General features: G+C 43.0%; 1 protein-coding gene across 9 annotated transcripts; it reads left to right on the top strand.

Moving 5' to 3' along the window:
* Window positions 1-13,967: 13,967 nt before the first annotated feature.
* On the top strand, window positions 13,968-62,423 carry LOC128752215 (ephrin type-B receptor 3-like). 9 transcript variants are annotated; one of them, XM_053853189.1, is made up of 16 exons: window positions 13,968-14,524; window positions 38,131-38,195; window positions 40,804-41,476; window positions 45,149-45,304; window positions 45,593-45,928; window positions 48,396-48,520; window positions 48,647-48,809; window positions 48,969-49,077; window positions 50,081-50,133; window positions 50,554-50,676; window positions 52,476-52,723; window positions 53,158-53,373; window positions 54,456-54,605; window positions 54,684-54,883; window positions 56,589-56,744; window positions 58,869-62,423. In XM_053853189.1, the coding sequence occupies exons 1-16, from the start codon at window positions 14,461-14,463 to the stop codon at window positions 58,975-58,977; spliced, it is 2,946 nt and encodes a 981-aa protein (XP_053709164.1). In that variant the 5' UTR covers window positions 13,968-14,460; the 3' UTR covers window positions 58,978-62,423. The 9 variants fall into 9 exon arrangements, with proteins under 9 accessions (XP_053709164.1, XP_053709161.1, XP_053709158.1 ...); XM_053853186.1 differs by having other exon boundaries at window positions 54,420-54,605; XM_053853183.1 differs by having other exon boundaries at window positions 50,554-50,760; window positions 54,420-54,605.
* Window positions 62,424-72,089: the final 9,666 nt, after the last annotated feature.

Here is a 72,089-nt window from a genome sequence, read left to right as displayed (position 1 = left end):
CCATGCACCCATCCATCTATCCATCAAGTCACTCCCCCACACATCCATCCATCCAGCCACCCATCCATCCATGCTGGGGCAGCAGTTGCTCAAAGAAGGCCAGATTTCCCTCAATCCTTCAATCCAAATGAAGATCCTTCTGTCAGTTTAGAAAACCCATAATGGTCTTAGCCTTGGCTATTGATATGGTTTGCTTCCATACTATCAACCTAAATGACCAGCCAGGCTACTTTATTACATTGCATATTAAGTTAAATAATTTTGAGGACCTGTTGGCTGCAGACAGAGTTCATTTATTTCAGTTTTCATTTGTTTATTAGCCGCTTATTATTAAATTCTATTTAAAAAATCTACATGACTGTACTCTATGTTAAGATATTGTCAGTGCCAGTGTATTTAAACAACTCTAATGTGTAAAGAGCTTCACCCCTTCCTTGTTCTCTACATTAAATGCTGCCTGCTGTGGTCTCCGTTGCAGGGCGATCCTACAGTGTTTTACTCAAGGTTGACAATGGTTCTTATTTTGACCTCCCTGAGCCATACTGTTAAACAAGTCATGGGTCATTTGTTTTTCTTCATTAAGGCAATTGTGGGATCCAAATGACAGCCTACACTGGACCATGTGCCGTCCACCTTTCACTCTTTTTAATCAGAGTGTTTACACCAACGCATAAACACACAGGGTGGAGAAATCAACTCTCACCTTCCTTTGCCTTGCATGTGTTCTTTCAGGAAGGGATGTGACCTTTCCCTTTCAGGAAGGAACTTGTTTGTGATGAGTGATATTTTATGGCTTACAGGAGATCAAGACGGTCCTCCTCTGCAAACACAGTCACGATGACAGGCCTATTTAGGTATGACGGAGAGATACAATGGGCTTCCAGTCATAAGCTCTCTGTAAGTTGTAGAGATAAACAGATGTATGTTGACCTAACGTTGCACTCTTGACTCTAATCTGGAGGGTTTTTTTGTTTTAAAGAAACACTTTAGATTTATGACCTTCAATATGCTGATAGTCAGTCGACAACTGTGTATTTTATGCCTTGCTTTAGCTGCCAGAACTGCAAAGATCAAGTATTGGAAAGTGGTGATGTGGTGATCAGATCAGAAAAGGCAATGCTCATTCTGCTTGAATCTAACACCTGAACTGGACTATAAGGCAAGTCAACATTTTTGATTGAAACATGCTGAATAAATGGATAGAAAATAAACAGATGAATGATGTATATGCTTCCACTCCTTTGTCGCCATCAATGAAGAGCTGTTATAAATCACTCTTCTGCCACTCGGGTCACCATTTGTTCCCTTTCTCAATCTCCATCCGTGTCAACGCAGTATTCTTTAGGCTAAACCAACAGATAGTCCTCAAGACAACCACACCCTGGCCAAACATCCCTGACCGACCACCAATCTTTTTTTTTTTTAAGTCCCGGAACCCACTTTTCTACAGGGCAGAAGCCTCTTGAGGGATTAAAAAGGGTCACGGGGGAAACAGGGATGAGACGGAAGGAAGGATGAGCTCCTGTTAAAGGGTGCTGGAGCGGCAGCTGACAGAAGCCGCGTTGTCAATAGGGTGTGAAATTCCTGCTGGTGTGTGGACGACTATCTGGCGGTGGCTGACAGGGCAGTTGGGTGGGGGAGAGAACACGTCAGCCAGACGGCAGACTCACTTCCCGTGACTCTGCAAATCGAGCGGATGAGGAGTTAATGATGGGTTGTCTGGTCTCAAGAGACAGTAATTAAGCTGAACTCAATTAAATCATCCTTTTAACAAGTGTTTTTTCTGAATATTGAAAGTTGATTTTTTTTTTAGATTCACAAAATAACAAAGCAGAAGTTGAACAAAATAAATAAGAAACTGACTAGTTCAAGAACTTAGCAGTGGGCTCTGGGTAAGTGGGTGATGTGTACCTCATGTCACAACAAACTTGGACTGAAATCTCCAAAACCAAGATAAATAAAAGCCCTGAAAAAACACTGTTAAGAGGAGGGACTCTCACTTGCCTGGAGCTGGCTATCTCATCTCGGGTGGATAAACACATGCAAATCTGTTTGTTTCATCAAGTGTGAATTCAATTTACAAGTCCCCATTTAATCGACGGCACCTTTGCCCCCAGCACAGTTCTGATGAAAACCTGTAAAAAGGGCAAAAGGACAACACTGAAAATTAAAGAGACAAAAGAAGACCAACGCTAGAAAAGTGCACAGTTTAAGAATAGGACAGAACCAAGTGATAAAATGACAAACTATGACACATGTGATGTTTATTTAGGCGCCATTCTGATTTATAAAGGTCCAACGAAAGTGGGTTTCACATGTGTGCCAGATTTGTTTGCATATCCAAGAACCATGAACACAGTGAAGGGGATGAGTCCCTCATTTGAGATGCGTCAAAATACTGATTCATGCCACACAATCCACACATGCGAAGATTTAGGAGCCCACTTTGATCTCTTTTCTCACATGACAAAGTTTTGTCCAACAAAGCAGCGTGTCCTTTCTCACATAAGCGGGAGTTGTGTTCCTGTACTTCCACTCAGATAAACACAAAGACCGCAGCTCTTCACACACAAGACAACACAAACAAGCTTTCCCATCTTCTGTTTCCGGTGATTCATCGCCACTGAATGCTGACTAAAAAGAGACACCTTATTGTCTTCCCATGATGCCTCACTCTTGTCTGGGTGGGTCGTGATGTGTCAGTGTGCGTCGATGACAGACAGCCAGCGTCGGCCAAATGCCGTCAGTGCTGCAGCACGCAGAGGAATGACATAGTCTGTTATCACATGAACGTGAATGGAAAAAAAATAAAAAATCAGCGCATGCTCCATTACGCACCTTCCTTTTTAGGAAGAGGATAGGCAGGTGAGCACAAGGCTCCCAGGGTCAATCGGAGACTGCACCCTTGTTTTAATTTGGCCTCCAAATATATATCTCCGGATGAGATTTCAAGTTCACAAAGCTTTCAATTCACTGTAGTGGTATTTAAAAAAGGTTTTATTGTTGGTATGGAGCTTGGCGAGCCAGTTAATCTCCATGTGGCTGATGGTCGACGTTGACAACGCACAAGGAGTCTCTGGGGGCAAGGACCAACAGTACTGACATGTAACACACTGCTGTAGTGCAGTACGGCCATAATCCTCACGTATACCATTACACCGAGCATAGACTAAACACATGACCAGGTGAGATCGCGTAGCGCATGTGTGCCAAAAATGTCTTTTTGGCAAGGTTAAAGCTCTTGAATCAGCGCAGCATATGCTTGTGTGGGCCTGTCTCGCTGTGTGTCTCGCCTCCTTTTGTGGTGAGCAGCAGTGAGTGTGCATGCAAGGCCACTTGTAAGGCTGCGTAATGCAGAACAGCCTCACCCCAACCAGGACTTGGTGAAAAAAAAAGCTGCAGCCAGGACGCCACTTTGAAATACCAGGTGCTCGTTTGGTAAATCCAGGCAACTGGGGTGTTTACATTTCAGCAACTGAGAAGCGAAATAGACCAGATGCCTCCTTGCGCTGCTCAACAGCGTCCGTGGAAAGATCACTCACGTCGCCATGGGTGACAGACCTGTGTGTGTGTGTGTGTGTGTGTGTGTGTGTGTGTGTGTGTGTGTGTGTGTGTGTGTGTGTGTGTGTGCGTTGTGAGGAGGGATAAAGTGAGAGCTGCCTAAAGTCACCAAACACCCTGGGTAACTGGGATCTTAAAAATAATGATGCACAAAAAGCCAACGCTTACATTCAAGCAATAGCAAAATTAAAGAATAAAAACAATGAAATAAAAAATAAGAAAGGGTTAAAACGCAAGCTTCAGTTTCAAATCTAAGAATTTTATCCACAGCTTCAGTCCGTCATGTAAAAGAAAGACACAAGTTGGGGTTAGCTAAGCTAAGGGGTGGGGATCCTTTGATTCTACACATAACAATACATCAATTTCTGTTTAAAGAACCTCAAATGGATGTACGATTCAGTCACAGTGACTTTGATGGTACAGTCTTGAAGGTGGACAGCCACATAAGGGGCTTAGAGTACAGAAAGTGATGTAGAAAGTAATTCAGTGATGAGAGTTTCCGACTTCCGGTGCTCCACAGGACGGTCAACATGCAACGCGGAAGAAGAAAACATCAAACCAACTGGAGCAAATTCAGTTCTTTAAAGGACATACATTGCCTTACTTGAACCTGCGTCCCAAACTGGGTCAAAGTTGGTTACCATTACTCAATAAGTTTCTCCGCCCATATTCCGTCTTACTATTCTTGTCTTGCCGCTCCGTTCTCCTTTCTTTCTCGTTTGCTGGCAGACCAGTGCACGTAGCTGCGCGGTGAGTCACACACGCAAGTTAGAACAACCGCACACACATGCACAACAACAGGGCACCTTGTCACAGCTGGTAGTACAGACATTTTTATTGTTTCGCTATGTCTACTGCCAATTTAGCCGCAATAAATGTGTTCTCCTTCATAAAACATTGGCTGTCGATTTCTACCCAAAACAAATCACTGACCGTCTCTTAGTGACGGATTGCTCCTTGGCAGGCGACGTGGTGTCGATTGGTCAGTTGATGACTAACTGCTGATAACAGGTTGTATGAATAAGTAGCATTTTATTTATTGTTTTGTCGCCGTAGAATTCACACAATGTGAACGCAAAGTTACACTGTCCATTTTATAGGTTCAAATCCACCTGCACGTCATGTAAATGCCACTGGGCATTGGAGAAAGGCTGAACACGGCCACCTCCTGAGTGTTGCTGTCTGTCAAACGCTCGCTCGGTACGGTCAAGTGTAAACGGATACACAACTGCATGCATTCATTCCTGCTGCCATGTGCATACAGTGCCGTCTTGTCTGTGCGTGGCTTCTTGAATTACATATCCGCTTTACCAAATTACCCCCACCGACAGGGATCCTTTTGCTTTTGGGAACCTCTAGTCAGATGTCTCAGCGCACATACATGTATTTACAGGGAGACGTTGACAGAGAAACCACGCTTATGTCCGTGTGTTTATCTGAAAAGAGGACAGACAGAAACACATTTCTAATGAATGTGTGCAATATTTTATCGTATTTTTATATGTTGAGGTGAACAGAATGTTCATGTGTGACTTTCAAAGTGACTCATTCCAGAGCCACCAACATGACTAAGTCAACAACTGAGGCCTAAACAGAAAGTCTGGCGGGTGTCACTCATAACTTAATCACAGTCATTATGTATAAAACAAATCACGCGTATCTTCATAACACAGCGTGACTCAGTTACGAGCATGTCAAATATATTTTGCGTCTCTTCCTAGCAACACAAGTTTCACTCACTGTCTCCAGTACTGATGTAATGTTGTGTCACTGTTCAGGCGTGTGTGAGCCCTGCAGCTAAACTATAATTTCCAGCGGCTTTCTTGACTCTGTTGGAGGCACAAAAGTGGAGGAGTCTGTCAGACGTATTTGACGTGAACACTTTGGCATTTGCTCATCGAGGAAATAGCAGGGAAATGCCACACTGACGTGTGTCACTCTGACAAGTTCTCATGCTGCAGAGATGAAGTTTGGAACTGTGCTGGAAACTCTATTGCGGTATTTCACCTACTGTTTGCTTCAAGCTCGGCGTCGCTAACAACTGAGTGACGGCAGCAGATACCGGGACAGTTAAACTCCACAAAAACTTATAAGTTAGAAATGCATTTATACTGCGATACAGGGCCACAAAAAAAGTGAATATTTTGAATGACAATCTTTACAAACATGCCAACAATGTAGAGGCTGACTATACTCATGTTATTGAGAAATGATACTTCACAGACCTTTGCCCACCCACTGCTAATAATGTTTGGCTCCAACCAAAAATCCTAAGAAAAATTATGACAAGAATCCGGATTGAATATTGAGACTGCAAGTCTGACTCGCAAAAGCCCTTTTGCTTCGTTGCTTTTTTATTTTAAGAATGCTTTTATTGCCGTGTAACTACTTCATAATTACAGCGTCTTAAAATTCCAAGGATGGTCTTAACTAGTGAACTGATGAAGCTGCGTGTAAGAAACAAAAATGCACCCCATATCACTTGGCTCTCTCAAGCCCATGTGGTGCATGAAGGTCAAAATGCAAGAGAGAGTGAAAGCTGCTCCTCCACTGCATTTTATAGGAGACTGGGCCTCAATACCCAGCCTGCCTTCTGGCACTGGCCACTGGTGGAGGAGGATGGGAGAGAAGAGGGCACAAATGATTCACCTGTCCTCACAGACACATTAAACATTCGAACATAATGAAAAAACAATTTATCCTGAACTGTTATCTGAGTCGCCGGGGATGCTTTCCCCGTAGAACCCCAAGAGCAACCCTTGCCAAGAGGCAGCGGGCAACAGTCCCGAGACACCTTGTACCTCGTAGATCAGTTTTTGTTCATGGGTATTGAAAATTCAATCAGCGTTTGAAGAGCAGGCGCCGGCGAACTTTCATCATCCAGCCAGGTGTTTTACTGCTCAGGCTTAAAAGCCGACTGTTGGTTTAAAGGAAGATGTGATAAATTCTATTACTGGAAACGTTGGTTGCTTTTCTAAACGCTGCATTTGCCTTCAGGTCTCTTCACCAAAGCCTCTAACAAGCCTGTGTAACTGACAATTCCTATGGGGATCTTGGCATTGTGGTGGTTTTGGCCTTCTGCTTTGCATTACCTTCATTTTGGGCTATGGGATGCCGTACAGAAGTGGGATGATCGTGCTGAGGCAGAGCAAGATGGGAGCCATGTTGAATGGTAGCCAAGGTTTAACTGAAACCATGTGCTTTTACGGTCAGAAACTTGTCATGACTAACCACCCCTAGGAGAGCTGGCAAACTTTTCGGACGGAGGATCTGTTTTCCGCCGACTGACAGCAACTAAAGAGATACAATTTGTTGAGATTTGTTGCTCATAAAATGAATGCTACCGACCTCCACTTCCTAACTTTTTTCTAAGACCAGCGGTTGAAACTGGAACTAATACTTTCAGAATTCAACCAATAATTCTTCCTAACTTGTTTTGAAAGACATGTTTTGTCTGACCTGAACTGACCTCCTGCCACTATTTGTCAATGTTGCCTCCTCGCACGGCATGTAACTGCAGGGAAGATTGTATTTTGCAGCCGGACATTCTGAAAGGTCAACGGTCAACAGATGATTTTCGGGTATGGAGGAAGAAAGAGGCCCATAAGGGAGGCGCCATGTTGACATTGTGTTTGGACCCTTTGAGCTGTGTTATCATAGACAGTGAGCGACTCGGAGACAATCAATCTTTCTGCGACCTCATGAGTGTCTGCTATTAGTCATCCTCTGCCTTTGATATAGGTGGACGTCAAACCCATCTTGCTTTTGTCTTCTAGTCTTACACCTGACCAAAATACAAAAAAAAAAAAAATCTAGCTTCAGCCCGTTGTTTACTTTTATATTCTTGACACGATAGTCAGAAATAATGTCAAACCGTTTTTATAATAATAATAACAATAATAATAATAATAATAATAATAATAATACCAGCCATAGTGAAGCATGTTTTGACTGCGTGTAGAAAAGCCTGTCATATGCGTGACAAATCAAATGTCGAACATTGTTTTGCCTGAAGAACTACATTTTTCTTGCCACAGACTCGCCCTGTCCTTCAGGTGAGTGATAAGTACTTGCTCGTCTCGATCCATCACATTATGTTTTTTACCTTTTATGGCGTTACCAAGTCATAAAACAAGCTCCGACTGAGAGTGATGGATCACGCCGCGTGATCTTGCTCACAGTAGTTGCTCGTCATGTGACACCGTGAACCTCACGCACCTCTGACTGTTAGACTGTGACTACGTGACGCCCTAAATGCTTGTCTGTCTGTGTCCGACGGCACGAAGACGGCAGGTCAGACGCAGGGGATGCTGAGTCATGAATCTACTGTTAATGATAGTGAAACTATTTTAGAGACCGTCAGGGTCGTGGTTAGTTGGGGCAGTTTGGGTAAAAATATCACGACTGAAAAGTTACATCGCTACTACATTCAGAATAAAGGGGAAGCAAAAGGAAAAGGTAACACAAAACGTTTCTCTTGAGCTCTGTTTTTGTTTTTGTTTGGATCTTCGCTTCATGGCAGCTGCATCTGCTTGATGTTATTCTGAGATCACAAAAGCTTAAGAGACAAAGATGAAGTCAGACTTTTAAAGTGTGCGCGCACTTTAAGTGCACACAGATACAAACATGAATCAGCTCCGGCTTGGACTGTGATTAAACCTCTCGTGATGTCAGCACGCCAATTAGCCTTCCCCCAAAAAAAGACTGACGTAGTTTCCCCAGCTGGAAGATTCGTCTGAGATAAAACTGAATTCTCATTCACAAATCTCCGGTATTGATTTTGTTAGATGTTAGTCAAACATTGCCGGATGTTTGTCTTCCTCCCACACCAAACCAACTGAAGGAGAAATGCTTGTGTTGACTGGAGCAACTTTTGACAAATAAGAAAAAAGGGTTCAGGTCGTCGGGTGCCCGGCCCTCGACTGCCACCTAGTCCTTTTTGCACCCGACCCCTATAATTCCCTCTGCGGGTGGTGGGTCCACAGGAGGGATGGCCTATGTCGCTCATTCGGGTTAGGCCCGGCCGGGCCCCATGGGCAGAGGCCCGACCACCAGACGCTCGCATTCACTCCCCAACCCCAGTCCTGTCTCCAGGGTGGGGCCCCGGCTGCGCCATGACTGGCGACGTCACGGTCCTTGTTGTTGTTCTTTTCATCAGGGCTTCTGAACTGCTCTTAGTCTGGACCGTCACCTAGGACCTGTTCTCCATGGGAGACCCTACCAGGGGCATAACGCCCCCGACAACATAGCTCCTAGGATCATTCAAGGTACACAAACTGCCCCACCACGATTATGTTGCAGTTCCAGGGGAGCTGCTGCTCCTCCACTTTGAGAGGAACCAGCTGAGGTGGCTCGGGCATCTGATCCGGATGTCCCCTGGAGAGATTATGTCTCCGGTCTGGCCTGGGAACGCCTCGGGATCCCCCGGGAGGAGCTGGAGGAGGTTTGTGCGGACCGGGAAGTTTGGGCTTCCCTGCTCCGAATACTGCCTCCACGACCCGACCCTGGATAAGCGGCAGAAGAAGGTGAAGGTGAAGGTTCTGAAATGCTAAACTCAAAATTACAACAACTTTTTAGCTTCAACTAAAAATATTAGAACATTGGTACATATGCCATAAATATCATGTGTTTTCTTAAAAGTCTAATATAAAATGTCTGAATGCAAAATGAGTGATGAGCCAACCTCATACTTTTTTAAGCAACGTCTGAAGCTTTCACTTCATTATAGAGTTAAAAAAAAACCTCAGTTTAAAAGCCATCATTTCAATAGTGCTGAAGGTGACATCTTGATATTTTCGCATCTGCTTGCCTCAAATGATGTGAGCAAACAAAAATCCTAATTCAGTGGAGTCCAGCTTTCCAGCTAATTTCCTTCAGCTGAGGCTTGTTTGTCTTTGAATATTTTTTAAATGCTTGACTTGATTTTTCGTTTGGGCATGACGTCAAACTTCAAATGGAGGATTCAATGGCACTGTCTACCACAAGCAAAACATTTATATTAGCAACTATTTTGATCTTTTGCTAAGCACGTTCTACTTCCTGGTCTGAAGAAAACGCCTCGTGATTGACTGACATCTGGAGATCATTGCTCTTATTTGCCATCGCACATAAATCTGACATAACTTCTAAATAGATAGTTACACACCAAGGAAGATACACATGTTCATTTATACCAACCAATGTGCATCATTACGGAATATACCTGGACTACAACAGTACAGTATGGCCAACACCTTGACAAATATTGTCTTATGCTACTATAAATGCGGCACGCGTGATAGACAGTGCCATGGAATCCTTCATTTGAGGGTCCACTGACTCCCAAAATAGTTTTCTTGCAGGAATTGACGTCATAGCTGGAACACATTCCTCAAGTGAAGACATTTTGGAACTGCACCGCGTCACATGTGAGAGACGTGGATATGGCCCCCAAAAAGTTGTAAAGGATGCAGTGGATCCAGCAATAAGACGATCATCCTGTACTGCTGAAATTGATGCCTTCAATTCAGTGAAAACCAGGCAACACAGTGTTCCACAAACTATGATGTTTATCCGTTTTTCACTGACTGAAATTCACTTCCATATGCTTCAGTATTCTTGGAGGAAACCAGAGTGCCACCTCAGTCACCTCACTTGAGTTGGAAGTTAGAATCAAACCTCCAACTTTATGATAGTAGATGTAACTATTGCCATGAAAAATGATGAAAACAACAAAGAGGTGTTCATTGAATATTTCAGTTGGAGTGAGGTACTCGTGATCCCTCCAACTGAGCTGAGGTTATTTTTGAGGAAACTTATTTTAGTACTTAACTCCTGAGACTCAGAACCCACATCTGCTGCAGCTCACCCATTTTCACGGAACAGAAGGATCCACCTTTATCCAGCTCGCTCTTTAGCATCTGTGAAGCTTCTGCTTTAAAACAATGAGTCTGGTACAAGGTGCCTCCACTGTGGCCTGATGAAGAGAACTGGACCAGGCCTAAGAAAGGAGGTGCTGATCCACAGGGGGGTAAAAATTCGTCTTGGGAGCTTGCTGGTGTTTGCGGTGGTAGTTGCGCTGAATGTGTTTGTTATGCTGGATGATGGTGGTCTTCGGGGGGTTCATTCGAGGCTGCAGTTGTGATCCAAAGTTAAGTGCTCAGTCAGCAAGAGGAGGCCTGAAGGATTTAACTCCCATCCCCCTCCTCCGAGTCACAAAACTATTGTGAACAGAGTTCCTTTAACACACACACACACACAACTTGGATGCCTGGGCTCGAGTTTTAAGACCTTGTGAGATTCTCCAGAACCACCCACGACCTTCTCTACCCGTGCTGGTACTTGGGAACTGGTATTCTTCAAGCAAGACGAAGACAGTGAGAATTTATTTATTTATTTATGTATTTATTGTTAAGTGTCAACGAAGTGGCCCAATACAAGAAGAAGAAATAAATAATTCTAAAATAAATAATTTTTATACATTTCTTTGATGAAAAATCAAATGAATAAACTAACTTTTTTACACTATTAAAATAATGTTCATAATCTTTCTTTTTTTAAAGGTGCCATATTTCTCTTTCGGTCACGTCGATCAAGTTCTTTCTTCCTGTGTTTTACAAGAGACACACATACACACCCATAGACTCTACATGTTGACTAGACATCAACATCCTCACCGTTGCCAGAGTACAGCAATCCACTCACACTCATGTCACATTTAGAGCCGCTGTTAGACCAGACCCAGACACCAGAGTGACAGGCCGAGTGTGTGTGTGTGTGTGCGTGTCTGAAAATGTGATGTAGTTTTCAAGTGCTGCTTGTACGTTGGGAGGGAGCAGACGCTTGGTTGTGTTCAAGCACATGGTTTATTGGGAGAAAAAAAAAGTTTTGGGAAAGGTTGCGCATAAAAGCGTCAGAATTGTAACAGAATCATCGTGTTAGCTAAAAACATACGAAACAATTTTCAAAGAAAGATAAGTATATGTTTAAAAAGTACACTTTTTTATGTAAACAACATGATGAACAAATTAAATGATCATATGTTTCGACCTGTATAATTTTTGTAGAAGGGTACAATATAAGCCCATATATAGTTACGATACTTTTTCCAAGTAAATGGCAGCTCACTGTTGTGTGGACTGTTATTCACCTCCAAGTGCTCAAAAAACTCAACATGAGTGTGGCCCCCAAAATGGTCAGGTCTGTACTCCGCGTTACTGAAGGTCAGTAAACAGTTTTACTACTGCCATTCATAGAGGACAAAATGCTGTGCTGAACCCTAATAATCTAGTCAATAAATAACAAGTCAAAAAATAGAGGTTTAAAATCCCTAACTGGAACACTGTAAAATTCTGAAAAAAAGGAGCCCCAAGTGTTTAGGTACCGGGCTTATATTTACGATTTGTTTGACATATTTACTTTTTAAAACAAATTATTCCAGGTTCCGGAATTCGTTCAGTCTTTACAAGCACGTTCTAGGGCTTCCCAATAATAAGAAAAGTGAAGTTTAAAGCCTGTTTTCTATGGAGTCCCTCTGATGTCTCTCTACCTTCTTTCCTTTTAAGAGCACTCAGAAGCATATTAAAGTAATAAAGGTGCCAGTGGTGGACTCGGTGGGCTTCTGTTGCCTGCTAATGATGAGCAGACCTGGATGAATGAGTTTTGGCTTAAAAAAATAATAATAAGAAGAAGAATTTAATTGAAAACTTTCAAGTATGTGTTAACTTAAACACACACACACACACACACACACACACACACACACACACACACACACACATATATATATATATATATATATATATATATATATATATATATATATGTTCTAAATGTTTTTTGAACTTTTAACCAGGTATATTTTGGTTAGCAAAAATATACAACTGCCTTAACAATAACATTGATATACATGTTTGGAATTGTCTGCGAGTTCAATTCAAATCTGTGAACATTGAAAAAAGCAGCATATAAATTCCTAAAATATTTTCCTGTTCAAAACCCAAATGGTAGGAGATGAGCTCTTTGTTTTTATCACCTCCTAGCATGAGCAGTGACAACAAAAACACATAACAGAGACTCACAACAGACCACATGTGTCTTCCTGCACCTCCCAGGAAATTACCTCCCAGTTTTACACACACACTGGTCATTTGGCTGCCTCTTCCACAGCTCTCCAGTTATTTATTCCATTTTTTCCAGCTACTTTTCCATCTCGGATGTCACATTATAAAGCCATTTTTGTAATATATAATCAGTTTCAGATCCCATTACATCTAAAGTTTGTCTTGACAATTCCAGTCCTTCTGAAACGCACAATATTTTGAAGGCTACATCATCTCAGGATTTGTTTATAATAAATACACTTGAGCCATTTTAGTAAAAAAAAAAAAAAAAAAAAATCAAAACTGCTGTTGAAGCCTGCCGGTGACAGATAAACTCTTGCCCTTGCTTTTTGGCCCTGAGTGTGGAAAATACACTCGTCGAAAAGAGGCGGAAAAAAAGAAAGTTTCACTTCGCCAAGTGAGCTTTAAGGCTGGTCGCTTAATATTCAGTGCATCTGGGGACAAGGAAAAATGGAAAGTGTGTCAAAGTTTATCTTGGACAGACGTTTGTGAGATTATAGGAGCCTGGCGGCATATTTCAGATTGCTATGTTGTATTTGTGTATGATAAGCATTTGACATAGATATTATTGTTACCTAGTGTTAAAGTATTTGTATGACGTTAAAGATGCATCAGTAGTTGTGACTGTAATGTTCATGTCTTTGTAACAATATAATGACGTCAGCAGATCAAAGACCTCAATAACTGCTTATGATTTTTAGATAAAAAACACAATGAAACATTCTGAAAAGGAAGAATAAATCGCTGCACAAATGTAAAAACACACATGTATTGTAGAAAACTACACATGATTTAATGTATCGGGGGGTGTTCTATTTTATCACTTCATTTCCGAATTTATATAAATTTACATAAAGTCGCTGACTTCAATTTTGGCACTTTAGCAGTACACGAAGCTCCGCAGGGGGGCGCTGTGAGTCCACGTCTGCTCGCTGGCTGCCCGGGTGGACGTGAGTTTTTACCAGACAAAGGAGTCTAAATGAAACTTCCCAACGAAATTACACCGCAAAACAAGGCGTTTAATAAATTGCAAGCTTTATTCGTCATTGTATTTTGAGTTTGAATTTAAAATACGATTGCAGAACGACAAGTTTAATGGAGTCTTCGTGTTGAATTTTAGTCAATATAAAAACTTTAGTTTCCATATTTCTCATCGTGTTTTTTTTTTTTTAATCTATATGTGAGACGAACCGGTCGTGTTTTGAGCGCAGCAACACTAAAGTCTTAACCCCTCCTCTTCACCCCCTCCACTCCTCTCTCACTCCCCAGTCTCTCTCTCTCTCCCTCCTTATTCCTCCACATCCGTTTGCTTCATTACATTGCAGAAGCCGAGCGAGAGCAGACGATCACCGCCGCCGCCGCCGCCGCCGCCACCGACACCCGGACCACCGCTGCTTCAGGCTGATCACTTCGCTCAGGGAATACGCCAACACTGCTGCTCCACACAGGAATACCAAGTGGACCTGTGGACCATGATCCTGACGCGCTGAGGAGAAGAAACTCTGCAAAACACGCTCTTTCATCTTCTCCTCTGTGACGCTGGAAATATCCTCCGAATGCTGAGTGGACTACCTGTTTTCTCGTGGGACTCTGAAGGAACATTTTTGGGGAGAAGGGGGCCGTTGTTCGCTGCCATTCCCCCTTTACGCTTTTGCTGAATGGGGGTAACTCTGATCCGGGAGGCGTAACACAGCTGGGACTTGGACCAGGACGGGACTCGCTGTGTGTGTGGAGTGTCGGGTCACCGTGGATTGTTTTCCCTGCGTGGGTCTGTTTACATGTCCTACCTGACCGATTTATGACAATGGATTACTTTCTGCTTTTATGCAGCGTCTTGCTGCCGGCGGTGTCCGCGGTTGAAGGTAAGAAACGTCCCGATGGTCTCGGACGGACCCAGAAAACTCATTTAGAAGTGGATTTTCACAACACATTTGTGCGTCACACACAAAAACCCATTCACCCCATTTCACTTTCATCCGACGACAGATCGGGATTTCAATTTAAACAAAAGAAAAGTCGCCTTCTAATCCAGGACTGCGTGTGTTTCAGTGCGCAATTGTGGTGCGCCTTAACGCGATCTCTTACATTTGAATGGTGTATGTGGATTCCCCCCTTTTGGCGTTAGGATCACGCGCTCGGGCTTTCTTCCTCACCTTTTTTTTTTAGGAAATTAGCCCCACACTGTAACGCACCGGGGAGTCGAGACCCTCAGCCCCCCTGGCAGGTCAACTGCGTGTATTTTAGGGCGTCGTGACTGCGTGGCCTTGTGACTTGTGGACCATTAGTTAAAAACGCAGCAGCACCTTCCATTGAGTTCCTTAGTTATGCTTGTTTATGAATTATTTCATTCACATGATTCAAACTTTATGATACTCTGTAAAACAAAATCGCCCATTATTTAGAGAACACAGTCAAACATATTCCAGTGGTCATTTTGTTTTAATATTCAAGTGTTAAAAGCTTGAATACTGTACAGTAGAAACTTCTGACGTGGATCAATACTCTCCACCTCTTCCCTCTGGTGATGCTGTCTCCGCTCCTATGTCTAAATGTGATGTTTATCCCCTATAATAATCCGACAAATAATAATAATAATAAAAAGTGTCTTGTGTGCACAGAGCAGTGCTCACGTACAGGGAGAACTGCTGGGGTTGAAAAGTCGGGCGGTGATCTCGTGGTCCAGTGGAGCAGAATGTTCTATTTCCAGGTGCAATAGTCCACTTTATTATTATTATTATTTATATTGAATAATAAATCACCCCGACCATCTTTTACATTAGTGGCTTTTTAAAGACTTTTTTTAAAAATTAAAGTGATGGTGACTGCAACTTTGAAGTTCAATGGGTGCGTTCAATTAATTTATTAATTGGAAAAATACATTGCACCTGCTAAATGAATGCAGACGCGATTTGAGTATTAAAATAATAATAATGAAATATAGTCTATTGACGGGCGTCTGCAGTCTCCTGCTTCCCACTGATGGCTGCTGAGAGTTCAAACTTGCATTGAAGTTCTGAAGAGAGCTGTGCTGAATTATTTTGAAACTATAGCCCGTTATTTTGCTGTGGACCCCCGTCCCACTCTCAAGTGACCCTTCGGAGGTCACCGCGTCCCAGATGGGACCCGCTGACCTAAAACACATGGTCAAAAAACAGGGGTTCCCATTTTTTAGTCGTATTTATTTATTTATTTTTTTAGGACGGTGTGACTTCTATAGTGATGTTGTTGCTCCGTGATGGAGGTGTGTGTTGGCTACCGTTTCCTTTGGATCGCTTGGAGGTTTTTACTTGCAGATTTGACTTAGTGCTGTGTGTTTGAAACTTGGAGGGAGGAACCAGCGGCCTGCTGGAGTGGGACGCTGCTTTGGTCGGTCCCCGCGTCCGTCCCTGTCGGCGAGGTTGGGTCAGGCAGCCCGGGGAATAATTAATGAGATCCAAGTTTCAGTGGTTTCTCCCAACAAATATTTATTCCAGACTTGGCTGTCTAAAATGTTGGAGCAACGTTTTTTATTTATTTATTTATTTATTTTTTATATTGAGTCGTAAAGAATTGGCGCTGTGTAAAATCTAGTTTGTGGACTTTTTCCTGTGTAGTCGTTTGTAATAAAAGTCAGATTATTGTTGAAATGCGTGGATAAAATCTATACTTTATTCACTCTTTCATTTTCTCAGCACAGTTTGGAAGTTGAGTCGCTTTTTGTGGGAGTTGGGTCAAAGTACACGCCGTCTTTACGCGAGAATATTGCGCTCGTATTTACATTAAAATGATGATAATTCGTCATCATCATTGAGAAAGACACATGGCATTTGGGTGTCACACACTTAAAGTCAAACGTTAGAAGGTGGGTTAGTCAGAAGAGCGTCCGCAATAGAAAGAAAGCCAACACTGCACCTATAATGAAAACTTTCCCCCTCAATTTAAAGTGAATTCAAGCAACAAAAATATGATGTTTGTTTTGGATTCATTCAGAACTTGACAGGTGCTTTTTCCCCTCAACGTCAATTATGTTTAATTGCGCCTGTGAAGTGCGCGTTTTCTCGACCAGGCCGTGACAAATGATCTTTTACGCGTCACCCTCCGCTTCTTTTTATCATCTGTAATTTGCGGTGCGATTGCGCGTCGTGGTGCTTTGAGGCGCACATGTTTATCAGTGTTTACATGGGTGCGATCACACCTCCACGGGAGCCGTCTTCCTGTGCCGCTCCGCACTTGGCACATGTCTCGTGCGCCCAAGTCTTCTGAGTGATTTATTCTCGCCTCCTGTGTCCGAGGTCTCCTCTCCAGCATCATCATTATCTTATCATTGGAAGTTACGCCTGTGAATTATGAATCAAGAGCGAGAGAAACGTCATCAAGTTTCAATAAAAGTGCTAAATCACGGGAAAACGCACTTGTTTTTTCTTTCTATTATTCGCTCTTACATCTCTCACCAGTTCATCATTAGTCAAAAACGAATAAGCATTAATAAAGTGGCCATTTTGTTTGTTCCACCACGTATTTTTCCCCCTGATCCACCCTCCTTCTGTGTGGTCGTGCCACAGTGGGGCTTAAATGTATATTACCGCTCTCGTCTGCGTAACAAACGAAAACAAATTACTTCACAAAAGTAGTTTTGGCCCTCAATTTAAGTCACAAAAGGGGTCTATTAGTGCGTCATTGAGGTGGGGGTGCTCATTCAAAGGCTGAGTGGAAATGTGGAGTGTTGAATTAGCAAAATAAAAGTGGATTGGACTTTATTGTTCTGCTAATGGCTCATTGTGGATGTCAAGCTGTCTCATCTATCTATCTATCTATCTATCTATCTATCTATCTATCTATCTATCTATCTATCTATCTATCTATCTATCTATCTATCTATCTATCTATCTATCTATCTATCTATCTATCTATCTATCTATAAATGTACACACACTATGACTATCCACCAACACTTAACAAAGTGTGTTATTGATCGAGTGAATCATTCTCTAACCGCACGAATCAGATGTGATGGCTTGAGAGTCTCTCTCTCTCTCTCTCTCTCTTTCTTCCTGTCCTCAGGCTGGAGCCAATTACCAATTCATAAGGATATTTATCAGTGCGCCCTGAATCAATTAGAGGGTGGAAGGCTGACTTCGACTCCTTTTTAATAGCGACACATGATAGAATAATTGTGGAAGCAGTATTGGGGGATCTATATTAACACTCGGAGCATCAATACTGCTATAGCTATAACTGCTTTTTCAGCAGTAATGATGCCCATGTAATAATGGTAAAACCAGCGCCGCATGCGAGATGGGATCACTTTGTTTGGAGGGCATGAATTAGAAAAATAAAAATAATGAAGACAATGAAGTGACATTCGTTGAAAGTATGGAACCAGTATTATCACACATGTACAATAATGTATATAAATGAACATGAGCATAAATACAATTTAATTCACAAAGTATATTATTATTATTATTATTATTATTATTATTATTATTATTATTATTATTATTATTATTATTATTATCGTAATAGTATTCAAAGCAAGTCATGAAAATGCATTCATAAAAAATATAAGAGAAGAAAAAAAAACCAATTATAGTTTCAAAAATAAAAAACACAACTCAGTGAAAAAAAGTGACAGTGCAAGGAATTTAATGTAAACATCAATATTATCAGTCGGTTAAAGATGCAACAATATATAAAAAATATATAATATAATATAATATAATATAATATAATATAATATAATATAATATAATATAATATAATATAATAAGAAAAAAAAACACCATATAAGAGCGACGTCTTTCGAATTCCAAGGAGTTTTCATTGTATATATAATATTAGTTCATAGAAAGTTAGCGAAGATAGTGTTGCTAGTGAAGTATTTGTTGCAGCAATCTTCAAGGTGGCAGAGAAGAGTGGAAACAAGTGTCCTGTCCAGTCATGTGCTCGACATCAGCCATATTGAACAGATGCCCACTGTCTTAAGTTCAGATAAGTGGGCGAGTATAAATGGCGATTGGACAACGGCATGAGGGTTGGGCTGGAGGATCTGTGTCGTTGTTGGTGGGATCTGGGGCAGAATTGAATCGGAGAGAAGCCGAGCTGACAGGCAGTGCAGATGCAGCGAGCCTGGGGGAGCGTTCATGTGAACGCAGTGATGGTTCATAACTCAAATGGCGGCATGGACGGATCCAACCAAGTGGAATTTCACATGTAGGATCAGCGTCAGATATGTCTGGCCTGCCGAGGCCCTTTTATATTTGCACCCGGACGGGAGGGAGCCGGATTGTTTCGGGATTAACGAAAAATAGCGATTCGCTTGAGCTGGAGCTTTGTTTACTTCATATTGTGATGACAAGTAATTATTCAAGATGGCACCCAGGTTGTAATCGGGTTATGCATCGTGTTGTGGTTTCTGTTGTGTTCATTTAACCGTTAAACCTATAAAAGCTATATATTTTTGTGTGTTGGGCAACTCATTTTTATTTCCTAAGTTTCAACAACGCACTCATATAGTTAAACAGGGTTACTACAACTAGCGACACAAAGCTCTTTTAAGTCGATCATTTCGCTTCACCCAGTTTGTTTGTCTGGTTTGAAGTTTTTTTTTTTTTATATGCCATTTGTCCGTGCAGGCCACCCTGTCATCTGAGCGACTGGCTTTATGGTATGGCAGGTCTTTGACACCCACTGTCGACAGCTAGCCAGAGAGGGCATGTGTGTCTGAGCCTGCCCACCACCCAGACTCCCTGCTGCTGCCGTCTGTGGCCAACACACACTCCCACACACTCACAATAGGGGAAGTAGGGAGAGGGCGAGCGAGATGGGTGGTACATTTGACGGGTGTATGTCAGAGGTTAACGGCGCGCTAGGGTGTGTGTGTGCATGTGTCATGAAACCCCCCCCACCTCACTAAGTCCATCCAAACCCTTTTTTTAGGGCTCTCACCATCATATATTTCTATGTCTAATCATACATTGCTATATAAACTAAAATTGGGGGAGAAGATTATTTACTAAAACACAGTTAAGTTGCTTTTTTTAAACATGTACTCCTAGCTAATACGTTTTAATGAATGCTAACTCAACAGACGGGGGCAGTTTTTGGATGGAAGAGGTGGTCAACAAAGAAAGAGGTGGTCAGCAAAGAAAAGAGTGAATTACTAGGTCGAATGTTCATTCTATATTGAAAGTTATAGCATTAAAAGTCTGTTATTCAGAACAGCATATCGCACACATTGATCTGCCATGGTGCTGTTTTCTTTTTTTCAAATACACTGATGAAACGTCCGACAAAATATTAATGGCCATCAGAGTTGGCGTTTTATAGATCCTGTCTGCACCAGATGTGAAGCGCAGCTGAAATGACCATGTGTGGAAATGTCCAGATTATATGCAAGTTAAGACCTGCTGTGATTTCCACCCACTCTCAACCCACTTCCTGTGACCCTCATCTAGAGGTCAGAGGGGTGTTTCTTAGAGAAAAAGAGATCGATCTGAAACTCTAGCTTTGATATTTAAATGTAATCTAGAGAACTTTCCTCACATGTGATGCTCTACAAGCACACTGTTCTAATCCTGTAAATTATTCATATTCATATTCTTAGACGTTCTGGATTAAAAAAAAAGTCTTTATGGACATATGATGGCCATTACTTCTCTCTTAACTTGGCCGGCTCAGTGATGTCTTGGACAGTTGAGAAACGGATGTTGGAAGGGTGGAGTTTTTTTTGGAGGTCCACCTCAGGGCCTCCTCCCACTATTTCTTTACAAGCCACAGACGCTTGTAACAGATTTTGCTGAAGGAGCATAAAAAGAACTTTGATATTTTCCTCCTTTAAAAATAGTCTGGGGGTTGAATAAGATGCGTGTGACTAGATCACCTCCTAGATTCTATCAGGAAAGCTTCAAAGGAAGCTTCTGTTACCACTTGCCTCTGGTTTGGAGTAACAGAATGTAGTCAGTTGATCAAGCTTGAATCTGTTCTTGTGTGTCTCTGTTTACACACCGGTGTTGTGTCGAGGATAAGGGCACTATCACACCTCGCGCTAGCTCCACTTCCAACTTGTGGTGTCAAAAAAACACTCACCACCTGCTCTTCATCAACACTTCAAAGGGGCAGGAGAACCCCACCTCTGTCAAATATTTCTTGTTCATCAGCAGCGTGCTATGTTTTCAGAATCTGTTCAGCCGATCACACATGAACTTAAGTGAAGATATTTACATAATCCCTATGGTTCGCACAGTTGAGGTTCCCACCAGCTGTGAGGCATTTATTGGGAGTTAAAATTGAAACTCCTGGTGCCTAAACTGGGTTCAATATTTAGAGGACAACGGAAGAAAATGACAGATATTACACAAATCACAGGCAATTGAGCAAATGGAGGGTGAACTTTTGGCGTTTTATTGCTCAGATGGTCCCAACACCTGTCCATGTGGCAAAACAACAGGGTGAGGAGAGCAAGGGCCGTAAAGGACCCACACTGTGAGGCAAGTCACGGTTTGTCAATGTAAAATCACAACCCTGGGGAAAAAAAAATAAATATAAAAAACACCCCCTTTAAACGCTACATATATTTATTGAGTTTAAAATGTGATAGATTAGATGAATATTAAGGTATTTTATGTATTTATTAAGTTTTTGTGGGGGAAAAAAACTTCAAACAAACAATTTAAATACAATTTATTCGTAAAACATTACTCTGAAAACTCTTTTTTTTAGTCCATACATTTTCTTTGTCCCGTGAAGATGCTTAGTTTTAGCCCAGACTAACGTTGCTCTATTATCATAGAAGCGCCAGTATAAACAAAGCGTGTTCTGTCAGGTAGCTGCGATATTAACAAGGATTTGACATGAGCACTGTGAAGACTAATTGCAGAGCATCAGAAGAAAGCGATGCACAATGTAGTCTGACCCCCTCCCTCTGTGCCAAGTCAGGCTATAAACAGCTTCCCTTTCCCCTCTCACACCCCTCCGACTCCCGATGTCTCACACACACATGAATACTGACACTTGCTCGGTGACACTGCAGTCCACACACACACACATGCGTGCATTGTCCTCGGCCAAAACCACTTTCATTTTAAAGAAAAAAAAAGTCCACACCCGTGCATCTACAGACTCCTTCAGGGTCAGCGCCTGTGTCCACCTCCACTTGCACCATCTCTAATGAATCAATTCATTCGCCGCTGTCAGAACCCATCGATCAGCGCGTCACCCCCAGTTCCAGCAAAGCAGCAGGGGGGCCCCAGAAATGGAGCAGAGAAGAGCAAGTTTAAACATCCAAGCAGTTCAAAGGACTATCATTTATTTCATCCTAGAAGTAGGGGTTTGCTGATATGCAGCGGCTCGAGTTCGCTGAATAAAAGTTGACGGAATGATTAAAAAAAGATCAAGAAGTCTTCAGCTGCTGCACAAAATCTGACCTTTGGTTTACCCTTGTTACGCCAGAGTGTGAGCGCAAACATCACGGGGAAGCTGGAGGGAGCCGCTGGTGGATTTGAGCCAGGTGCAGGTCTTCCTTTAGCCCATTCTGGTGTTTAAGCCTCGCACTTGGCCAGACTATTGTTGTGAATGACAAGTCCAAATCTCACCATGCTCAACTTCCTCCACCTGCTGAGACAAAGTCAGATGGATATTAGTTGTTAGTTATTGTACCTGGGAGATCACAAGCATGGTTTAAACACCATTTAAATGCTGTAGAAACAGTTTAGAAATGAAGGATCAGACGGGAATGCGACATAAATAAGGGTCAGTGCTGTGTTTCAAAAAAGTTTTCAAGGTGAGGTGAGGTCAGGTCAGAGGGGAGGGAGGACAGGTAGGAGGCAGATGAGCGTAATCACAAAGTGTGAGGAAGAAAGCAGCAGCGACTTCTGAGACAGTGAGTTCCAACTGAGCGGAGAAATTGTAATCTCCTGACTTGGACATCTGCCACACAACCTTTATCCCTGGCTCTACTCTCACTCCACCTCTGATGCACACGAAGAAAGAATACAAAGAAGCAGGCCAATGAATGCTAATAAGATGTTTGCTTGATAGTTATTTGCGGCCATTTCTCTGAGATCTCTGCTTTATGACGCCCCCTGCTGCCCTCAGCTCTCCAGGTGATTCACAATCACAAAAAATCACCTCACGTCATGTCGGTTTCAATGCTGGTGCGTATTGTTGCAGGTTTATTAGCAATTAGCAAGCTACACTGTTCAAAAATATTCAATCTGAAATTGTTTTAGATTAGATGAGCATGAGGTTTCGCTCCTGAGATCACTTGCGAGGTGTGACTTTAACTTAATGTCCTCGCATTAAATTCCCTGGCCAGACATCTCGGCGCGCGCCGGCCCACCAAAGGGGAAAGGTAGAGGCAAATTCTTCGCAGACAAAGCCTCCTTTTAGGTTGTGTTTACATTCCCGTGTCTTCCTCTCTTGTCAGCTATTACCTATCATATCAGGGACCTTCCAAGTATTTGCTTTCAGTGTCAACAAGTCATCCACATCAGGCCGTCGCGGACTGCCTCTCCACTACTACGGCCGCAGCTTATCAATGGCGGATTCTAATGACCGTACCATTTTACAGCCCTCTTATCTGAAAGAAGCGACAGTGAATACTTCAGAGGCTGTTGCTGTTTACCTCTCAGAGAGGCTTTGTTGTTTTCAACGGCTTGATACCGGTTGGATTGTCGCGTTGGCTGGTGCTATTGCGTTAGGACGGAAAACTCAGTTAACAGCGAACGCTATTTATGTGCATTCCACTGCCTGAAAAAGTTTCCTCTAACCTGTTTAAAGCTTGACATGCACAAACAATTTGCATACCAGGCTCAGATTTTCACACGCTGAACAAATACTGCTGGAGGTTGACTGAGGCAACTTCCACATTTCTTTGGCCCTCACATGATTCCCCACCAAATGTGATGAATCTCTTCGCTCGGAATATATTTAGCACAAGTGTCTTCACTGTGGTAAACTCTGTGGGGGACCCCACAGGTCGTACAATGCCCAGGTCTGTTTTAACAACCACCTTAGGCGTTATAAACAAGCAGCAGGAACCAGTAAGTGCAAATGAGAGCAACACAGGGGTCAGATGACTCCTGTCCAGATGGGGGTGGCCAAGTGAACAAGGGATAAAGGTGGCAGGGATTTAAAGTGTTCAAAAGGGGATACAAAGGCATTACCTCCCGTGTCACTTTTGGCCCGGCTAAATCCTCGGGGGTGCAGGGGCCCAAAGCGTGGCGATGACTGGAGATTCAATTTGGGCCGCCATCAATCAATGCCACTCAGAAAGACGCAGATTTTCTTACCGTACCACCAGATTGAGTTTTCTCCTCCCTTTGGGATTCAACCCCTTTTTTTTCCACACTGTTAATTAAACGACCACACTGCCCCCTGCGCTCGATTATTTATGAATCGCGGCTCAAAGATCCTCCTAATTAGTCCGTCTTTAATGGCCCTGCTTCCACGTAATCCATACAGCCTCAACCGGGGCGGCTGACCTTTATTCCGTCGACGCTAAGAGCCACCAAAAACGGTAAAACCCTCTCGACCTTGATTTTACACAACCCACGATAACGGGTGTTGTGTTTCTGCTGTGCTGCATAAAAAGCTCCACATGGGATAATAAGCGCAATGCTTTCCAAAAAAAGAAAAAAAAAATCAATTTCCATCTCACTCTGCTGAAGCAATGCCTCCTCCAGCCGTTTGCCCAAGAATAGTGAGGCAGTGAAGTGTTGGGGGTTGTAAACCTTCCTGGAGTTTGTACGTCTCAGTAAAGTTGAATGGATTGTCAGCACTGAGTGACACAGAGAGGATGTTTTTTTTTTTTTTATTGTGACAACATTTGGCATCAAGTAGCTCCGGTCTTTGCTCTATGTCTGTCCCATGACATCACTGTTGCAACTCCAGTCCCATATTTAGTGCAGCTACCAATCTGCTCGACAAACACTCGAACCCAAAGCCTGTTTTTCCCTTCCCGTTGACGATGAAGTCACTGCTCATGGTCATTCCGTCCATCCGCGGCGGCGGCGGCGGCGGCTGGCCTTGTGCAGCAGAGTTTGAATCTCATAAACACCGGTCCGCAGATTTACTGGCCGACAGCCCTGGGGATTCATTTCTTTCTACTGAGTCTGACTGGTTCAGGGTCAGGGCCAGTGACTAATCAGGTCAGCGCTGATCCTCACCCTGCGGTCGGTGAGTTGCCAACTCCACCTAGCTCACTTAAAGACCACCAGAAGCTTTGTGTTTTTCCTTTTGCCGGTACACACTGCAAGTTGCGCATAAGTAGAAGTAATGCTGTTTCCGATGTAATGTCCTCCTTATTTATTATTAATTCCCCAGAGATAAAAGTGCCGCGGGCAAGCGTTAGATCTGAAACCAATGCTGTGCTAATGGGAAAGTTTAGGCATAAACATTGCGATTGTTATTTTTTAACTAGCTGTGTTTGCCTCTGGCTGCGTTATAAGGATCAAAATAGGGCAAGCGGGAAGCTAGGGACATTTTTGGTGCGCTGGAAATGTTAATTATTGCCGCCAATGGACTACCATTTTGTTTGTGTGCCGGACTTGCTGAAATGGTCATCACAGTCACATGAATCTCTGTCCCTTTAGCCAGAAACACACATCCATGTATTACATTTAAATGAAAAGCCGCTGAAGTGACCCCTTGAGCACCTGGACGCATTGCAGCGCGCGCAGAACACGACACGCACTCTTTGTTCGTATATAAATCAGTGGGTATCCCGCGGCCTTGAGCATGTGTCCGCGTGTGCTGGTGGTGTGGGGGTGGGAGGTCGGTGACATGGCTCTCTCTCCCCAAACTGCCAGCTGTAGTTACACATCAATGAAGGGTGAATAATACATTAGCTAGGGTCGACCGTATTCCACCCACAGATGCTGCGGGATAGATGCATACACATAAGACTGTCGGGTTCCTCTCTGTTTGTGACTTTCTGTCTCAGCACTATAATCATAAGACAGGCCACTTGTTCGCACAGTTTCATATTGGTACTGAGGTCTTTCACCGCTCAGGAAGATATACAGTTAATGTGTCTTAACTACTGGATGATTTATTCCTTTGGTCCCCGGCGTGGCAGCCTGGGACCCTCCGTGTGTCATGCCAATGCACAGAGGTCTTTATGTAATTGAAGCGGGCCGCCAGAAGTCCCTCGCCATATGGACCTGAGCAGTCCTTGGACGTGTGTCTGTCCATCAGTCAATTTTCTTTTAATTGCCCAGAGCCCGGATTCTGTGGCTGTGACTGTCTATCGAGTGGTTCCAGCATAGGTTAAATACATTAATAACTAATAGGGTTTGGGACTGCGCCAGTCCCTGACCATGAGATTGACCAGATCCCGCCTTGCTAGCAGACTAAGTGATGGACAAACGTCGCCTACCATCCTGTTGTATTTAATCGCGCTGAGTGTTGCTGTTTTCCCCAACAGTTATTTCGTTTATGACTGTTATTACTCAAATGGCAGAATAAAACTGTATATTAAGGAAAAGTGGCAGTCTGCTCATATTAAACACAAACCACAAGCATCTTTTGAAGATTGTGTTTCCACATGACAAACGCCAACTTGCCCGCTTGTGTTAGAAAAACCTTGCATTTGACGTGTTTCGTCTCCAGTGAGACCTTGCAGGGGAATGAGGTAAAAGCGCTAACATGCTAATGAAATGCACGCATTGAGCTGAACAGATATTAGCACTGACACGGCCGTGTTATAAGCTTTTTATGACTGTCTGTGCGCGTACGTGTGTGTGTGTGTTTCTCTCTTGGCTGCTTCATTAGCAATGCTTTTAGCCGCTAAAGAGCTGCAGTCCATTTGCACAGAGGAGGTCTAACAAGTCAAGTTATTACAGCAGCCAAGTGTGAGATTAATTAACTCAATGGCGATTAAGAGTGAGGGTCCGACAAGATCCGGCTGGAAGCATCGCAAGTGCGAGAGCCGGGCGAAGAGATGGGACGTGATAGACTCCTTCTCAAAACATCATTCATCTCACCTGACGTTTGTGGCTATGGAAAAACAAAGTGGCCGTAAATGATAACTGCTTCCGGAACATCCTGAAGCTGCTACAGAAAAATGACCTGCAGGCTTTTTCTACATTCTTTGTCAGGTATGAGAATCGGTTTAGTCCTTGTGGATGTCATGAGAAAAAAAAGAACCAACATCAGATCTTTTTTTTCCCACGATATAACCCATTGTTAAACCTGCTTCCGAAATTTATTCCTGGCCGAGGCACAAACGTCACCTCGGTGATATAGTTACCTACATGATCTTTTGCCAAATAACAACCGATACTTATCTGGGAAGTCACACTCAGCAAACAATGCATTTGAAAAACATAGGGTGCTACAGTATGGCCCAGATAATGATATATTCCGACACACTATGTATCCGTGTACCTTCCACCTCACCCGTCTGAATCTTTTATCGACATTTATGTCAGATTATGTTCTCTAAAAAAACAAAAAAACAGGGTGTGTTTGTCATTGAAAAAGTTTCTCAGCCCGACCCAGCAGGTTACATTCCTTATTTTAACTGCCTTAACCTCTCTTTTGTTCTCACTGTCTCCTGACCTGCGAGGCCGATGAGCGGCTGGGCAGGTATTCTCTAACAAGGTCCTTGCCTTCTTAATGAGCGCGTGGAAAGCCTGCAAGGTTTTCTCGTCCCCTATATATCTTGCCTTTGAAAACAGACTGGAAATGCGCTCACTCATTTACCTGAATTCCAGATGATCATCTGCATCTTCTTTTTGGCCTTTCAGTGGAGCGGGAGTTTCTGATGAATTATGATGATAATCGACCCTGTAATTACCCTACAACATCTTCATAATTCATCACTTTTCCCCTCTGAATTGTAAAGGGAGCCGCCTTGTGTAAATCAGACAGGCGCTAACAGTGCACTCCTGTTTTCACTCCTGTTTTTGTTTATCCTGTCTGGATAATTTTTCCAGCTCTGGGTCCTGGCGACCACTGTATTTTTCAAACATTTCGGAGTATTTGGAAGCCACTGGCATTCTGAAAATGCAGACCACATTGGGGCTTCTACCCCTTGCACATGCAGGCAGCTGTTCCGGGTGTAACAGCAAGTAGCCATCTTTATAATTATATTTAACACGATTTGTTCTGTTCCAATCCAAACAGAGAGCTAAACCTCTTCCTAAAGTAAGGAGATTATTGCTTCATTGACAATACAAAACTCAAGTTAAAGAAATAAAACTTCACATTCACGTAACACAGGTTGAGGAGCATATATGCATATACTTAAACTTGTCTCATTTCATTTAAGAGCTTGAACCCTCAGAAGACATTGTGAAAGGCCAACATTCCCACAGAGTTCACAATCGAATATGAAAAAAACATGCTGGGAAACTTATCATCAGAAGTTGTGAGTAACTGTAATTATAGCCTTTAACAATGACATGAAAGATTATCTTGTATCCTCATTGTGTACCTTTGGATGGGCTGTGCTTCTGCTGATGATACGATATTAAAGGCTATATTTTTGATTATGAATAATAGGAGGGATGCGTTTTGTGTGAGAGAAAGAGAAACGGCGAGGGAGAGTCGCTCAGTGACCACTGAAACTGAAAGGCAAAGCCGTTCCCTTGTCCTCAGCCATTGAAAAGCCACAGCTTTCATTCAATGCCCAGTTCCAGCTCTTTCCAGGCAACACCCCCCATTGAACAACAGGGTGTGCATGTGTGTCTGCTCAAAAAAAAGAGAGAGAGACTCTTAATGACATGTCTCATTCTGAATTTTCTATGTGTTTGTGTGGCTGTTGTTTAAACATTATGTTGGCTATAATGTGTGTGCGATAGCATTATGCGAGTGTACAGTTTGGGTTTGTGTTCCCATGTGATTGAGTCCTGTTTGTTGAGTCAGCCAGTGCTGACACACAAAACAGTCCAAAACCTGCTATTAGAGCTGTGAGGTAACTGCGCACAAACAATTCGACTGCACAGGCAGCACAATAGCCAACCTCCTATTGAGCGTGTCTGTGTGTCCGTACGTGTGTGTGTGTGTGTGTGTGTCTCAGAGACAGATAATCACCAGCTTCCACCAATGCAGGCACATGCTCATTCATTCCCACAGGTGAAGCAAGAACACACAATATCAATGAGGTGTTCCCATCATCACACGCAAGCATGCACGCACCTCCCCAAGGACGCGCTGCTGCCATCACATTTTCTTATATTATTATCCTCTCGGATCTCCTCCTCTGTAGCTATGGAGTCGTTACAAATTCATGCACTTGCTGGCAGAGAACTTGTGCAACAGATGGAGATACAAGCGGAGACAATAAAGGAGAGAAAGCATAAATAGACAAAAAAGCAGGGAGAGGATGGAAGAAGAAGATGGCCCCCTGAGCTGCAGTAAAACAACGGGGAAAAAAAAACAGTTTCACTTTAGGTAGAGGACACAGATTCTTCCGTAAAACTCGACTTCCCAATAAGCCAAACTGAGCACAGGTTATTGAACTTGGGTTTGGATTAGGGATGTGACAAAATACCAATGTGCTTACATGTAAATATCACAATACTGTACTGATATTTTAGGTATATATAAATACTTTAGTTATATTGAGGCTCGGCCACTCTACTTCCTTCAGCTCTTCCTGATGGACAACAAGACTTCACAATTCAATCCCGAGTTTGACAGTCAGCGAACCACTGCGATGGTGGAATAATACTAGATAGGACCGGCATCTGTGGCATTCAAAGGATTGCAAAGAGATCTTACAATGTGCCGCACTACAGCCAAATACCCAAGGAAAACAGAATGAAACTGCAATATAGCTAATGTAGATCAAGTGAAAGCTCCTCAGACAACTTTAAAATCTTTTTTTTTTCTATACTGTGACTTTCTCCTTTCAATAATAATGTTCAGAAATATAATCGGCATATATCGGTATACTTTTGCAATATATTGCATCGCCACTCCTAGTTTGGAAATAGAGAGGCTGAAGGTTATTTCAGGCCCTGTATGTACCTATAAGTAACATAGTTCAGTGTGAATCACACCGCAATGCTCAGTGACCCTGATCCGCGACTTCGAGTTTTGAGTGTCTTTCACGTATTTCTCTCCTTCTCCTCTTTCTTTTTTTTTTTTTTTTAGATTCAGTGCATACATCTCTCCTGCAATTGGTACTTTAAATGCAACAAAAAAATATGAAGAATTTTATGCAAAGCTAGCTGGAATGTCTTCTTCTTTTGTGTGCCCTTCCTTTTCATATCTCTCTTATAAAAGCCGCAGCAAGTTAGGTCTTGTAAATACAAACACACTAGAGGTTTCCTATTATCATTCAGAGTCTTCATCCAAAATATTTCTAGTCAATGATTCATAATCTACACTGATTTACAGACCATTATGAAGTCCATTGACAGACACCTTTTTTTTTTTTTTTTCATCTCCGTGATGGGGGCAGAAGTGAAACGTATGGGCAGATGTGAGCTGTCAAAACTCCCTCTGGCAGAAGAGTAGTGCTAAATAGGATACAGACCTGGTTAGCAAGTACTGACACCCCTTCTGTCACAATTTTGGCCTGCACTGCTAATACCACAAATCCCCCGGAGAGAAAGAGGCGCCAGGTGAATATCTGCTCACAGACAGACTGACGCACAAACACACACTCGTGCAATTATCAGACCGTGTCTCCTGAATATAGACTTTATCAGGGATACAAATTGTGGCTGACAAATCAGTCAAGTCAGAGCGAAGGTTTCCCTGTGACACAAGGACATCAGCGGTTTTATGAACATATAAGCAGCAGACATCGCTCATACGATTATAGCTACTGCTTAAAATAGATCTTTAAGAGTAAAATATTTGGCTTTTATGCGAATCTAATGACGACGGAGTTAATGTTTGGACATCTGTTTCTGTGCTAGTTTACTTGCTATTACTCAGATTTTGGATGTTGTTTTGCGTTTCATCTCCATGGCAGCCTTGTAAATCAATTGAACAATGCTGAGGTTGCAGTTGGGCAACACTGTGGTTTATATATGAATTGTATTCCAGGTATTACAACCCCCACCTCTCCTCCAACCCCCGGGGACTGTGAGGTGAACCAGAATGAAATCAACAGCTGTAGCTTTTCGCACAGACATGCAAAGTCAATCACGCGTCCGCACTCCCTCTTCTTGACTAATAAACAAGCTCACAAATGCCTATTCAACACGGAGATTTCCATATTCAGATTCCTGAGGTGATGGCAAACCTGCTGCTCGCTTGCTTGTTTGCATTTCTCCGTCGCAGTTGGCTGAGTCATTTATCGGGAAATCAGACCAAGGCATCAAGGCAGCTCACGCAGACGTACACACGCCACGAGGCAGTTATCTGATTCACGACCCGGGCGCCGTGCTGAATCTTAGTCAGCGTTTGAAGTTGAATTTTGTCTGAAGGTGTGTGGAGCTAAAATAGAAAAGGGAATGGACAATTTGCAGAAAGTGTGCGTGTGTGTGTGCAGGACTTTCCATGTTGGATGATGTAAACATCCAGTCCAAATCTGGTTCCGTGCCCGCTCCCTGGATGTGGTTAGGCAGACCTGATTCACTCATCGTAATTGTTTGCAAATGAGGAACGTGCTTCACCAAATACAGATGTAAGCGATAAAGCGGAGCCTTTAATTGTCCTAAAATACACATGGTATCCCCTCGGTCTTAATCTGATTTATTATAGACCTTTTGTTCGGAACATCTGTAATGTAAGTAGATGTTTTTTATACGTCAGATGATGTGAGCAACGAGTTTGTGTGAAAGCACCAGTAGTCCAAACGCTAGCACGGAGGCCAAACTCCCCTGTGTTATAAATCCACAGGGGCTGGGATGACTCGAGCCGAGAAGTATTTTCTTGGGGATTGAACTTTCCAGCGCGCAGGAGAGAACGTCTGTAAAAACAACTCTCACTGGACGGGATGTGAAAGGTTGAGGGTTCAAAGATAGCCTTAGTAGTTTCCAAAAAAACATGCCACTCAGCTAATCCCCTGGACATTTTGTTATGTCTATGACTGTTTTAATCTCTCGAAGAAAGAATCTTTGAACACTGAGATAAAGGACGTGCTGCCGTGTCTTATCTTGAAAACAAACTTCACATGACACAACATTCATTTTGCTAATTGCACTCCCACGTAAAAAAAAATAATACAGTCGGAGCAAGAAAGAAGCCGCACATAGTTCACCCCCTGCTACGGATGTGTGCAGGTGGACAGCAATGCTGTCAATGCTTTAGAAGGCTGTAGCTATTTTCACTCAATACAGCGGCATTCACTGAACTCTCAGGACAATACAGACAGCTGTGAATTCAGTGTCCTGAGAAAGGATGAAGGGATGTTTTTTGTTTTGTCCTTTTTTGCTCTGAAAAGCTGCAACGTGTGACTGGAAATTGGGTTTCCACTGAAGTCACTGCACGTAAAGGGAGTAATTTTGGGTCGCTAATGAGCGGCAATCTAATCCCAAAAAAATGCAAACCACAGTGGCTGTAGTCTGTCAGGCTAATTTAAATTTGATTTGAATGTATATACTGAGGGATATTGTTCTATTTGAATTGGTCCAGATTCACGATGAAACATCTGTAATAGTAGACACCACAGACTGTGTGAGTTTTTAATGACAATACCACTGGATAAACATGTGCAGTTTGCCGTGTTCTTTAAGCTGAGCTGTCGAGCCACTGTCCCCTTATAGCCTTCCATTTTGGCCTTTATTTTTCTTCACCATATGAGCATCAAAACTGTTCATCACTTGTATGTGCCCCTCTTTTATAATGCATCACTCGAGAACCACACGAGCACCACACGTGTGTTTCGTACCACGCGAAACACACAAAAGTCCTGACTTCTTATAGATAAAAAGTCAGGACGGTCTTCAGATCATCCTTCCACCAGCTTATATTCCGTATTCACTTACAGTTATTACAAAACAATGAATTAAATACAATGATTTCGCAGGCGCTTTGCGATATTATTTGAATACAAACAATTTTGTTTCACATCAAAAGCATTTTAGATGAAAAAAACGGGTTATGCCATCTGTTCTTTTTTTGTGGGGGGGCTTCATTTTCATTCAGTGAAATCACAAAATCCAACGCCATTTTGGACGTTACTATTTGAACAGCTTGAACACATCGTCTTGAGCGAAACCTCCCTTTTATGACTCAAAACAGCTCTCGTCGGAAAGGCAGTTTTTTTTTTTGTTTTTTTTTTTTAACAAATACTGTTTGTTGGGATATAACTCATTCGAACGCACACATGCTGACGCACATGCTTTTGGACACACACGCAGCGGCACACCTGGATTTGCAGACTGCTGCCCTCAGGGCTACCTGTTTGTCAGATCGACAGTGCTTTGTAATTAGACGAGTTAGTGAGAGAAGGGGATCGACGGGGGGAGGGAGGGATGATGGAGGGGTGTGAGAGAGACAGAGAGAAAAGATTTAGCGTGCAAAACAACAAACAAAGAGACTGGTGGTTCCACTAGTAAACTCCACTTCACAAGCGTTTCAAAATGGCCATATGGCTTTGTTGCACGGATCTTGACGGCAACTCACAAATGGTACTCTATTGAGTGTGTACTAGAATATCATCTGACAAGGTGGCTGCAATATAGTGCCAACAGATACCGGATTGACTGAGAGGAAAGCGAGCAGACAGGCATGTAGAAACAGTTTATTTGTCAAACAGACGCAACACGACTCTGTTGACGGCAACACAGGACAGACCCATTGTGTGACAGCCATTGTGGGATGAGTGACAGTGAGTTGAAGCAGGGTGAGACGTGCGTGTAAATGCGTGTGTGCCGATGTGCGGTGGGGGATTTGCTATGGGAGTTGAGTCTGTTCAGGAATTCCACTGAGGAATCACCTCCTTGGCCTGTTCATGTCACAGCAACCAATTACCGTGGCTGCGAGTCTGTGTGTGGGTGCTGAAGGGAGGTCTCGCCATAAAATGGAGGGGACTTCTCCTAATCGTGGCACTCTGGCCCTCCACAAAGGCAAAAAGGCCGCTCCGACAATTTGAATTTCAATAGCAACTCTCATCATGCTCTCTTTTTTTTTCTTGAGCTCTTCCTCTTTCGCTTCCACGGGCTCCGCGTCGGATGACAAAAGAGAAGCTAACAAAGATAGCACACAAAGCCATCAGGCTAATAGCGCTAATAAGTTGAGCGTGGGGTCCTCGCTCTCACTGTTGACACATTTCACAGTTTCTGTGGTGAAACAGAGGCTCGAGTGTTTGGCAACCGGGCAACATAGTCTTTTAATGGAGTGGCTACCCCATGCCAGGTTGCCATGTGCTTAGTCTGTTTGACTGGGTTGGAGAACAACAAAAGCAACTGAAGGAGGAGGAGGTGGGGGGAGCAGATAATTAACCCGTGGAGGATCCTGAAGAGCAGGGTTTTGGGGGGGAAAGAGTCATTAGTGCACTTGAATGTGCCAATCGTATTTTTTTTTAAAGTCAAATCCAAGATTAATACTCAAACAATAGCTGCCGTTTCTCCCCAATTATATCAGCCGAGATCCAAATGTATCTTTTTGGTGCATAACATTCCTTGGGTTCAGAAAAAAAAGAGCAAAAGCTGGATACACAGTGGAGAATCTTGACCTCCTCCACCTGCCCGCAAATGTTTAGACCTCATTTTCAGCTGTAATATTGTTTACCACATTCAAGTCGACTGTAGAACAGGTGTGTCGGAAGCACTTTGTGTTTTAGCAAACTACCTTTCTGAAATATGCCACAGCACTAATTATAGTCCCACAAGCTCGGTGGGAAAATCTCCTTGACCTGAAGCTCAAAAAGACTTAGTTTCGGAATAGCGTCGGAGAAGTTTGTCTCAAGCTCGGCGCTGGTCTGTACACAAAGTCAGAGGTTAATGCGCTGAAGTCAGGGCGGTGAAATCCAAGCAATCCCCCCTCACCTGTCGGCACACTAGCTTTTTGAAACCAGACATTCCTCCTTCTCAATAATAGACCTTTTCTCCCGTTTCCTGCTTTAGTCCTCACTTATAGGTTTCTTTTAAGTCTGCCTGTTGGAACAAAGGCATATTTGTACGAGGCTTGTAAGTCAGGCTGCTTTGTTTTTTCTTATTTTGTGTGTTTCTGTGTGCTGCATGTGGCCAAAGGGACGAATGCCTCAGCGCCCTCCTCTGTTATTAGACCTGCCCTGTCATTACAGGATTAGAGTTAAAGGTTTGTGCTGCCTGTGTGCACCTACGTGTGTATGTGTCTCTGGCTGCATATGATCTCTCCAGGTCTATTTGTATTCCTATGATTTATCACTGACAATCACGGAAAACAATAGTCTACCCCCCCTGTGTTTGCCAGGCTGAGCCCAGGTGCATTTGACCTATATCCCGAAGAACATGAAGCAACCCCAGGGTTACTCAAACAGTGACTTGCTAATTGAAAAGTCATCTGAGTTGCAGGTGGTTGAGTAAGATTTGTGTATTCAAAAACATTCCCATCCATCTTAGAGCATTGAATTGAATGACGGAGGCTTTGATAGGAATACAAGCCGCGGGCGAGGCCGAAGGGTTGCTCTCAGGAAAGGCAGGAGACGGCGTTCAGACTGTTGGATCCAGTGGGGTTTTAAATCACCTGCTCTGTCAACGTATGCTCGCTGAATGAATGGGAGCTGATATTTGCTGGCACACGTTTGAAGTATTGTAATATTCCTCCACCCAAATGTAAATTTGCATTTTAAGAAGTGGGCTTCTGTGCCAGCTGCTCTACACCGAGTCTCTCACAATCTAGGTCAAACACTTATAAGGAAGGTACCCGCAAACTCGAACACCATTAAAGTGTCAACGGTTTTCATGAGCCACATTAAAGTTAAAGCAACTGCTCGGAGCGAAAGACTCCTGACCTACATTACTAACAGTGACATCACAGCATGCTACCAACAGAACATACTCAGCATTCAGGAAAACGTTTTATTTCCTCCATGTTTTGAGTTTTTTCCTTTTCCCAGTGCAAGATAAAAGGTTCTTATTTAGCTTAAATCAGTAATCAAATAAGTGGATATTTGCAAACCATAAACGTGTGTGTGGTTTATGTCGGAGTATTTGCGAGCTGGTGTTTTCTGCCAGGTCTGTTTGCACTTTCCTTTTTCGTATCAACAAAGTAATCCCATTACTTAAAGCAAACTTACAGGATTTAACTTGGCTGTGGTTAGATTGTACAGCAGAAAGGCAGACATGTTCTGTGAAAATGGGCGGGTTCAAGAGTCGCCGGGGCTGTTTCTCCGTTAACCCGTCCGGCTGGTTTGCTCTCTGTCTTCCTTTTTTTTTTCACATTCTCTGCACCAAGCACATTAGGCAAACCGCCAGCGTAGTCCTACAAGCTGTCGGGGGTATTTGTTTTCTCTTCTTGTCTGTCAAAGTGTGTCACAAAATTGTGTACTTCAGTTGCAAGCCGGTTATTTGTCATACAACGCTGCGACCTTAAACACGTTTCTGGGGATGGTAATGTTCGCACATAAACACGACGGTAACCTTTCATTTCTACGTTTGAGAAGCCCCCGACGTTCTATCACTTTGGGGTTGTATAACATCTACTTTGCTTGAGCCATGTAAAACAGCAACCTATGATTTCAGGTCCTGTGTTTGTCTTGTGGAGTCAGCGGCATGTGCGCAATAAAACAACAGCAATTGCACTGGAATTTGAAATGTGTTTCACGTTTTACATGAAACCACGATTTGGAATGATCTTTTTTTTTTTTTTACGAATGGCGGTAAAATGAAAAACACCAGCCAGGTTGAAAAGAGGTCATCCGGTGCTTTCGCTTTGGTCCATTGACTCTGGATTCGTGCTCCACTTTGGACACAATACAGGGCTTTGCACCAAACACACACCCACAAAGACACACACCGACCGGGTCTGGTCAGGTTAAACAATGCAGACACGTCGAGAAGTGCTGTCCCGAATGATCCACCGACCGAACGAGTCATTCAGTCCGCACAGGTGTGTGTGCATTTTGCATATCTTCCCTTCTGCCCGCCACAGGGCATGTTTGCCCCCTCCCTCTCTCGCTGCTTTGACTCTGCCCATCCTTCATTGTGTCATCTGCAGAAAGGTCAGCTCTGGTGACAACTAAAACCCTATGTACAAGTGACAGAGGTGTATCACTTCCACCAAAGTGCCGGTGTAGGTATTGTCATCCCGTGAGTCACGGGAAGTTCTGACACTGTTTCAGAGATGAAAACACGACCGCAGCAGAAAGTGCAGCGGAGCGCTTATCATTGATGTTTGTGTTTGCACATTGCTGGATATTGTTTCATGACAAAAGGCGTCAGCCTTGAGTCCGCGCAGCTGCGATTACATGCTATTCACTTCAGTTTTCAGAGCCACTCCCAAAGACAGCTCTCACTGTGCGCGCCGGCTCACAGCTACACACCATTTGGCCGGAGGCGAACAAACCAACATTTGAAATGTGACTGCATGTGTCTTTCGCACTCGACGATTACTCCTTTTTGTCAGGGACCTTTGTACGTTCATATTTGCCCAGCAGCACACGGCACAGACTCGTGTCAGGGAAGAAGTATTCAGGGACTGCGACTTGCAGGGAATTCCCAGCTGTAGAAGCATGCCATCCTTACAGTGCTAGACATAATTAACAAGGGGTCTTTGAGTTTAAGGACGCTGTTGTGTGACTGTTCGGACTCCTAAATATGCAGCAGAAATGTGGTAAAGAATGAGATGAATTCCAGTGAGGAAGAGTGACGCGGAACCAAATGAAAGGGATCTGCCCAGAATTTTAACTGTCTGTATCATCCTCTATTTTGCAAATATATTTCACTTTGAATTAACATCTTTCAAACTAATACTTTGTCTCATCGGCTTGTGAAAAAAAGAACACATTTGCCCCTTGATATCTCTCCTGTGTCGCGTATGTCTAGTTGAATACATGTCCATTTCCATCGATGGAAGCTGTGGAGCCGAAAAATGGTGGATGGATACGTTCCAGTTGGGGGATTCTTTTTTGTTTCACTGTACTTTATACAGCCCGCTGCCACATTTAAGCCTTCTGTTAGGTCATATATCCTGTTGAGTTTTACAACCCCTCGCTTAACTTGTGTGTCTGTGCCCTAAGGAGAACAGTCTCTCTCCTTTGTTACCCACACACACACTTCTAACTTCAAACCAAAAATGACCTAAAAAAAAGTTCTGGCAAGAATACAGATCACTCTCCACTCAAGTAAAAGTGTTGAAGAGTGACAGATAAGAACACGACCAAGTGTTTGTAGATTAATCTTGCTGATAAAACACGTTCCTTTAATCCTCCACTTTAATGTTTGCCGCGATCAACCGATTTACACTCCAGCAACCCACGGCCACAAAGCCTAACATCTCGCCGATGCCGTTGAGGTCCGTTGTCTGAGATAACTGCTTCAAACAAAGCTCTTATCAACACATAAGTTTTATGATGGCGTTGTAAAGCTAGTGCCATTGATCTTGCCAGCCATTGTCTTTCACTTTTACTCATCATTTTTTTCTTCCTTGTGCTTCACAGAGACACTGATGGACACAAAGTGGGCCACAACGGAGTTAGCCTGGACCGCGCACCCTGAAACTGGAGTGAGTTCTGACGTAGCATAGCCTAACAAACGGCACATCACTATGAAAGTCCTGCACATCTTCATCACATTCACATCACATGCACACATTCGTTGGGACTTGCTTTTCAAAAGATACACTGCAATTCAATTACACTGCCCTGCCCAGCCACAGATGTTCCATTCATTTCTCCTGCAGCACTAAAAGCTTGATCCAACTGCTGAACACTGAAATATTTCTTGACACTGACCCGCTGCATCCAAATCTACCGCGTACAAAGCTCCAGTGACAGTCTCATCTTGCTTTCCCATGTGGTCTCAACAATGGGCTAAAGAGGAGCAAAAGTCCTGACCCCCTCTCAGCCATACTTCAAAGATCGCCAGCTCTCCTCCCCTCTTCTTTGTGAGGCCCTTTGACTTGCTCCTTCTGTTTTAAAGCGCCGGGCCCCCCACTTTTATTTTTTATTTTTACCCTTTAGCCAGGAAATTCCAGCCCAGCTGTTAAGACTCTCCCACACTTTTATTCCTGCTTATCTTAAGTGACTCGTCATTAATGAACCAGGCTGCTAGTGGGACAGACCACCTCTCAAATATGCCCCCCTCAGACCTCCCTCGGTACGAAAATGTGCCACCAATTGTCCCACCAGCTCATTGTGCATCATCAACAGATGATTCTTTTTTAACAGACATACTAGGCCACCTGCCTCAAGACCCCTGAAATGATCAATACATTTTGACCCAATGAAAACCTGCAATGGGAAGTATTATCTGGAAGTGAATAGTAAGGGCATCAGAGATACTCCAACATGGTCTGCCCCTTCTTCACCTTGACCCACCCTAGTCACAGCTATACGGTTCATATCTGACCAAATCATCATATATTCAATGTTTAGTACAAGTCATTATTTGACATTGGACCATAACAGATTATATTGAAAACCTTTGTATATACTGCATATTTTTATAACCTAGTCACCAGCCTAACTAGGGCAAGACCAATCTAATACTTACAGTATTTTAACAGAGAATAAAGACTAAAATACACCAGACATTTACTGCGTGTCGGTGCTTGCTAGAATCGCTCTCCAAATTTGGGATGCTGTGTTTTCATTTTAGACGTCTGTCTACACTTCATTGTCTGTGTATTATTCATGTGTGCATAAGACTTCTACTCAAATGCAACATATCTGAAGACCAATTCTAGCTTTGTTTGACAAGCTGTATTTCTAGTTTATACTGAAATAAAAACAGTTGAAATCCCTAATGATTATTATTATTATTGGTAGTAGTAGAGCAAGATGGGGTAAAGCCCGTTGACACCAAAATACTGTGTGTCTCTCTCACTGTGTGGAATTGGTTCTTTATCCTCTAAAGTAATGAGTCTTGTCAAAATCAATATGATAGCACTTGACCCACTTTCCTCTCATCGCGGCTGATTAATTCAGGTTTAAAAAGCAGTAGAAGTCTGGAATGACCTTTGCTGAACTCACTAAAACACAAACAAGCAAATCAAGTACACACTTGGCCACACCCGTCCTCACAAGCATCGACTTCATCGCTATTTCCCAGCGCTTGATTCATCACACTCCATCACATATCAATGGAAGCTGGGCGCTTTTAGCCGTCCCATTGACCCGGGTGGGTCCTGATCGATTTTCTATGTTCGGGTCCTCCCGATCATTGTCTGGCCGTCGCTTTAGCGCCGCAGCTAACATCCGCCCCTTCCCTCCCTCCAAGCGCCTTGGATGAATAACCCTGCGGCTCAACATCCATATCACAGCCTTAATGAAGATGCTGAAACACAAATAATACATGTTACTTCATTAAACCAAGCATCCCAAAAAAAAAAAAAAAGTTTTTCTATTTAGCCGATTTCTCTGAGAAGTCAAACACACTTTACATAACCAAGTCAGTGCTGTGGAGTTTAAATAGATTTAGTGCAGCAATAAATAATGTGTGAAAATATTGCACATTTATGAAAACTAATGGGATTATTGGTAATTGGCTTTGCTTTCATTGCATCTCTTTGTTGGTAATTCAGTTTGTTGATTTCTCCTGTGCATTTAGGTAACATAATCCGCCGCCGTGCCTCATGCAAAACAATCAAAATGATTTTTGTATATTGGAAGGCGTTATGCAAACATGCTTGTTGAGGACTCATCCTTGCCAAGAATGAAAGCTGGTGAAGGAGAGCAGCTCCCTCAGCAGCCATCATCAAACAGGGATCCCCATTTGAAGTGGGATGATTTCATTGTGGCGTCCTCATTAGAAACTGACGGAGGAAAAAAGAAAAAAAGAAAAAACATGACTGTGTACGGCTTTTATAGCCGAGTTTGCTTGCAGTCATTTAATGAAGCTGGTAATCAAAGTTTAGAAAATTTAATCCAATTTTATACTCAGTATTTCTCCCCCGGGGTGATGTAGTATGAGAGCTTGCAAAGGAAGAGTCAAACCTTGGAGCGTGAAGGTTAAGCTCTACCTTTCCCTTTAAGTAACAATGGAAAACTCGTCTTGAATTCTAAGCGATAGATTGATGCTTCATAATATTTACTTGCTTTGTTGTGGCGGCACTGTCTCATTGCACACATGGGGTGTTTGTGATGAATTGACTATGTCTCGTCTCTTCACAGTGGGAAGAAGTGAGTGGCTACGACGACGCCATGAATCCAATCCGGACATACCAAGTATGTAACGTACGTGATCTCAACCAGAATAACTGGCTACGCAGTGACTTTATCCCACGGAAGGACGTGTTGCGTGTCTATGTGGAGATGAAGTTCACGGTGCGTGATTGCAACAGCATTCCTAACATCCCCGGCTCCTGCAAAGAGACCTTCAACCTCTTCTACTACGAGTCTGACTCCGACTCAGCAACAGCAACAAGTCCCTTCTGGATGGAGAATCCGTACGTGAAAGTGGACACTATTGCACCCGATACAAGCTTTTCCATGTTGGATGCCGGGCAGATCAACACCAAAGTCAGGAGTTTTGGCCCGCTGTCCAAGGCTGGCTTCTATTTGGCCTTCCAGGACCTTGGTGCTTGCATGTCCCTCATCTCTGTGAGGGTTTTTTACAAGAAGTGCTCCACCACCATTGCCAACTTTGCAGTTTTCCCGGAGACAGCAACAGGGGCTGAGGCGACGTCCTTGGTCATTGCCCCGGGAACCTGCGTCCCGAATGCCGTGGAGGTGTCCGTGCCGCTGAAGCTTTATTGTAATGGGGACGGGGAGTGGATGGTTCCTGTCGGTGCCTGTACCTGTTCGGCTGGTTTTGAAGCTGCCATGAAGGAAACCCAATGTCAAGGTGAGTGCTGTGTATGACTACAACAAACAGTTTTTTTATAGCAATCCTGCAAAGCTTTTCTATGATATATGACAGAAGAACCATATTGAGGTAAACGTGTATGGTTCACATCCTAACAGATCATTTTGTGAACACGTATACCGTCATTATTCATTCATCCATTTTTCTTGGATGGAGAAAATATCAATTCACTTAAATATAATGATACTTAACGTAATAATTACATAATAATTATTGTCAGTATGCCATGTCAGTAATACAACAAAAAGGGATGAAACCATAAAGTAAAAAAATAAAGCAATAGTGCTGTTTCCTTTAGTTTCTTGGTGGTTCAACTGATATCTTGCGACTTTCGGCAATGCCTGACTGACACTGCGGCATGTCTCACTGTGCATCACTATATGTCCTGCACACCGACGTAATGCTTTTTAGAGTGATGCAAAGATATTCAAAAAGCCATTGTGCTGTACATCAAATGTCATTTCGCCACATCTGCCTGAGTTCAATGGCTCCGCACCGGAACACTTCCACTGCCTAAATATTACACACACGTTGAGTCTCGCGGAGAATAAATCTGTTTTGTTATGGTTACAGGTAACGGCCTCGCTCACAATTGCCCAGCTGTCTTATTATGATGAGCCATTTAGTTGCCTTCTAATCTTTGACACCTGAATCCATCGCGGAATAACTACCCGCGAGATGACAGTGTCAGCAAGCGGCTGTTTCCCCCCCTCCCTCCCTTGACCTCCCTTTTGCCCGGCAGCTGGTCACTAAATAAATGGAAATGGAGGGGAGGCTGTCTGTTTATGAAATGTGGTGGCCAGATGATGGTTTCAGGTCTGATGGAAAACATGGCGAGTTCACGGAGGTTGAGAGCAAGGTGAATGTAAAAAACAAGGTCCTGGCTGAAATGGAGTGCAGGTGACAGCAGGAGGAGAGAATGTGATAAATGGAAAGTGTGTGTTGAGGGGTACGGGGGCGTAAAATTAGGCTCAGGTTGTGTAGGTCAAATGGAGACAGCAACGTGAGAGACGGGGAAGCTGCCAAGGTTATTGATCAACAGAGTGGAATGCGATGTGGCACACATTGTTCTATTCATCACAACGCTCATCCGTCTTAAGATTGGTTGCTCCTGAAGCAAATATTTAAAGGTGTTGCGGCAGAGGATTTCAAAAAGGGCACGAAAATGGTGACCATTTTTTCCTTCCTGAGCCAATCTGAGGGAAATGTTCCACTAATAGACGCAGATTAAAGTTCAATGTAAAGGCCCTTGCTGATTTTATATATAGGGTTCACCCACCCCACACACACACACCATATGTTCCAGTAGGTCAGCGTGTTCTTTTTGTAAAAATAAATGGAAAATTCTGCTGGCTGCCGCTTGATGTTTTAATCAGTAGCTGAGAAATTGAACGCATGCCCACATTTAGAAGAGAAATGTGTTTGCAGGAGACAGAACAAACTAAATCACCACTTTAGGTGTACGTAGTCAGAAAGTCATTTGTTTGTTCCAGGCAGCTCAAGGTTAAAACCCTGGCAAGTGGGCCCCAATAAAACCTTCTCTAATCAAGCTTTACTGGACACCACCGCAGATAAATCTTCCTCTGTGCACAGACTTGAGGCGACTCTTTTATATGTCTCTCTTTACTGTCCAAATGAAAGGGGCGAGATAAAAACTTTAATTTACTTTGCTTCAGGATTGGACGGGACCTTTTAGTTTATTGCATTTATATAGCAAGGACCTCTGACCGTGTTTACTATTTTCTGACACAACTCCAGTTTGAAGCTGCTTTTTTTTTAATTATTTGATTTATTTTTTGTGGATGTGAATTCACACTATAGCTCACAATTTAGTGAGGGAAGTGCTGTTATGCAACTTATGGAAGGAGTCCAAAAATGAATTGGCAACAAGGTAACAAGTGTAAACAAGGCTTGCTTGTCCTCCGCACACCATGACAGTGAGCACAGTGTTCACAAACATAGATGTAAAAAATAAATATAACTATGTTTTCCTTTTTATTTTATTCATATAAAATATGAATAAAATAAATAAAACATTATTGTGGCCTTTTGAGGTGGACGACTGACTGACAGGGCAAAGCTTCATCATACTAAGGTAGTGGTTTGGTCGTGGACACTAAGGCAGCTGAGGCCTTTATTCGCCAAAGGGACGGTTCTACGACTTATGGGAGAAACTTCTAGGAAGAAAGCTTTGAAGCGCTACAATTAAAATTTTACGTTCGGGTGTTTCTTTAATCTTACAGCTAAAATATGCATGTTTCCGTTCACCACACCTTCCCCTCTCTTTCTTACTGAATCAGTCTTTTTCTCATTCATGCTGATTCGTTCCTGATCTGAAGGCCATTGCTCTCATTAATATGCGACTGGAGTTTCAGTACAGTAGATGTCTGCATTAATATTAAACAATATTTTTTTTTCTTTGCCTCTCCACTTATTTTCTGCACATTTTCACACCCAATATACTGTGCTTTTTTTTTTTTTGATGCTCCACACTTTCCAATTCCAGCATACATTTTAATCAGTTCCTTAAGCTCCATGTTCTGCATGAGAGGATAAGACACAGGGGAGTGTGGAAGAGGGGAAAAAGTGCCTGAAGGATTAGCATTTTCTTGACTTCCACCCCTTGCTCCTCTCTTCTTCTTTCGTCTTCCATTCTTCCTTTTCAATCTAAGTTGGAATACAAGTCAAGGAAAAATGGCCCATTTATTTACCTCAGCACCTTTTTGTTCTTACACAAATGCTCTTATTAGGTGAACTCAGATGAACTTGCATATATCAAGACCCAAAAGCAAATATACCGTCCCCCCACCTGCAAAAGCCAAGGTCATTTTATCAGTTTATCGAGCAGAAGCCCACTTCCTGCTCGCCAGTGGTGTGGATAACGTTGATTAATGGTGGAAAAGCAAACATGCTCAGCGCTAATAAACACAGTTCAGTCAGCCATGTGCATATATTGAATTTCCAGTGACAGGAGGTGGTTCGCCGCCGTGCGACTTAAATAGAGCAAAAAATCAAAATCAAATAAATAAAGGAACAGAATCATGCCTTTACTTCGTATTATAATTTATGCTGTTAAAAATAGCCACGTCCTCGATGCTGATTCGGAAATGTGCTGATCACGCGACCCCTTTAAACTTTTACTTTCTTACCTGATCTCATTGTTTTTATGAAGCGCAGCTGCCAACTCCTTCTCTGGTTAACAAGACAGTTTATCAAAGATATGGAGGCTACAAAAGTGCCGCGGGAATATAGTGCTGCTGTCACGTCCCCTCCCTGCTGTAATCTGAATTGCAAACTTCCCGACTGAGGGGAGAAACTGGATCAGAGCGGCAATGGAGATGCCATTGAGTTGGTCGGCGGGACCTTGAAGAAATGCTGGCTGAAGTATGGATCTCTTTGTGTCATTTAAAAAACTAAAAAGTGTGAAACTAAATGTTGGCAAAAGTGTAAAGCAAAGTAAAATCCAGGTTCTTGAACTCAAATCAATTGAAATGGGACCCTCCTAAATTCCGCAAAATGTATCAACCAATTCTAATGGTGTCATGTATGAACGCGTGCACTTGTCTTCTCCTTCTTGAATCATGTATTTAAAACCCTTGAATTTCATCACAGTTGTGTTGTTGTAACTAATCACATCTTCCCGTCCATCAGCTTGCGGCCCTGGCACCTTCAAGTTCAAGCAGGGAGATGGCTTCTGTGTGCCCTGCCCGGCCAACAGCCGAGCCAGCTCCGGAGCGGCCAGCATTTGTTCATGTCGGAATGGTTACTACAGGGCCGACGCAGACTCACCTGAATCCCCGTGCACAAGTAAGATATATATAGAGACATATATCCACAGTCATGTCGGTGCTGCTATCTGATTCTGAATCAGAGCAATGAGTGGAATTTTTCCTTCAGTGAAATGTTTCAATAAAAGAATCAGTCAAAGTCATTCAGTATAAACTTCTGCAAATGCCACATAGTTTGTTCTGTGCAGACATTAAATATCCAATGGTTGGTATGCAAATAGTTTGACATTAGTGTTATGTGTTTCTTGAATATTTATTTCTTTACAGCTATTTCCACTCAATCTTCATTCTCATCTTCTGCTTTCAGCGGTTCCCTCTGCCCCACGGAACGTAATCTCGAGTGTGAATGAGACTTCACTCCTATTGGAATGGAGTGAGCCACGTGACTTGGGAGGCCGCGACGACACCTTCTATAATGTTATCTGCAAGAAATGTTTGCCGGAACGTGGAATGTGCTCACGGTGCGATGATAATGTGGACATCTCACCGCGCCACCTGGGCCTGACTCAGCGGAGAGTCGCCGTCAGGAACCTACAGGCTCACACGCAGTACAGCTTTGAGATCCAGGCTGTGAATGGAGTGTCCAACAAGAGTCCGTACTCACCCCAGTTCTCCGCAGTGAACATCACCACAAATCAAGCCGGTGGGTAAAACTCCAGTGTACGGCTCACATCAGAGCTGCAAGACATCTTACAGAGTGAAGGAAAAAGAATCTTTCTTAGAGTTTATCAATTTCTTGTATGCATGTAGGAGTGTTACATATTTCTTTTTGAACAAGGATTGAAGCTGGAAGACATTCTTCTGAATGAGCTTTAAGAAGAACCTTTTTCACACACCCACATGGAGCTCTGCACTAACACTGCTGTGAAAAGCAATAGCGAGGCAGCATGTATTCAGCGTTTTAAACCTTCAGTGTTCTTGATGCCCACTGCTTCCAACCCACCGCTCCTTCAGCCCACAGTTACAGCATGAACCAGGCATGATTTCAATGTATAAAGGACATTTTTTTTTTCCATTTCACGTCACTGTTTCAGCAGAATGCAGGTCCGTGAGAAGAAATTTATGGTCGACCCGAGGATAGTAATGCTGTAATTGTAGGTGATGCACCATGAGAAGTGACCTTTCGTGCTGCAGCTGTGCCTTTCAACTGGAAACTGATTGATAGCACTGAGATACTAGGTGTAACTGTCGAGTTTCTTGCAATTGGCCACGTCAGAAACGCATTAGTTCAAAGATTCGCAGTGGCAGGCTGACCTAAAAGCAAAAAAAAAAGTAGGAAAGAAAAAGAGTTACGGAAATGGATTCTTGTCACCGACAGAATCGCCGATCATAGTGTTGCCACACCTTGGGGAAAAAGTAAAACGAAGGCGTGAGGGCATCTTTATCATCACCAGGTGTCCTACTTTTGGGTCACAAACTCCCTCTTTACAATATATTTTCATTCCTCAGAATCAGTCAGGCCCATTTACAGACCACATTACCAAATAACCTTCGTGCACATCTTGGCTTCTGAACAGGCTTGTAGCTCCACAGATGAGTAGGTGAGCGTTTGTTCGGAAATCAAAAGTTCTCAGCTCTATGATGGCTGGTTGTTGGTCAGTTGTCAGCGACGGTACTCTAAAGATGGGCGAAAGTTCAATAAACTTTACAAATATATGGAACACTCACTGATGCAGTGTGGGTCTCGGAACCCTTGACATCCATCAATGTGAGTTTTTGCCGATAACATTTGCGATCCAGTCTCATGGCTTGACAAACAACGTTACTCCACCGTACTTCGGGTGCCAAAATGCATGTGCACACACTGATGCAAACTCAGAATAGGTGTATGGAAGAGACAATTCAGCAATCCTATAAATGTTTGCAGTTGCAACATGGTTTTCAGTTGGAACTTTGCTTCGGCAGGAAATACCACCAATGATCTACCAAATCCCGTTCCTCCCCTCAAAGATGCTAAAGGAATTCCTTTCCTTTGTGCATCTAAGGCCCAAAGTGGCCCCACAATTGTTCCTCTTTCTTAGCCCTTTGCCATTATGACAGGGAGAAGTGTCCATCATTGGTTGACCCGGGTTGTCGGCTGCAAGAGAAAAATCTTCTTTCATTAATAAATCCCGGTTTTAGTTGATTTTGGTCACATGTGAAATCACCTTTTCAAAGTTAATTTAATCACTGAGGGAGTGATAAGCCCTCTGGGCCACATTCAGGGTTGCTTTAAGGAGGGAGTGACCCTAATCCCCAGGTTTGAGCAACCGGGATCTGCCCAGGAAGCATTGTTTTCTCTGTGTGAAAGGGGAACGTGGGGAGGACGGGGCTCACAAGGAAGAAAAGGGAAGGATTGGGTCGCAAACAGAAGGGACAAGAAACAGAAGGATGTCTGGTTACAAACACAGGCAGGAGCAGAAGAGTGCAAGAGGGAGGATCAAAGAATAATAATAAAAAAATGTGAGATTAGAAATGAACAGTGTGGGGGAACACAAAGCTAACTGCGAAAAAAAACAAGGTGGGACAAGCATGCTGGCGAGAATTACTGACATCGGAGGTAGGAAGTGAAACGATTTAGGCGGAATTTGACGCTTCATTCCCAAAAGTGTTCTATTAACCATAAGTTTGAGAAGGTGACGCAGAAATGACTGACTAGCAAAACAATAAGACCAAGAGGAAAATGTGAGTCAGATTTGTCAAACAAATCTGAACTAGTAGAGAGTCACAGCCAGACTACAAATCTCATATGAATCATCCTTGAAAATCCATGTCAAGGCGACGTGTGGAATAGGGTCCAGGTCTGAATACATTTCTCTGCACTTTGTGTTCAATGACTACTGTTTAGTATATTCTTGTTATAGCAAATCTTAGCATGGCCTTTAAAATCCTGTGCAGTTTTGAGTGTCCCTGCTTCAAGTTTGACCCTGGAAAATTCAGCAACATTGGAATCGATAAGAAAAGTTGAGCATGAGCTAGAACCGATCCTGCATACTAACCATGGCCTAAGCTTTCCACAAAGACTTTGTTCCTGGCTTGTGTAGAAACACAAAAAGGGCAGAGAAATTGAATAGACGGAACACAGAAAACAACAAAAGGGGATTTTCACTTATTTGCTTTTCCTTTTGTAGCTCCATCTGCAGTGCCGACCGTCCATCTGATGTCAGCAACCGCGAGCACCATGAGCCTGTCCTGGCTGCCTCCAGAGAAGCCCAATGGAATCATTCTGGATTATGAGATTAAGTATCATGAGAAGGTAAGATGAAAGACAACACAGTGCCTCAACTGAGGCTTCATTTACAAGAAAGTTGACCCATTGCCTATCAAGAATAGTGACATGGAAAAATGTAGATGTTCCACTAAGAAATTGTTCTGCTTCCAGGATCAGGGTGAAGCCATTGCCCACACTATGACTGCCCAACGGAGCAATGCCCGTGTTGAAGGTCTGAAGCCTGGCACGCCCTATGTAGTCCAGGTGCGAGCCAGAACGGTTGCAGGTTATGGACGTTACAGCAGCCCGGCCGACTTCAACACAAATTTGCAAAGTATGTATTAAATTTGCTGTTTATATCATCTAGAACAGTTAAATCTTAGTTAAATAATTTGATAAGAACCTGCAATGTATGTGACGGAAACTTAGGCTGCGTATTTGAGTGAATGATTGATGAAACTTTTTAAGCACCATTCTCTCTTTGATCCCACAGCTGACTCACCGAAGATGAGGCAGGAGCAAGTCACTCTCATTGTGGGATCGGCCACGGCCGCCATGGTCTTCATCATCGCGGTTGTTGTGATCGCGATCGTCTGTCTCAGGTGAGAAAAGGATCTGTGCATGTATGGAACTTTTATAAACTTCGTTTCTGAAAACAGTCTGAATTCAGAGATAGCTTTGAAATGTCAACTTTGTTTGCATGTCCTCCAAACCACCCTCTAACAGTCTCAGCAGATTGCTGTGCCACCTGTGAGACCACTGAATGCCAGACTTGCATTCTGAATATGTGAATAGTAAACAGCTTTGGCGAAAACGCTACTTTTCTAGCTGGACACAGATTGTGATGGAACAGCTGTTGGGCATGATAGGCCTGCCCTCTCCGCCTAAAACTCAGAAACAACTCAGTGGCCGCCCGACCACAAAGACCCCCGATGCGTTCTCGTTTGATGGGATCCGTTTGCTTCAAAGAAATGACATGCGGCTTGTGCCTCTCAGAAATGTCGGCTTGCTCCGACAATGTGCATTTATCCGAGCGGTCCTCATTTTGTCGAATGCTTTCGGGAGGCCGGGCATGTTTGTGTATGCATACGCACGTGTGAAAGGTTGGCAGCTAACATCGGCTGGCGACAGTGTCCCCAGTTCACAAGGCGATTCAGGCAGAAGCTCGCTCATCGGTCACGCTAGACGGCGTAATAACCTCTGTGGCCGTCTCTTGTTTTCAACCCCTTGTTCTTTGTGTGCCTCTATTTTTTTCTGTATTATGTGTGTCTCCAGGTACTGGCTCCTTTCACTGTTCACAACTGGATAATAGTCATTTATGTTTTTAAACTAACAATGCTCTCAGTCATACACCTTCATGGTCTTCATGGCTTATTTCTATTACTCTTTCTATTATTTCTGAACTTAAGATGACCTTGAACTTAACATTAAAAATACATTAAGATGTGGTGAAGCTACGTTGTGTTATTAACTCATATATGCAGCACAGCATTCTTTTCTAGCAAGATCTAGTGAGGTCTAGTTTGCCTTCATATTCCTGTTTTCCTTCAGTAGTTCTGTCCTGCTGAGATCTATGTGAATAAGTTTTTTTCATCTTCTCAACAGAAAGCAGCGAAACGGTTCAGAGTCAGAATACACAGAGAAACTGCAGCAGTACAGTAAGTATCTTTTCTGAGATATGCCTTCGTCTTGTGCTGCACAATGTTCAACCAGTGGAGCTTCAAACTCTAAATCAGAGGTGTCAACCCGGTCCTCGACAGGCTGCAGTAGAGGCAGGTTTTTGTTCCAATCGATCACTGTTTCACAGAGCAGGTGTCTGAAGTCTACAAACAGTTGATTTTCAGTCTTTGTTTGAGCAGACACCTCATTGGTTGAGCTGTGTGTACTTGTTTGGTTGGAACAAAAAACTACATTGCTGCCCCTTTGTGGATCAGTTTGAGACCCCTGCTCTACATAGCATTTGCAATATCACTTAAAATGCTTTTCCAAATTTCAAGAAATTCGAACCAGTGAAAGATAATAAAAATTATGTGCAACATAGATTCACTTTCCTGTTCTTGCTACTGAATCTCCTATAGTTACGCCGGGAATGAAAGTCTACATTGACCCCTTCACCTATGAGGATCCCAATGAAGCTGTACGGGAGTTTGCTAAGGAGATTGACGTATCCTGCGTGAAGATCGAGGAGGTCATTGGCGCAGGTAACCCTCCAAAGCTCCTGAGCTACAGGGGAAAGACTGCTAGTCATCTCCAGGCCATACCGTTAGAGGACTTCACACCAAGCGGTACTTTCACTCAATTCATCGCTAGCCCTCTCCTTCCTCCCTCCACCACCTCACTTGTTTACCTATAAGTAGCTCTGCTCCAACTTTGCAGATGTTTCCAGATCTCCTCTGTGTTGTGGACTGTGTCAGTCATGTAGTGTTTGACAATGTCACAGCCCTTGCACCTTTGCCTTATGCCCCAACCCACTTGTGTTTCAAGTAAATGAAACACAATTTCGTGGGAATAATGTTGTTACCCACGTCTTACAAACGTGATCCCAAAAAGGAGCAGTTTCAGTTTCACAATGAAGTTTTTACCGAGAAATATTTCTGAAATATTGAGTCAAAACCAATTTATTAAATGTAACTCCAACAACTTGATTTTGTTGTCACATGGTCAAACAAATCTTTGTGAAACTGAACTTCAGAACTGAGGGACTGCTGTGCAAGGACAAAAAAAAAAAATTGATTTCCATAAGTCTTAGATCTGCTGGATTTTTCTGTTGTTTTTACTACCAACACTGTGTGAGGCTTGAGGTAGAATACATCCGTGTGAAGAAAAACCTGGATGAAACTCATCACAACACTGTATCAGAACCACCATATATTACTACATTAAGCTTTTTGGTATTTTAAGTTTGGTCAACATTATATTTTATACATCACTTGTTTCTTTCCTAGTCTTCATCGCATTACGTCAGAAACATATTTGAGCTGATGCGTTCTTAAAACACCTCACAAAGCTTTGTCCTTGCACTTGCAAACCCCTTCAACCTGTGTTCCCACCCCCATATCCTTCCTAACCAGTGATGTTTGCAGTAGTGATAATGATTAGATGTATTTGTTGTACTTGATAGTAATATTTGTGCTCAAAAGCTGCAGGACTCTGCCATGTGTGGTTGAGTTTTCTTAGCAATGTATGTCAGCCATATGAAGATCGCTGTGATGGCAGAATGGGAATTCCTACTACTGCTTCCTCCTGCTACCGTTACTGCTGCTACTTCTACTACGACAGCTCGGCTACCGCGGCTACTACTTGAAACCCGCCGCTTCCCAGCATTGGCCTCTAAAAGTGACAAACCCTCAACCCCTGTCTCCCCCTTCCTCCCCATTCCTTTAACCCCTCATCCGCCTACATCAACCCCCAACCCTTTTTGCCCTCCTCAAATGACCTTTGCACTGATGTTGACCAACATTACGGTCATCATCGCTTCTCTGGCACATGAACACACGCTTGGTGTAGACTCTAAACGTACCGCTCCCGCCCCAAGAACCCCTAAGCTTCTATCTCCGCCTGTCTCTTCCTCCTGTGTCCATTTTTCAAAAACCACAGAAGCTTAGCAACCCTTTCCCCATCACATCACCCCCCCCATTTCCCTTCAGCTTCAGCTCATTTTAGTTCTCCCTTTTGTTTTCCATTATCTCAACAGTGCATCTGCTCACACCCCCTCATCATGCTTCACACGCACTTTACTGTTTTTGCTCATCAGTAGTTCGACATCCCAAAAGTCCGATATGCCATCACCACGGTGCCACAAAAGTGGCCCAGAGTCCGCTTGCAGTTATCCTTGTTCCACTCCTGCTCCCTGCCCTGGGTTCTAACCAGTTAACCTCTCCCCTCTTTTCCCCCCACTCTCCTCCACTGTTCCATCATGCCCTCCCTCTATCTTTGTCTTTTCCCGTCTTTCCACTTTGTCTTTTGCTGTTCCTCTGGCTGTTTCACTCGGCTCTCGCAGGAGAGTTTGGGGAAGTGTGCCGCGGCCGTCTCAAGCTGCCTGGCCGCCGAGAAATCATCGTAGCCATCAAAACCCTGAAGGTGGGCTACACCGACCGCCAGAGACGGGACTTCCTATCGGAGGCGTCCATCATGGGCCAGTTTGACCATCCCAACATCATCCGACTGGAGGGAGTCGTCACCAAGAGTCGACCAGTTATGATTGTGACTGAATTCATGGAGAATGGAGCTCTTGACTCTTTTCTGAGGGTGAGTTAAACACACGTACGATAAAAGGAATATGTTGAGCACTGCTCAGGTCATAGCAAATTATGGTTCAACCTCAAATATGAAGATATTTTCAAAGTTAATGGACTCAAAATCATGAATTTTGAGGTGGAGCTGAGAGTTTTGTGTCCATGTTTTTGTTCATTGCCCATTTTACATTTCATGCTTGTTTTATTGTGTCGTATCATTAGACAAGAACGTTTTTGTCTCAAAGAATTTTCGATGACAAGGAAATACCAGTGACTCATGACTTGTCATCAGATAAAAGTGACTACGTTTCTATGTTGTACCTGTGAATTTGATCCATAAATCTTAAGACTACAAACAAAGCAGGCGGTACATCTGAGCCCAACGTATATTCCTTCAACTTCCTCCAGAATCCAATTCATCCCTGTCTGTCTATCTTCCTTTGCCAGCTGAACGACGGTCAGTTCACAGTGATTCAGCTGGTTGGCATGCTGCGCGGCATTGCTGCAGGCATGAAGTACCTGTCGGACATGAACTACGTGCACAGAGACTTGGCTGCCCGGAACATTTTGGTGAACAGCAACCTGGTGTGCAAGGTGTCTGACTTCGGCCTGTCTCGTTTCCTTGAGGACGATCCAACGGACCCCACCTACACGAGCTCACTGGTAAGCCACTGTGTTGTGTGTCGTCCCATGATTAGAATGTTCAAAGGTGCATAAACAAAACCATTCATAATCTCTGTTTCCATAAACAATAGATCGGAATTCCTCTCTTTGTTGTCATCACAAAGGAGATTTGCAAAGTACATAGTGGAAAGTAATGGCCTTGAAAGTAGTTATATATGTTATATATTTTCAGGAGACCTGTGTAGTTTGAGTAAGAAGAACAATATTTACTCACAAAATTGTTGTTGGATGAAGGATGGTTTGTTGCATAATAGTGCATCTTAGGATTCGACCGTCAGGAATTCATTCAGAACAGCAGCACAATATATGTCTGTGCCCTCTTTGCATGTTTGCATTTACAAATGCAGCTGCTCTACTATGTGGTTATAGTTCGATTCTCACTGGCTAATATAAGCTTCAGCTTCTCACCACACTGCCACCTACAGTTTTGGAATGTCCTGGCAGCTGGCATACACTATATGGGTTGGTGTGAAGACTGTTTTTTTTTTTTTTTTTTTAATGGTGGGGGTGAAATGTCCATTTCTGAAAACAACCCATCAACATAAGTTACTCAAAAATTACTTGTATAACAAAGATGCTAGCGCTGCAGTGATCATATCCAGGAACCCAAACACAAATAATTGCATATTTAGTTTTCACAATGAAGTGGAGCATTTGCAAAAACAAACAAAAATGCTCCCAGTCTCAATATTAGCGACTCCTGAAAATTTCATTTAAATACATACACAACTTCTCGAGTTATTTTGCTCGCCGCAAGACAGGGATAACCTCTCTGGCGGAGGGTGGTAGCTTTGAAGGAAACCATTGATCTATTAATGTTGAGAGTTGTTTTGATTGGCACATCCAATATTTTTAACTTCACGTGTTGGTGTGTTTTTCTGTACTCATGCTACTAATCCCGTGTGTATGTTGAGATTGGTTTATTAGCATGTACCCTTTGTGCTGTACCGTCAGAATGTGTTGATCTCACCCTCTCTTTCCCTCTTGTATGTGTGTGACCCTGTGTCTGTGCTCCATCCCTCCAGTATTTCATGCTCACCTACTCATTCGCATATCCACAGGGAGGAAAGATTCCCATCCGCTGGACGGCTCCTGAGGCCATCGCTTACAGGAAGTTTACCTCCGCCAGTGATGTGTGGAGCTACGGCATCGTCATGTGGGAGGTGATGTCCTACGGAGAGCGTCCTTACTGGGACATGAGCAATCAGGATGTGAGTATATGAAGCCATAGATCCACCCTTCGCAAACTTCCCTGAATTCGGGTGATTGACGTTTTCATCCGGCCGCAGGTGATAAATGCAGTGGAGCAGGACTATCGACTGCCCCCACCGATGGACTGCCCGACGGCGCTTCACCAGCTTATGTTGGACTGTTGGGTGAAAGAAAGAAACCTGCGGCCTAAATTTACACAGATCGTGGCCACGTTGGATAAACTAATCCGCAACGCCGCCAGCCTCAAGGTGGTCACCAACAGCACGCAGTCGACGGGGTACGTTCTTTAAACAGCACGCAAAACACGATGAAATCACATCTTCCGAGAGAATGCATCACACATCCACCAGCTACTTTCTGGTGAATAATGAACATCATGTGGGTGGTTCACTTGTGAATGTAGATTAGGGCCAAAGAAACTCTGGTTCTCGCAAGTGTAACCAGAGCCATTATGCAAATCTAAAATTGCTGTTGCCAGTTACATCCCTTACAGCTACTTCACTGCCTACAGGGAGCTCAGTCAGTAATGTCACGTCTACATTTAGCAGCGCAGCGATCCATTCTTCCAGCGATCTGCTTCTTGGGAAGACGTCGATGGATGGAAGGCTGGAGAGTTGCAGGGATTGGAAGGGGGAGCTGACCTACCTATCTGTCCCCGCGTCAGGGTCTTTTGGTCATGAGGGAGGGCCACAGACAATCCTGGTTGGGGCTCGTGGGGGAAGCCAGGGTCTCGATTGGCCACCAGAGCGACGTTCTGAGAAGATTAAGCTTGCAGTTAATTAGCTCGATGCATAAAGAAGATGGGAGCCTCTTTTAATTAGCCACTAACAAGATTTTAAAGGGGCCAACAGAGAGATGGCCTCCTGTCGACTGATCTTAACTTGGAAGAGACTGCGTTGTTGTCCTAGTTGGCCTTGAAGGATGTCTAGAGCGCCGCTGACACTAGTTGGGCGGAAACTTTTCTGGAGTTTGGTGGAAAGTTGTGCGGGCGAAAACATGGTTCACGGCTTTCTCTTCCTACTTTTTAGAGGATGACATTTGCCTTCTATTTGTCCTTCTATCTATCACTGAGCAACACTTTTCATCTTCCCCGCCGTGTTTGCTGAGCTCGTGGCGCACATGTGGCGGGTAAAACTTTTTTTTTTGAAGCAAACTTAAAAGATGGAGGTCTTACAATGCCCCATTAACGGGAGCCAAAGTCTGGCTTTAACGACGGCCTCAGGCCTTGGGCTCTAAAGCGCAGACCTTATTAAAAATCACTCCATCTACACTGCTCAATGGAACCTCTGTATGTGTGTTATGAGCTGGCACTTTTTTCGCTCCTTTCTCCATTCCTCTTTTAATTGTTAATGAATCTAATGCCTTCAAAAAGGATGACAGGGATCAACAGAGCAGAAAGGAGAGCGAACAGTAGTCTTCTTTCTCTTTTTTTGTTCATCTGCTTTCTTGCCTTAATAAGTCCTTCAAGGTGGGCGTACCATCTTCGGAGTGATCGACTTTTCTTCAGGAGTATGGAAAGATGTCACAGGCGCTTCTGAAGCAGTTGTTTGAACTACTTTGATGGACAGTTGTACAACCATTGGTATGGCATTATGTTTGTTGGGTTATGTGTATGGGTCAAAGCCACTGGTTTTCATAGGGCTTCATTTGTCCATCACGAGAGCCAACCACAAACTTGTCAATACATTCATCTTCTATCTGGGCACACACCTCACCTCACCAGCTGCAGCGCCACCATCCACCACCCAAGCCTCCAGCCAGTCTCTCCACACTCATAAACCCCCCGTGCCCCCGCACCTTGCCCTAACTACCTTGCATGCAACTCCTAACCCAAGGAGGAGAGGAGAGGGGAGAAAGGAGAAAGAGAGGTGGAGAGATGGCGCTCAGCTGGGGGCGTTGAGGGGTGAGGTTGGCCAATGGAGGCATTCGAGTATCGACCTTAACCCTCTCTTTCTCCCTGCTTCCTCTCCTCCCTCTTGCAGGGTATCTCAGCCCTTGCTTGACCGCTGTGTGCCAGACTATACAACCTTCACCACTGTGGGGGACTGGCTGGATGCCATCAAGATGAGCCGCTACCGTGACAACTTCGTCAACGCCGGATTTGCGTCCTTTGATCTGGTGGCCCAGATGACAGCCGAGTGAGTGGAGTCGATAGAGTTAATTAAGCCTGAAGTGATTGAGTTTGAGGCGACACCCACACCAATTCTCATCGCCCACACCAGCTTCTCTCTCCATACGGCCACAAATTAAAACGCTATCCACCCACCTTCCTGTGGATGTTGAAAAATATCAAGTCAGAGTTGGTGGGAAACAAACAAAGTACATTGATGCTGAGCAAGAGGCGAAAAAAAAAAAAAGTTGGTGGCATCTGCATAAATATCGATACAATGCGTGTCGTGTTTGCAGAGTAGTAACCTCAAAAATAAGGCCATTGAAGGTCATTGTTTTGACATAGCAGTCATTGTGTGTTTATCCATGAACCGATTCTTCCGATGACCTTGAAGACTCAGCCATCCCATGTTTACCAACAGGAAATGATGTGACGGAAGTCTGGGAAATTGAAGGCCGGTGATGATCAAATAAATTAATTAGAAGTGTAATGATAAATAAATCATCCTCATTAGCTGCATAATAGGGAACGGAGGTGCGGGTCATTTGTTTCAATTTGCCCAGGCTGACAGGTGTGGTGTACTGTGTTGCCCTTAATGGCCAGTAATTCCTCTAATGGTTCCCATTTATTATCATTTCTGCTCTGCCACTGCAGTGATGGGGATGGCCAAATATGATAAAAAAAAAACAAAAACACACCATTTATTTTGTGTGAAATTGCACCCTCATTATGGTTTGAAGAGGATGAATGAGCAGCGGGGTTTTATATTCGTGCGCTCTCAAGGTTGACTTTAGGTGCACACTTAAATTGATGCCACGTCAGAGTCGCGCAGGCAAGCGCCGTGTCTGCTATATTAGATTATCCTCCGCTTGTTTCCCTGTGCCGCTTGTTGGAGTGGATGCAGAATATAGCTGAGCGCCAAACAGCGTCTTATCATATGACATCGCCAGCTCTCTGCTACGGAGTAAATCAAATAAGATAAAAATGTCCAGGCTATTGTTTTACTCAGGCAAAGTGCCGTAGATTTAAAAGTGCTCATTGTGCTTTTTATAGTTTTAATACAGTCATCTCGACATTACAATATTTTATTCCTACAGATGTCTCACTTAGCTTTGTGGCCCTTTGCTTCATTCTGTATGTCCATAATACATTATTAAAGGGTTAAAATTGTTGCATTAATCAGGTGTGCTGCAACTCAGACAGTGTTTCACTAGTTTTATTTTTTTTCAGAAGTTACTACTCTCTCTACTATGCGAATGCCCCTTCCCACCGCAGCCCTTGCGACATAAGCACTCCCACAGCTGCATGGCGATAGCGCTTCTTGTTCAGTAATGGGAGGGTTGGCAGTTTGAATCCCACACACTCCCGGTTGGTGCTGTGGTGTCCTTGGGCAAGACACCTTACCCTCCTTGCATTATGTTGTTGTATATAGTCGGACAATATCATCCATCAGCACACTGTATGGAACCAAACCCCCAAGATTTTCGGTGACCCGTTTCCCGCTAAACATATGCGAAGTGAAAAAGCTGGCATGTCCATTTGTAGGACAATATACGGTTGGTTAATATAGAAATGCCCCCATGGGTGTTTTTATGCTGTGATGGCTGCAGTGTTAAGGTCCATTTGCATATCACCAGCCACGCCTCCGTCACTCTATAGCTTACCACTGCAAATGAGGTATGAATGGTTTCTGTAAACTTGCGACAGCTCCCACACATCTGCGATAAACGGTAGAGAATTAAATCATCAAATGAAATACGAGTCTTCCTCGCCACTTCTTTTCTATGATAGTATTCTCTTGTCAAAATATCTCCCTGCAAATCACAGTGTGTTGAACGTAGAAATGAATGACAATGAAGAAGCATTTGTGATGGAGAAACCAAAAAAAAAGAAACCGCTTCTGTTGCCCTTTTAAGGTACACAAAAGCTAAGCGTATGTGAAGTCGACCAGCTGCTAAACAGTAGCTACCTTGACTAGCTGATCATTAACCCTACCACTTATACGCTTAACTCCCCTGCCCACCTGCCAGGCGGCAAAGACTCTCCGCCAGCATTTGTTATAGTGGCGTGAGAGTGCTGTCATAAAAGATGTGATGTTTGCCGACTTTATGTTCCAACCACCTGTACTTATGTTTTATTTCCTGCCTCACAGGGATTTGCTGCGGATAGGGGTAACGTTGGCTGGACACCAGAAGAAAATCCTCGGTAGCATTCAGGACATGAGACTACAGATGAACCAGACGCTTCCTGTTCAAGTGTGATCAACTGGACACAAACCAATGCAGTCAACCGGACAGCAAAAGGGGGAGGAACTATGCCAGAGAGAGCCATTGGAAAACCCTAGCTGCCTGACCCATCTCTGCCAATTAGACGCTTTGAAGCTGGCTTGCAGTGCCTCTAAATAGTTCTTTTTAGAGTTTTATTTCCTCACTGTCACACCCACTTGCCATTTTTATCGTGTTTTTTCATCATTTTTTTTTATCTTGCAACCCATCAATATTAGTGTTCTTTTGTGAATGCAGTGAGGACAAGGCATTTCCCTCCTCACATCCCAGCGGAGCTCGCACCAGCTCCCGTTCACATCTGCATGCATAGTGTGGCTTTTGGTTTTGTTGACCATAAGACCGAAAAGAAAAAAAAAAAATAGTAAATCACAGCGCGAGCCTCTTCTGCACTCAGCTTGGACAGACATATGGCGAGACAGGATGGCCACCTTTACAGGAATATAGAGGACGGTTATGATCCAGTGGTCATTCTGTTTGTGTTTCTCACCATCTTCATATTGAAGGTGTATTATCTAAAGGGCACTTGCTGAAGAAAATAGTTCTATAAGGCTGTCCAGAGAGCAAATGAGGGCAGCCACGTCTGCTTTGGCTGTCGGATCATCCACGGACATCAGGACTGAATCAGTGGCGTCACAATCGCGTTTCTTCACAACTTATTATTCCACGTACATTTTGTTTGCATCTCCCCCCCTTTCATTTTTTGTGTTTCCAAAACGGCCTGTCAAACCCTGATGACCCGAACGGACGCTTCTTGTGATAACCGGGAGATAAGGACTTTGGCAAGGCAGCAGAAGGCCGAGTGGTCTTTGTTTGTATCGAGTGCGTATTTCTATGTGTGTGCGTGTGCGTATATGTGTGCTTGGACGGGACGTCGTGTCACCCTCCGCACAGGTCAACTGTACATTACAGCTTCTGCTAGCTGCCACTCGGAGGAATAACGCATGAACTGTCAAGGAGCAAATATATTGGAAACAACTATATTCGGTGGATGAATATTCTTTTTCTATGGAATCCAAAAACAAACTTTGGACAAACTCACACATGCATCCAGGAGGATATGCATCAAGAAACCATGACAGACTCTTTCTACTTAACACTTTTTTGGATTTAGAAATAACCAATTGTTTTATTTTCGTGACATCCTCCCCTTTGTATTTATTTGTACCTCACCATCACCTCCGCCAACCCCCCCTCCACCTCCAAGCGGACGGATCGTAGGCCAGTTTGGACGGTGGACGCAGAACAATCAGACCGAAAAGCAACTCCAAGAGGTTGATTATTAAACAAAATAAATTGCATATAAATTGGATATTGTATTTTTGTTGTTGTTCTAAACAGCCTGTACATGTTTTGTAACAAAAAAAAATCCATAAATAACGAAAAAAAAAAGTTGTTTTGAAATGTTTGAGAGAGAAATGAGGTGGATCAAAGAGAAGGACTAGATGGAAATTATGTGTGTGTGTGTGTATTGGTAGGTTTCTCTCACCTCAACTGCATATTCCTCCAAACCCCTGTGTCTTTTCAACACAGTTACTCAAGCTCATCCATTTGTCTTCCAAGTCCAGACCCCCCTGAATGACAGTAAATGGATCTTATTTGTCGCCCACATTTGCCTGCTTTACAAGGTCAGGGCCAAAGTGGCGGTGTCAGTCAGGACCAGGGTTCCATCACAGGATGCCGACTGGAAAACTAGCGCTGTCTGTCAGCTCAATTAATTCAGCGGCCAAGCCGACTTCACGAGGTACCGAGCGCGCCGTGATCACCGGGGCTGACCTGTCATTATCTCTCTTCATTTCCCGCCGAGCCGGCAATCATCTTGTCTCAGCCGCGACTGCAACATGATTAGTACAGTTCAGAATCAGCTGCCTCCACATTCATTCAACTGAAATCCAGAGCTGCGCTCATCCTAAATCATAACAGCTGCTCGGCAGACCGGGATATCTCTGTTCATCATTCAACCGGGGCGTCACATTTTGCTGGTTTGATCTTCCAGACAGTTTTAATATTCCTTGTGCTGGAGCAGATCAATGCAACGTGTGAATATTATTTCGTCGTGCGACCTGGTAGTATGATGTGTCTCATCGTATTACTTTAGTCAGCCTCCTTTCAAAAAGGGATGAGACCGTTTCTGTATGTATTCTTAACCTACTGGATTTCTACTGCTGTCTTTGAACCTATAAAAGCCTGTCAGAAGTGATGAAAAAGTTTGAATAACAGAACAGACTATCTATTATAAAGTGAGGCGGTAATGGAAAACGGTCATTTGGATTTTCTAAATTTACAAATTAACAATTTCACCTGAGTTGATAAAATATGTCATATTTTTTGGAAAATATATACATATTTTTAATCATGTTAAACAGGGTTTTGTTCATAGATTTAAAAAAAATCAGTTTCATGCTTCACACTATATTCATAAAGTTAATTGTATTGTATTGTACAGTGAAACACAGGGAACTTTCCCAGCAAAATGTGATGTGAAATCGCAGCGGAAAGTTTGTCACCAATTGTCGTGCTCCTCTTTTCTCAGCCTGATCACCCAAACAAACTTTACTGTGGCGCCAACGGAGACACGGTTGATGAGCAGAAAAGCTGGCATACGAGAACTGAACACTGTCAGATGGCAGACATGGCCACCAGTTTGAGACCAGCTTGCATGAACTATTGATGATGTGCACATGGCGTTCAGAGGTCTGAAGTGGTGTTCGCTAAACCCGATCGAGTGCGAGTGATGAGCGAGCCTGGCACTGTTGCACATCTTAAAATCATTAAACTGCCACTGCATCGACTGCAAACAATTCATCTTTGCATGGATTCTTCACACGTTCACGCCTGGGTTTAATGTTGAACAGTCGACCACTTCTGTTGTTATGACTTTTTTTCTTTCATCCTACCTGCTGCTTTTCAGCTGGAATGAAGATGGACTGTTAGGAGTGTGAGAGTGAGCGAATGTGTGATGGAAAGTTTGATACAAAAATCCCTCTAAAAGTCTCAGATATGGATGTTTTACTTGAGTTTTTTTGTCTGCGAGTAGGATTCAACATTCCCTCTGCCTCTCTGTGTTTTATCTTGTGAGTCATCGTACAACATTCAGCCGAACAACCCCGAGACATTTTCACTCCTTATATTTTCTTTTTTGCTTAGGTTGTCTGGTTTTACTAAACCGTGATGGTTTTGTCTGTCTTCTAACATTTCCCATCCCACCCACCATCCAGGCGGCGCGACGACAGAGCTGCCGGGACCTGTATATTAAAACAGAGTGGATGGGATTGAGTCAAGTGCTGAGAATTGCAATTGTTAGCTTCCCTTTGAAAAGTACTGAGATGTATTTAATGGAGCCGAACATACATGACGACTATTACTAAAAATGATGATGCATTCTTGTAGAAATATTTTTAAAAGACCCTTTTTGCAATTAAATTATTTTAAGAAATGTGAGCTGAGTCCATTTCTTGTTTCTTTCTAAACCAAGTGGGACTTTGGATGGCACTGACACTTTCACAAACTCAGTATAGTCTGCTTAGAAACTTGTTTAATTTATTTATTTACACATGATGTCAGGGGGTTATTAATAAGCGGTATATCAATGTTTATTTTTGATTTATCAGGAATAACAACTTGGGCAAATGGATGACTGGTTATACAGTACACCACACCTTCTGATTTAGTACTTTTTTTTCCACCATTTTTACTACTTTCTGCATTGTAGATACAGGCTGAAGACATCAAATATATGACGCAGGATAGATGGAATGTAGCAAAATGTTGAATAACTCTAAATATGTTTCATATTTTTGATGTTCAAAGTAGCCACCTACTGCTTTACTGGCAGCGCTGCAAACCCTTGGCCTTCTTCATAAACTTCATGATGTAGTCGCCTGTTGGCAAACCTTATCAGGTGACTACATCATGAAGGTCATCGTCCAAATACCAAATACCACACTTCTTTGTTTACTACGTAATTCCACAACTGTACATTCATAGTTTTGATGCCTTCACTGTGAATCTACAATGTAAATATTCATGGAACGCATTGAAGGTAAGGTGCATTGCAATTGCTACTCCCAAGGAATCTCCGCCAACGGACTATATATATATATATATATATATATATATATATATATATATATATATGTAGCCACCTCATGGTTTAACACTAACCATGTTTTCTTTTACGCGACATACACCCAATAGGGTCAAAGGCAAAATGTGATACATTTCAAAACATTCATTTGCCATCAACATGCAACGCATAAGGCTGATTTCTGCATCACTCTTGGATGCTGAAGTCCACTTGGAAAATTGTCCATATTCAATGCCTTTATGAGTCTATCTTCTCCAGGAATCATCCACACGAGCAAATCTCCAACCTCCATGTGGTAGTCGAGACCACCCATGGCCACCGATGAGAGGCGAGACCAAGCCCAAGACAGTTTCCTTTGGTCTTAGTCTCAGGGATAAGTGCTCTGGACTATAACGCTACTCCCATGCAAAACCATAACATTAGGGAGGACAGATGGGAATGAAAAGAGATCGGTATGACTGGAAAGAATGAGCCAGCTAGGTTAAGGTGGGGCAGGCTGACTAGCTGTGGCAACTCTTGGTGGGAACTGACGGAACAAGAATTTCAACGCAAGATTCTCACTTGAGCCTGCGTAATAGCTCTAGAACCACAGGTTATTGGCAGATTACTAAGATTTTGTGTACAATCTTAACCAAGTGCAAGTGTTGGTGACTAATAGATCACAAGTTTGGGAGTTTGATGAGGCATACAGTTAGTGTTAGAAGTTGGCACAGGGCACTGTTTACCTGGCCCCTCCCATAACATAATAAAATGGGTGTAATTGCCCCAGGAGCAAGTGTAGTGCAGTGCTAACCCAGGTGCACAATATTTTTGCACCTTTAAAGACCTGTGTGTGCTGTCTTAAGCAATGATTTTGATTTATTTTGTCGCATTTCGAACATAGAGATGTCAACAAATCAACCCTGATATTTGGTATTTGTCACGACGACAGTGAACAGCGAACAGGATATTGGTTTATCTATTTTTGCATCCAATTTCCCAAAGTAAATGAACACTAACATGAATGTGATTTGGTTGGAGATGTTCGACGTGAACTGTTGTTATCATCACCCAGGACACTTTCAGCCGCCTTAGAGAAAAACCATGACTATATCTGTCTCAAATTATAAGAATTGAGCAGCAAAATGGAACTGTAAAGCTGCGGCAAACTATGCTTCCCGAAGCTGCAACGCCTGCGGTTCACTCACTGCCCGGCAACTCTGTCGTAAACATCACGACTAACAGAGCTTGACCAGTCAAAAACAAACGTAGATTTAATGATCAAAAACAGAACTTCAGCATCCAATCTGTCTGTTTTGATGCTTTCTGGCCGCTCATGTCTGACCTTCAATGTATTGTTAGAAACGGCCCGAGGACACGGTGAGTTAATCTGACAGATCAAAATATACTTTTCAAAGGTGTCAAACAGCTTTTAAAATGCAGGAATTTTGGACAAAGATAGTGATGGAAGTCAGTTTTACTGTTCTCAAAAGCAGCCTAGTGATTGTCACTTCAGTGCATTTGAACAATTCAATAGCCGGGAGGCAACAAAGCCATTAAATAAGCATACATTTCTTCATATTGTTACAAAAGTTGGAGGATATGTCATCACGATTAAAATGAAACAGGATTGTTTCTCTCACAAACACGACTTACAATGTACATAAAGCTCACTAATTGAAGTGAAACTCCACTGCAGGCAAACAGTGTTTCTGTATTCTTCTCAACAAAACAGCAGCTCAGAGCCTTCCTCTCTCAGCCTTGTCCCTAGTCGAATCTCTGTCTCCTTTTCCACAGTCCAATTAAATTATGGCTTCTATCTGTGATCCCGATGTCTGGACGGAGCTGACAATTTCAACCGGACGGCTCACACCTGCAGACCAGCTCGTAGGTTCATCCACGCAGGATTACTTGGATTCCTTTGCCATTCTACCAGACCAGTAATGAATTTACGACTTTGCTTTTGTTGATGTGCCTTCAGACAACATTTCGGTTTATACTGGGCTTAGCTACCACAAATCCAACACCTCATTAACGCGTTGACAAGACGCTGTCGCTCTGCCTGGATGTTTTAGGAGGTAAATAAAACCGCTCGCCGACCGTTTTCGCCCTCATGTAAAGAAAGAGGAGCAAAACTACATGTAAAGGAACAGGATGACAGTAGCACTAGCAATGTTAAAATAGTCTCAGCTTTAACATCTGGCACCTTTGGAGCGCCAATTTGGAATTTGCTGCTCCATTATCAATGGTATAGAACATTTCCAAACCAAGAGATGGTTTTGCTCCCCTTCAATCATGAGTTGCTCATTGTTGACTCCGCCTACATCAGCTGAGCTTCTCATTGACGTAAGAGCAGTAGCAATATCTCCTGGATTATGAAGCACTCCAGTCTATCTCGAAAAATCTTGAAGAACATTCTTCACCTCCAAGGATCAACAATCCACTGACCATCTGTCAGATCCACACTTCATTCTTCCCTTTCTGGTAATCACTTGCGGCAAGAACTCACCTTCATCCATGGATGGTTGTGTTAAAATGGAGGTCTTGGCTCGGAGTTCACCATGCGATCACTTTGGTACCATGGACGTACATTTCCAACCGCCTATTTGTCCCCCTCTCCGGCTGAATCAAATGAATACAAGCGTCTGTTCCTAAAAAAAAAAAAAGGGAACCCTTTCACTATTCTCTGTATCACACAGATCAATGCTTTCACTGCATGTACGTTTTTACACACTCCAGCTCCTGTGATCACATCAGAATGACATCATATTTAGCGTGGCAAAAACAATAACAACGGACATCTTGACAGCTGAAGGAGCATTAAAAATAGATGAACTCTGACTAATGTCATCCAAAAATCAATATCCACCTGCGAGTTGCCTGCAGTCAAAGGAGCCAGACTGCGATACGAAAATGTATTTTTAAGAGACGGTTTTAACACAAATGTCCTCAGGCTTTTGCGAGTGATGGAATACAGTAAAGCTCCGTCTTGACTGGAATAAAAACACTCGGACATGCTGAAGTGAAAGAGAGAGCAGAGGACACTAATGTATCGATGAAAACCTCAATACAGGGATAGTTTCAGGCATTTTATAAAGTGCGAGCAGCAGTTTTCTGTTTGGGAGTTGCGGTAAAGAAAGTGCTTTCCACTGACAGTATATTGTTACCACGAGATGTTAGCGTATCGATCGGTCGCAGTCTCGTCTTGTCAAAATATGCAGTATAATGTAGCCAGGAATTACGTCAATAAAGATTAATTTCCTACCCCTGCTCGGTCAGTAAGGCGCTATTAGCATAAATATCGCTTTGCATTAGGGCGTCTTAGCCACATGTCGGTCAGGATGACGCTCAATGCCGAACATGATCACACAGCTTCGGAAGAGAAGAAATCCGCTCTCCTGCCCGGTTGCCTGGATTCCAAGTCTGCCGTCTTTAATTCTTTCTTATTCCCCACAGTCGCCCCCACCCCACCCCCTCCTCTCCCCCTTCCTTCCAGCTTCCCACAACACCCCGCCACTGTTTCATCCTATCTTTTCTGCCATAATCCCTTGCATTCTCTTTGGCCTGGCGCAGCTAATTGGTCACGTCTGCAGTGTGACATAGGGACCAAACATGATTGCTCGACAAATAGTGAGGTGTTTAGCCTCAGACCCATCTCGGCTTAGCTGTGCAGAGAAACCAACAACTGGAAAGCCTCATTAGCACGGCAACACCACGGCTTGCTAATTGGCAAACACTTTCTGCTAAAATAACTCTGTGGATTTGTGCGTGTGTGTGTGTGTTTCTTTGTTTTAATGAAGTATTGCGTGAGCGCAAAATATCAAAGACTATCTTGTGTAAATTGCATTTCTAAAAAGACTTCAAATGATGTGCAGAGTACTGCTGAGACAAAGAACATTTACAGTAAATTAGTTTTGGGGATAAATAGGTCTTCCTTTAACTAGCTTGGTCGGATATCTGAACCGTAATAATCTGTGGATATTTTGCTCCGAACTGCTTCTTCCATATTCACTTTGGATGCCATTAATGAAGGTCTCTGACATTCAAGCGAAGCATCATGAAAAAGAAGAATGATCCCGTACAAATAAACAATATATGCAGACAAATTTATCCCTTTATACACCGGACTTTTGACAATGAAATACTTCACTTTGATATCACTATTTCATAAGCTTGAAAACTGTTGTAGGTAAAGGCATACTGTCAATAAGAATTTTTTTTGTTATGGCCCAAACTTCGGGATGGAAGTAGAGCCATTCATTTCATATGTATATTATGGCGTCACTAGAGATGTTCACCGGATCCACTGGACATTCTCGTACTCGACAAGAATGATGGCTGGACATCAGCACTGTTGTTTACACCGCTGCTGCTCGTACTGTGGTGGCAACGCATCCTCGCTCCCATGGCGTGATATATTGTTGCAAGGTCACACATAAGGTTTTCAAATGAAGCATGTGCTCCGTCATCTGCGTCACATCCTGAAGAAGAATGAGGGACTTGTTAGCTTAGCAAGGTGGTGGCCATCCTTTTGTTCAGCATGTAACAACATGTCAGTTGCTCTCTAAAGCCACTCGAACCTCCCTCGCCATCTGCTTGTGTAAACTACTAAACTACTACAAATGTTGGCACCATCTAGTGACGTGACAAGGTGGAATAAACATATATCGTTTTTGAGGCACATGTTGAAGCAAAAAGAAGATCTGTCTCTTGAACCATAATGTTTTGGAAGTACACTGCACCTGTCTGAGGATGACCGTGAAGGGTCTGACGCAGACATTCGTCAACTCCAAAATATTGAAATCTATTACACAAATCTACAGACCACACCTAAAATATATATAAAGTTACTCTCTCTTCGGTGAGTTTTGGCACTGTTCTATCTCTGTGCTGTTTTAAAATCATATTGAGCGAAACAAAAAAAATAAACACCCTTGTCACCATGCATCAATAACATAACTCCATCCAATAAATAAATACATAATAGTAATGATAATAATAGTAATATCTAATAAGATACAGCCACCGCCTATAATGTGAGTGGATTACAGAGACGAAATTACTCCCTCGGGCTAAATCAGTGAAACATCACTTGGGATTTCACGCTTTGAAAACTTCTGAAATAATTGACCACCCGCTCACACGTCTCTGTGCGAGAAGAAAGGGGGATCACCCCTATTTTCTATCTCAGAACAAGCATCCCATTGTTTATTGTTGGGGTGCAGCTGGGCTTTGAAAGTTGAGCATGTCTGCCAGGGAGACAATGATGAGTCGGGTTCCACCCTTGCATCAGGAGTGACTCTATGATATGTAAATATATTTGAAAACTTTTCATAAGACTCACGAAGTGTTCTGCAACGCAGCAGCGAATTAATTCCCCCTAAGTGCAGCGTTGAAACCCTGCTGGGGTGTATCATTCACATGCCCTGAGATGACACTGATTTTAATTGTAAAAAAAAAAAGGCTGGACTTATAGCTGTGCCTATATTATCCTTGGTGAGTAATGAGTCCTGCGCTCAGCAAGCACTCCTGCTGCCAAAATAAATTGCATATAAATTGGATATTGTATTTTTGTTGTTGTTCTAAACAGCCTGTACATGTTTTGTAACAAAAAAAAATCCATAAATAACGAAAAAAAAAAGTTGTTTTGAAATGTTTGAGAGAGAAATGAGGTGGATCAAAGAGAAGGACTAGATGGAAATTATGTGTGTGTGTGTGTATTGGTAGGTTTCTCTCACCTCAACTGCATATTCCTCCAAACCCCTGTGTCTTTTCAACACAGTTACTCAAGCTCATCCATTTGTCTTCCAAGTCCAGACCCCCCTGAATGACAGTAAATGGATCTTATTTGTCGCCCACATTTGCCTGCTTTACAAGGTCAGGGCCAAAGTGGCGGTGTCAGTCAGGACCAGGGTTCCATCACAGGATGCCGACTGGAAAACTAGCGCTGTCTGTCAGCTCAATTAATTCAGCGGCCAAGCCGACTTCACGAGGTACCGAGCGCGCCGTGATCACCGGGGCTGACCTGTCATTATCTCTCTTCATTTCCCGCCGAGCCGGCAATCATCTTGTCTCAGCCGCGACTGCAACATGATTAGTACAGTTCAGAATCAGCTGCCTCCACATTCATTCAACTGAAATCCAGAGCTGCGCTCATCCTAAATCATAACAGCTGCTCGGCAGACCGGGATATCTCTGTTCATCATTCAACCGGGGCGTCACATTTTGCTGGTTTGATCTTCCAGACAGTTTTAATATTCCTTGTGCTGGAGCAGATCAATGCAACGTGTGAATATTATTTCGTCGTGCGACCTGGTAGTATGATGTGTCTCATCGTATTACTTTAGTCAGCCTCCTTTCAAAAAGGGATGAGACCGTTTCTGTATGTATTCTTAACCTACTGGATTTCTACTGCTGTCTTTGAACCTATAAAAGCCTGTCAGAAGTGATGAAAAAGTTTGAATAACAGAACAGACTATCTATTATAAAGTGAGGCGGTAATGGAAAACGGTCATTTGGATTTTCTAAATTTACAAATTAACAATTTCACCTGAGTTGATAAAATATGTCATATTTTTTGGAAAATATATACATATTTTTAATCATGTTAAACAGGGTTTTGTTCATAGATTTAAAAAAAATCAGTTTCATGCTTCACACTATATTCATAAAGTTAATTGTATTGTATTGTACAGTGAAACACAGGGAACTTTCCCAGCAAAATGTGATGTGAAATCGCAGCGGAAAGTTTGTCACCAATTGTCGTGCTCCTCTTTTCTCAGCCTGATCACCCAAACAAACTTTACTGTGGCGCCAACGGAGACACGGTTGATGAGCAGAAAAGCTGGCATACGAGAACTGAACACTGTCAGATGGCAGACATGGCCACCAGTTTGAGACCAGCTTGCATGAACTATTGATGATGTGCACATGGCGTTCAGAGGTCTGAAGTGGTGTTCGCTAAACCCGATCGAGTGCGAGTGATGAGCGAGCCTGGCACTGTTGCACATCTTAAAATCATTAAACTGCCACTGCATCGACTGCAAACAATTCATCTTTGCATGGATTCTTCACACGTTCACGCCTGGGTTTAATGTTGAACAGTCGACCACTTCTGTTGTTATGACTTTTTTTCTTTCATCCTACCTGCTGCTTTTCAGCTGGAATGAAGATGGACTGTTAGGAGTGTGAGAGTGAGCGAATGTGTGATGGAAAGTTTGATACAAAAATCCCTCTAAAAGTCTCAGATATGGATGTTTTACTTGAGTTTTTTTGTCTGCGAGTAGGATTCAACATTCCCTCTGCCTCTCTGTGTTTTATCTTGTGAGTCATCGTACAACATTCAGCCGAACAACCCCGAGACATTTTCACTCCTTATATTTTCTTTTTTGCTTAGGTTGTCTGGTTTTACTAAACCGTGATGGTTTTGTCTGTCTTCTAACATTTCCCATCCCACCCACCATCCAGGCGGCGCGACGACAGAGCTGCCGGGACCTGTATATTAAAACAGAGTGGATGGGATTGAGTCAAGTGCTGAGAATTGCAATTGTTAGCTTCCCTTTGAAAAGTACTGAGATGTATTTAATGGAGCCGAACATACATGACGACTATTACTAAAAATGATGATGCATTCTTGTAGAAATATTTTTAAAAGACCCTTTTTGCAATTAAATTATTTTAAGAAATGTGAGCTGAGTCCATTTCTTGTTTCTTTCTAAACCAAGTGGGACTTTGGATGGCACTGACACTTTCACAAACTCAGTATAGTCTGCTTAGAAACTTGTTTAATTTATTTATTTACACATGATGTCAGGGGGTTATTAATAAGCGGTATATCAATGTTTATTTTTGATTTATCAGGAATAACAACTTGGGCAAATGGATGACTGGTTATACAGTACACCACACCTTCTGATTTAGTACTTTTTTTTCCACCATTTTTACTACTTTCTGCATTGTAGATACAGGCTGAAGACATCAAATATATGACGCAGGATAGATGGAATGTAGCAAAATGTTGAATAACTCTAAATATGTTTCATATTTTTGATGTTCAAAGTAGCCACCTACTGCTTTACTGGCAGCGCTGCAAACCCTTGGCCTTCTTCATAAACTTCATGATGTAGTCGCCTGTTGGCAAACCTTATCAGGTGACTACATCATGAAGGTCATCGTCCAAATACCAAATACCACACTTCTTTGTTTACTACGTAATTCCACAACTGTACATTCATAGTTTTGATGCCTTCACTGTGAATCTACAATGTAAATATTCATGGAACGCATTGAAGGTAAGGTGCATTGCAATTGCTACTCCCAAGGAATCTCCGCCAACGGACTATATATATATATATATATATATATATATATATATATATATATATATGTAGCCACCTCATGGTTTAACACTAACCATGTTTTCTTTTACGCGACATACACCCAATAGGGTCAAAGGCAAAATGTGATACATTTCAAAACATTCATTTGCCATCAACATGCAACGCATAAGGCTGATTTCTGCATCACTCTTGGATGCTGAAGTCCACTTGGAAAATTGTCCATATTCAATGCCTTTATGAGTCTATCTTCTCCAGGAATCATCCACACGAGCAAATCTCCAACCTCCATGTGGTAGTCGAGACCACCCATGGCCACCGATGAGAGGCGAGACCAAGCCCAAGACAGTTTCCTTTGGTCTTAGTCTCAGGGATAAGTGCTCTGGACTATAACGCTACTCCCATGCAAAACCATAACATTAGGGAGGACAGATGGGAATGAAAAGAGATCGGTATGACTGGAAAGAATGAGCCAGCTAGGTTAAGGTGGGGCAGGCTGACTAGCTGTGGCAACTCTTGGTGGGAACTGACGGAACAAGAATTTCAACGCAAGATTCTCACTTGAGCCTGCGTAATAGCTCTAGAACCACAGGTTATTGGCAGATTACTAAGATTTTGTGTACAATCTTAACCAAGTGCAAGTGTTGGTGACTAATAGATCACAAGTTTGGGAGTTTGATGAGGCATAC

This window comes from Synchiropus splendidus, chromosome 1 (genome assembly GCF_027744825.2).
Source record: "Synchiropus splendidus isolate RoL2022-P1 chromosome 1, RoL_Sspl_1.0, whole genome shotgun sequence".
NCBI classification, from domain to species: domain Eukaryota; kingdom Metazoa; phylum Chordata; class Actinopteri; order Syngnathiformes; family Callionymidae; genus Synchiropus; species Synchiropus splendidus.
Note: the sequence above shows the minus strand (reverse complement) of the source record. Positions and strands in the feature narration are given on the sequence as shown.

Coding starts and splice junctions, on each gene's coding strand:
- LOC128752215 (XM_053853182.1), top strand. CDS start 14,461: ATGACAATGGATTACTTTCTGCTTTTATGCAGCGTCTTGCTGCCGGCG. Junction 38,196..40,803: donor CCGCGCACCCTGAAACTGGA/GTGAGTTCTGAC, acceptor GTCTCTTCACAG/TGGGAAGAAGTGAGTGGCTA. Junction 48,810..48,968: donor CTTCAACACAAATTTGCAAA/GTATGTATTAAA, acceptor TTGATCCCACAG/CTGACTCACCGAAGATGAGG.